Source organism: Pseudophryne corroboree, chromosome 11 (assembly GCF_028390025.1).
Source record: "Pseudophryne corroboree isolate aPseCor3 chromosome 11, aPseCor3.hap2, whole genome shotgun sequence".
NCBI lineage: Eukaryota > Metazoa > Chordata > Amphibia > Anura > Myobatrachidae > Pseudophryne > Pseudophryne corroboree.
Window position 1 is genome coordinate 6,052,023 of NC_086454.1, and position 72,089 is coordinate 6,124,111.

Consider the following 72,089-nt stretch of genomic DNA (forward strand, 5'->3'; position numbering starts at 1 on the left):
TTCCACATGCACTGTAGTATGACCCTGCTGCTCACACTCCTGATTTCCCGTCAGCAGATACAGCTGCGTGTCCTCACTGCTTTGTCTCACGTGGTAAAGCGACACGTGTATATTATACTGTGTATTGTCGTCCGCAGTTGTCCTACTTGATACCATGACCTAATCCCTTAAGTGCCCGTTTTACAATATAAAACAACGGTGCGGCTTAGTTGTGATTCACTTGTTTATTATTGAACATGCAGAACGTATTCACTTCCCTTTAGCTCACTAGAACAAGAAGTATCAAGGCGACAACAAAATGAACATTTATGGTAGTGGAGGACATCTCTTCCCTGTGCATCTTACCCCTTGCCCAGAACCTGGTAGTACTTGGAGATGACCTTGTGGAGTAGAGGTGAGCGAAGGTGCAACAAAATTCCACTGCAATAGTTTTGTGGGTAAATACGTCTGTTGTAGAGTAATTAGTGGTGATTACATCTCCCCATTCTGCTTCCACTGTACAGTTACACACTGTGTCCATAAACTCACGTTATGCAGCATCTATGGTCCTTATCTACAGCTGGTAGGACAACAGTCAGGTAAGTCCTCTGTGACGTGGGATGTAGGTCTGGGAGCACAAGTTTTCTGGTAGAACACAATACTTCCTGGCCAAATGTGGAATATTTTGTGTGAAAACTGTAAAAATATTGCCAGTCATACATGGAAACAGATAAATAAAATGTTACATAACATGCAGAGGGTGATCACTGTGGTGTTATACTATAACTGGGCAGCAGGGTGATCACCGTGGTGTTATAGTATAACATGCAGAGGGTGATCACCGTGGTGTTATACTACAACTGAGCAGCAGGGTGATCACCGTGGTGTTATACTATAACATGCAGCAGGGTGATCACCGTGGTGTTATACTATAACATGCAGCAGGGTGATCACCGTGGTGTTATACTATAACATGCAGCAGAGCGATCACCGTGGTGTTATACTATAACTGAGCAGCAGAGCGATCACCGTGGTGTTATACTATAACATGCAGCAGAGCGATCACCGTGGTGTTATACTATAACATGCAGCAGAGCGATCACCGTGGTGTTATACTATAACTGAGCAGCAGGGTGATCACCGTGGTGTTATACTATAACATGCAGCAGGGTGATCACCGTGGTGTTATACTATAACATGCAGCAGGGTGATCACCGTGGTGTTATACTATAACATGCAGCATAGCGATCACCGTGGTGTTATACTATAACTGAGCAGCAGGGTGATCACCGTGGTGTTATACTATAACATGCAGCAGGGTGATCACCGTGGTGTTATACTATAACATGCAGAGGGTGATCACCGTGGTGTTATACTATAACATGCAGCAGGGTGATCACCGTGGTGTTATAGTATAACATGCAGAGGGTGATCACCGTGGTGTTATACTACAACTGAGCAGCAGGGTGATCACCGTGGTGTTATACTATAACATGCAGCAGGGTGATCACCGTGGTGTTATACTATAACATGCAGAGGGTGATCACCGTGGTGTTATACTATAACATGCAGCAGGGTGATCACCGTGGTGTTATAGTATAACATGCAGAGGGTGATCACAGTCGTGTTATACTATAACTGAGCAGCAGGGCGATCACCGTGGTGTTATATTATAACATGCAGCAGGGTGGTCACCGTGGTGTTATAGTATAACATGCAGAGGGTGATCACAGTCGTGTTATACTATAACTGAGCAGCAGGGCGATCACCGTGGTGTTATACTACAACTGAGCAGCAGGGTGATTACCGTGGTGTTTTACTATAACATGCAGAGGGTGATCACCGTGGTGTTATACTATAACATGCAGCAGGGTGATCACCGTGGTGTTATACTATAACATGCAGCAGGGTGATCACCGTGGTGTTATAGTATAACATGCAGAGGGTGATCACCGTGGTGTTATACTACAACTGAGCAGCAGGGTGATTACCGTGGTGTTTTACTATAACATGCAGCAGGGTGATCACCGTGGTGTTATACTATAACATGCAGCAGGGTGATCACCGTGGTGTTATAGTATAACATGCAGAGGGTGATCACCGTGGTGTTATACTACAACTGAGCAGCAGGGTGATCACCGTGGTGTTATACTACAACATGCAGCAGGGTGATCATCGTGGTGTTATACTATAACATGCAGAGGGTGATCACCGTGGTGTTATACTATAACATGCAGCAGGGTGATCACCGTGGTGTTATAGTATAACATGCAGAGGGTGATCACCGTGGTGTTATACTACAACTGAGCTGCAGGGCGATCACCATGGTGTTATACTATAACATGCAGCAGGGTGATCACCGTGGTGTTATAGTATAACATGCAGCAGGGTGATCACCGTGGTGTTATAGTATAACATGCAGCAGGGCGATCACCGTGGTGTTATACTATAACATGCAGCAGGGTGATCACCGTGGTGTTATACTACAACTGAGCAGCAGGGCGATCACCATGGTGTTATACTATAACATGCAGCAGGGTGATCACCGTGGTGTTATAGTATAACATGCAGCAGGGCGATCACCGTGGTGTTATACCATAACATGCAGCAGGGCGATCACCGTGGTGTTATACTATAACATGCAGCAGGGCGATCACCGTGGTGTTATAATATAACATGCAGCAGGGCAATCACCGTGGTGTTATACTATAATATGCAGCAGGGCGATCACCGTAGTGTTATACTATAATATGCAGCAGGGCGATCACCGTAGTGTTATACTATAATATGCAGCAGGGTGATCACCGTAGTGTTATACTATAATATGCAGCAGGGCGATCACCGTAGTGTTATACTATAATATGCAGCAGGGTGATCACCGTAGTGTTATACTATAATTTGCAGCAGGGCGATCACTGTGTTGTTATACTATAACATGCAGCAGGGCAATCACCGTGGTGTTATACTATAATATGCAGCAGGGCGATCACCGTAGTGTTATACTATAATATGCAGCAGGGTGATCACCGTTGTGTTATACTATAATATGCAGCAGGGTGATCACCGTAGTGTTATACTATAATATGAGCAGCAATTCTTATTGCAGCAGATTTCACCTAAAATTTACAGATAATATTCTGCATTGATCTTTAAGAAATGTAACCTGTCTAAAGGATTGTTAGTGAACGCATTGGCCTTATAGTGAGATGCTGGATGGCGATAGTTTTCTGACTTTACAGAAGAACTTGACCCCATGATATTGGCTGAATGAAAACAATAATTTACAATTAAAATGAAATTAATGGCTATTTACAAGTGGCGCATTGCGGTGGACAGCTACTAGTGGCGGATTGTGGTGGATAGCTACGAGTGGCACTTTGGGGTGTAGAGCGATGAGTGGTGCACTGGGATGTAGAGCTACAAGTAGCGCATTGGGGTGTACAGCTACGAATGGCGCATTGTGGTATACAGCTGCGAGTGGCGCATTGGGGTGTAGAGCTACAACTAGCACATTGGGGTGTACAGGTACGAATGGCGCATTGAGGTGTACAGCTACGAATGGCGCATTGGGGTGTACATCTGCAAGTGGTGCATTGGGGTGTACAGCTACGAATGGTGCATTGGGGTGTACAGCTGTGAGTGGTGCATTGGGGTGTACAGCTGCGAGTGGCGCATTGGGGTGTACAGCTGTGAGTGTCGCATTGGGGTGTACAGCTGTGGGTGGCGCATTGGGGTGTACAGCTGCGATTGGTGCATTGTGAGTGGCGTATTGGGGTGTACAGCTGCGAGTGGTGCATTGGGGTGTACAGCTGCGATTGGTGCATTGTGAGTGGCGTATTGGGGTGTACAGCTGCGAGTGGCGCACTACGTTTGATGGCTGTAAATCACGCTGTTGCTCTGGCGCTATGTTAGAGGTGATACGCTGGGTTCCAGCAAAGATGACTAATAAAAAAAATAGTCCATCAGTTAATGCACACATTGGGGTATATTTACTAAGCTCCCGATTTTGACCGAGATGGTGTTTTTTCTTCAAAGTGTCATCTCGGGAATTTACTAAACTCAAATCTCGGCAGTGATGAGGGCATTCGTATTTTTTTGGAAGTCAAAGAAAAATACGAATGAATACACCATCGGTCAAATATGACTGTTTTTTTATACAACTCGGTAATTTACTAAAAAGTGTATTTCACGAACACTGCCGGCAATAGCCAAACACTGCCATGAAAAAATACAAATCGTAAAAAAAAGCAGATTTAAAACAGACCTGCTTTTTTTTACTGTGTTCTGATAGGCATGCACGGATCCATGAGATCCGTGCATGTTTATCAGTGGGAAGGGGTTGGAAAGTGTTAAATTTTCAGGAACTTTCAGCGGTGAGGTTACTTTCGGTCAACCGCTGACCGCAAAGTTCCCACCATTGGATACAATTGAGCGCATAGGCGCTACATTGTATCTCTGCCGTGTGCTGCCTCACAGACCCACTACAGGAGCACACAGCCAATCAGGAGGGTGCCACGACGTGGCGCTCCCTGATTGGCAGAAGGGACCCTCTTTGACAGTAGTCACGGGGGGTCCTGGCAGTCGGGAAAAGGGGTCCCATGTGAAAACATGGGACCCCTTTCAGTGCGTGGTCGGGTTTCCGTTATTTTATTTTGCCAAGTACGTGGATTATACAAAGAACAGAAGGTACACTGGATTATGTGAGTATAATTTTTTTCACAGGTACCCCAAGGATTCTACATGGAGAAGAGGACCGAGCCTCGTGTGAACATAGGTAAGTATGTATGTATGGAGGTGTGCATGTATGTAATAAACTTATACTGTCACGGTGTGTGTCTCCTGTTTTTATTTGGGTATTTTTTTAGTAGTAGTACTACAGGTACCAGCGGGCCCGGTTTTCCACCGCATGCTGGTACTTGTGGTTCTCCAAGTACCAGCTTGCGGGGGAGGCTTGCTGGGATTTGTAGTACTGCTACTAAAAACAATATTCACATTTTTTTCACAAGGCTATTAGCCCCCCATCCGCCGCCCTTGGATGGGGGGGACAGCCTCGGGCTTCACCCCTGGCCCTTGGGTGGCTGGAGGGGGGGACCCCTTGATTTAAGGGGTTCCCACTCCTCCAAGGTACCCCGGCCAGGGGTGACTAGTTGGGTATGTAATGCCAGGGCCGCCGGGACCAGTATAAACGTGTCCCCCGGCTGTGGCATTATGTACCTGGCTAGTGGAGCCCGGTGCTGGTTTCAAAAATACGGGGTACCCCTACGCTTTTTGTCCCCCGTATTTTTTGAACCAGGACCAGGCGCAGAGCCCGGTGCTGGTTGATGAAATATGGGGGAACCCCTGTCATTTTCCCCCCCATATTTTGTCAACCAGGACCGGCTCAAAGAGCCCGAGGCTGGTTTAGCTTAGGGGGGGGGACCCCACGCATTTTTTTTCCCCGATTTGTAACAATGTTATTTTTTTTACGAAAGGTGCACAATGAAGTCCTGCACGGATCTCACAGATCCGGCCGAGATTCATTGTGTTAATGTCGGCAGTGTTTTTCTATTCACTCCCGTAAAACACTGCCAGAAAATACGAATGACATCGACATCGGAAAACACGAAAATGCAGAATACGACAGCTTAGTAAATTAGTCGTAATAAATTCAAAAAGTTGCACATTTACACTTGCGATGTCATTCGTATTTGAATTTTAACCTCATTCTGAAAAATACGAATTTTAGTAAATATACCCCATTGTTTTTGGATGTGATGTGTCCTTCTTCTTTTAGTTTATTCATCAGCGTTTTAGAGAGTTAATGGTTGAGCTATACAGTATAATATATATATATATATATATATATATACTTAATACTTGTTTTTCCAGCTTTATTTAAAGTGTGTTCTCCACTATAGACCTATGGAGGGTCCAAACACTGACACCCGTCACAGAGAATCCTGAGGGTGTAATCCTGATCTCTGTGTTTGATGTCTCCTGTGACAAGGAGAACGAGGCACTGACAGAGCCAAGCTACTGCAATTGGGAAATGATAATTGGTACAGGGGTTATTTAAAATGGAAAACGCTTTACATGAATTGGCAAAAAGAAAAAAGAAAAACTCCTGACTTGTGCCTCACAGCGTATGTGCCTCACAGCGTATGTGCCTCACAGTGTATGTGCCTCACAGCGTATGTATACAGGTAGGGGTTCAAAAACCTTCTAAGCATCTAATAATCCATGAAGACAATGTAAGTAATTGCTACTGCTTTATGAAAATGTCATTCACACGGACACGATCAGTGTATTTGCTGCAGGTAGGGAGAGATCTATCATACATTGGAGAGAGATAAAGTATCAGCCAATCAACTCTGAGCTCATTTTTTATACACGGCCTGTAAAATGACAGAAGCTGACAGGTTGGTACTTTATCTCTCTCCAAGGTTTGCTATATCTCCCCCCTTGGTGGGGGACGTTGCTAAATAATTTTATGAGAGGATTAATGCTGGGAGAGAATTGATGGTAATTGTTAATGTTAGTTTGGGGGAGGGGGAAATGATAACTCTGGGAAATCCTAACCCAGGATCATTCTGGTGAATGGGTTCCACACCTGATCACTTCAATCAGAGATTTGAAGCTAATTTTTTGTTTGATTCTAGCACCATAGAGTGAGACTGAGCAGAACAGAAGGTAACTAGAACATTAGGTAAAGCAAGGTCACACATGGTACTGTAAATTAATTCAGCGGCAGACACGGCCCTGCAGCCGGACCAATGGCGATTGTGAGAGAAGATAAGTACAAGGGAAGAACAGAACAATCAGCGTTTCTGCACATTTCAGGGTCTTGGAGCTGTAAATCCGCGCAGCGAGGTCAAGCTGGAAATAAAATTGGGATCAAGCCTTTGGTGTAAGCTGTAACATAAATACCAGATGGAGCAGAAATTACATCAGAAGCGACTTCTACAATTGATATTTGGACAATGTGTTTTTTTCTCTATTTGTGCTGCCAGTAATTAGATTTGTGACTGGATTTTGTGAAAACTAAAAGCATTATCCCAATAACTGGGGGTGTGACGGGAACAGAACCATAGGAGGCCTCTGTATCTCCAGTAAGCACCGTCACTCGGGCAGAACATTACAACTGATGAACAGAGCTGATAGCACTTAGGAGGAGATGTACTAAGCAGTGAAAAGAGCGGAGAAGTGAGACAGTGGAGAAGTTGCCCATGGCAACCAATCAGTATTGAAGTAACATTTATAATTTGCCTACTTTCAAATTATACAGAGCAGCTGATTGGTTGCCATGGGCAACTTCTCCACTGGCTCATATCTCCACGTTTATCACTGCTTAGTACATTTCCCCCTTAGTGTTTGAGAACTGCCATCTGTTACCCTGCTCCTGCTGGGCTCTACAAATGTTCCGGATATAAGGTACAGATATGATGCCTGATTTTGATTCTTGGAAGCAAGTCCGAAACCGCACTCTGATGCCCTGATCAGTGTCGGATTTCCCACTAGGCATGTGAGGCACGTGCCTAGGGGAGACACTTGCTGGGTGGGCGGCACAGAATGCTCATTTGCTCAAGAGGCTTCAGGGCCGATGGGCAGGTGAGGCCAGGTGATACTTAGTTTTTGTCATTATGACTTATTTTTTCTACTTTGTAACTGGTGAGGGAGGAGGGGGCAATGGTCAGTAAGTTGTGGTGGTGGAGGAGGGTGAGGTTGGTGCTGCTTTGGCAGTCAGAGGCCCCAACATAAAGGGGACAGTGGCATGATGGGGGCTGACCAATAATGTTGTGCCTAGGGCGGCCTGACCCCTTAATTTGCCCCTGGTTGTGATTATCAGTGGGCTGCACCTTGATGGAGAATACAATAGCAGACGGTTTCCTCTGTGCGTAGCCGCTTCTCTCCATCCGTGAAATGAGCATTCCCCTGGTGGTAACTGTGCTTATTCCCGGCATAGATCCTTCTCGAGTGCACGTGGCGTGACATTGTGCTTGTCTGCGGCGTGTGGGCGGTCTTTTGCACCCAGTATAGCGCAGGTACAAGAGACAATGCTGAAGATTACGCGTGCAGCCAGCGCTTTTGTTGCCAATCACTGTGGGCCACCTTACTCCAACTGGACCTCTGTCTTTATCTGAAGGTTTCTCACTAACTTGTAGCCGTCCTTAGGGCTTTTTGTTACTAATGTGCTCCAAGGGTCCATAAATACCTGACAGGTCTCCTAGTGGATGATTGTGAAATAAACTGGTCCACGTGCGTGATGATATTGTGCAAGTAGATGATGGCACATCTCATGGGAGCAAGTGGTGCCACATTGCTGTTTGCCTCCTGGAATTATTCATCATTTCTTGCCAATGACTCTTCCCAGAACCAGTCCGATCAGAGCCCAGGTAGCAGGATCCTAGAACTCGACTTGGGCCCCCTGTAGGCTCTTGGTACAGCATCTCTATCTCCATGCTGACCTCTCCCAGTAGCTCTGGTGGAACCTCAAACATGATCATCTCATTCCATACTGGGTTAATTTTGTGTTTTGCCCGTTTGCTTTGTTTCTTCTTGAGCCTCTGTGCCTGATGCCGGAGAGTGACCTTCACATAGAGATCTACCAAAAGGACACAATAATATTAATACACACAATATTTTGCACATAAAGGCCTAGCAACTGGTGCTATGTGCCTGCTCTAAAATCCCATCCGCATTATCACTGCCAAAAGACAGCGAGATCCATATTAAGTCCAAATTAAGGTTTTAGTAGGAGTCACAGGTTCTCCTGTCTATCAGCAAGAGGAACCCACAGATTGTAGACCCTGAATAGATGGACAAGCAGGTCTCATGGATAACTAGGAGGCCCATAGGTCCCAGGTTATAGCATCTCACATGTACAACTCCTGTGATGTTTGATCTTTCTTTGATACAATAATGAGTGAGGTTCTGATGTGATTTCCATGTTCTAATGTCCCTTCTCTCTTTCAATTCACCCAGTATTGCTAGGACAGCCAACAGAAGGTGCCTAGTGCCAGCTCCGCGCAGAGCTACGAGACCTGACAAGCTATGAGAGTAGAGACAACCTACTGTTGGAAAATTCTACTTTAGGGATAGAGTTGGGGCGTGAAGTGAATGATTCAATGGACCTTCAATAGCATTTCCATAGCCTTAATTTCTAGTTAGGTCCATATAGAGAACATACCTTTTCCTGGAAGATCATTTCTTTGATCAGAATGTATATTTCTGGCTTTGATCAAGACCAAAATGAGACGATTTGCAGCTGGGAGATAACTCATGGACAGGAGGACCTCGCCGGAGGAGTCTGCGTCCTGTGAACAATAAAACCAACTCTCGTAAGTTCATTGCAACCTGGTCTCTGAGAGTTTATTGCTGAACACTACCACAAAATAATGTACTCAAGTATTTTTGGGAGAGATGTTTCAAGATTTGGAGAGAGATAAAGTGGAGAGATAGAATGGGCCAGATATACTAAGCCTTGGAGAGAGATAAAGTGGTGAGAGATAAACTACAAACCAATCAGCACCTGTCCTTTTTCAAACTCTGCCTGTAACATGGCAGTTAGGACCTGATTGACTGATACTTTATCTCTCTCTGCTTTGTCACTCTCCAAGACTTAGTGCCAAGCAATCAGCGCCTGTCATTTTTCAAGTACAGCCTTTAAAATGACAATTAATGGCTGATTGATCAGTACTTTATCTCTGTCCGAGGTTTGATACATTTCCCCTTTTCTCATCAAAAATTCCTAATAGATTTTCAAAAAGGACCCTTTTAGAGTTTTTGGAATCATTTTGGAGAGCTGTGTATAGAGGAACAAGGGGGCTAATTCTGAGTTGATCGCAGCAGCAAGTTTGTTAGCAATTGGGCAAAACCATGTGCACTGCAGGGGGGGGCAGATGTAACATGTGCAGAGAGAGTTAGATTTGGGTGGGTTATTTTGTTTCTGTGCAGGGTAAATACTGGCTGCTTTATTTTTACACTGCAATTTAGATTTCAGTTTGAATACACCCCACCCAACTCTAACTCTCTCTGCACATGTTATATCTGCCCCCCCTGCAGTGCACATGGTTTTGCCCAACTGCTAACAAATTTGCTGCTGTGATCAACTCAGAATTAGGCCCAATATGATATTCTAGTTTCCTTTATAAAGTCTGTATGAATGTACAGATGTAGCCATGTTCATCTTTGCTGCGATGCGGCACGCCGTGTCGGGCTGTGACTATTCGCAGTATTAATGGTGCGATTGCTGGCTGCGAACAGTTGCAGCCCGGCATCGCAGCAAAGATGAACATAGCTACATCTGTACATAGAGACAGGGCGTGCCGCTAGTCCCGGCCCCCGTGATACATGGCCACTCCCCTGTGAGATGTGACCACACCCCCTCATGGGTGCGCAGCCTACGAGAGGGCTGTTTTAGAGCCCCAGTCCATCCCCGGAGTTTGATGAGTAAAAATGTATCTGTGATTGGAGCAGTGTCGCGCGGTTACATTTATTTATATAGCACCAGCGTGTTCCATTGCACTTTACAACTGGGAGCCTCACATACAGAGTAACGTGCAGCGTGCTTGTGTGGGAATGACACATGTATGTGGAGCTGTCACCGTGATTAGTACTGACGCAATATTCCTCTCCCCCACCTCCTGCATGCATCTGATTTCTGCATCTACGACGTGCCACAATTATCTATCATTGTATACGGATGAATACAGGTGGGATCTGCATTGTGATCCAGCAGCCTTCATCCTGTCTGCAAATCTCTGACACCAGGACACTAGATTGGGGAGGGAGGGGGACCTGCGGATGTCAGCGGCAACAGATGAGCGGTAACTATAAATAGTTACATGAACCCCCCCCCCTTCCGTGTACAAGTGAATCAGGAAAGCTCTGCACCAGCCGTTCTCTCCAGAGCCCTTTATGACGCAGGCAGAGTTCTCCGCTCTAAACTAGGGCATGCAGATACAGGAGGCTGCCTGAGGTGTGTACTCTGCAGCCAGGACTGAGCTCTCTCCTGACAGGGGCGTAATCTTATCACAATCGCTCCGAGGCAAGATGGAGTTTGGTGTCCCTCACCCTTAAAAAAGGGAAAACAAACATGGTGATAGATAGACAGATAGATAGATAGATAGACAGACAGACAGCAAGAAAGATAGATAGATGGGATCGGTATAAAATACCCTCAATCAAAATCCCGACAGTCAAAATTCCAACATGGACAAAATCCCGATATTTAAAATACAGACAAGGTCAAAATACCGACATGTAAAATGCCGACAGGTCAAAATACCGACATGCATTTTTCATAGGGTTTTTTGTGTGTGTATGTCGACATAGGTCGACATGGACACCACATAAGTGTACTGCGTCCTCTCGCATGGCTCGCTGCGCTCGCCATGCTGCTGACACGGTGCCTCGCTGCGCTCGCCATGCTTCTGACACGGTACCTCGCTGCGCTCGCCATGCTTCTGACATGGTGCCTCGCTGCGCTCGCCATGCTTCTGACACGGTGCCTCGCTGCGCTCGGCACACTATTATATTCCCCCTCCTGGTCTCGGGTGGTCTTCAGTATGCCGAATGTTGGGATCCCGGTGCACAGTATACCGGCGCTGGAATCCCGACACCCGGCATACCGACAGCTATTCTCCCTCGTGGGGGTCCACGACCCCCCTGGAGGGAGAATAAATTGCGTGATAGCGCGCCACCGTGCCCAAAGCGTGGCGAGCGCAGCGAGCCCGCAAGGGGCTCCTTTGCGCTCGCCACGCTGTCGGTATGCCGGCGGTCGGGCTCCCGGCGCCGGTATGCTGGTCGCCGGGAGCCCGAGCGCCGGCATACCATACTACACCCCTGGTCCCACACTATTATATTCCCCCTCCTGGTCCACCGGGATGGTAAAGTATGAATAAGTCGGTTTCAATAAAAAAAAATAAGAATTTACTTACCGATAATTCTATTTCTCATAGTCCGTAGTGGATGCTGGGGACTCCGTAAGGACCATGGGGAATAGCGGCTCCGCAGGAGACTGGGCACATCTAAAAGAAAGCTTTAGGACTAACTGGTGTGCACTGGCTCCTCCCCCTATGACCCTCCTCCAAGCCTCAGTTAGGATACTGTGCCCGGACGAGTGTACACAATAAGGAAGGATTTTGAATCCCGGGTAAGACTCATACCAGCCACACCAATCACACCGTACAACTTGTGATCTGAACCCAGTTAACAGTATGATAACAGAGGAGCCTCTGAAAAGATGGCTCCCAACAATAATAACCCGATTTTTGTAACAATAACTATGTACAAGTATTGCAGACAATCCGCACTTGGGATGGGCGCCCAGCATCCACTACGGACTATGAGAAATAGAATTATCGGTAAGTAAATTCTTATTTTCTCTAACGTCCTAAGTGGATGCTGGGGACTCCGTAAGGACCATGGGGATTATACCAAAGCTCCCAAACGGGCGGGAGAGTGCGGATGACTCTGCAGCACCGAATGAGAGAACTCCAGGTCCTCCTCAGCCAGGGTATCAAATTTGTAGAATTTAGCAAACGTGTTTGCCCCTGACCAAGTAGCTGCTCGGCAAAGTTGTAAAGCCGAGACCCCTCGGGCAGCCGCCCAAGATGAGCCCACTTTCCTTGTGGAACGGGCTTTTACAGATTTTAGCTGTGGCAGGCCTGCCACAGAATGTGCAAGCTGAATTGTACTACAAATCCAACGAGCAATAGTCTGCTTAGAAGCAGGAGCACCCAGCATGTTGGGTGCATACAGGATAAACAGCGAGTCAGATTTCCTGACTCCAGCCGTCCTGGAAAGATATTTTCAGGGCCCTGACAACATCCAGCAACTTGGATTCCTCCAAGTCCCTAGTAGCCGCAGGCACCACAATAGGTTGGTTCAGGTGAAAACGCTGGAACCACCTTAGGGAGAAACTGAGGACGAGTCCTCAATTCCGCCCTGTCCGAATGGAAAATCAGATAAGGGCTTTTACAGGATAAAGCCGCCAATTCTGACACGCGCCTGGCCCAGGCCAGGGCCAACAGCATGACCACTTTCCATGTGAGATATTTTAACTCCACAGATTTAAGTGGTTCAAACCAATGTGACTTTTGGAACCCAAAAACTACATTGAGATCCCAAATTGCCACTGGAGGCACAACAGGAGGCTGTATATGCAGTACCCCTTTTACAAACGTCTAAACTTCAGGGACTGAAGCTAGTTCTTTTTTGGAAGAAAATTGACAGGGCCGAAATCTGAACCTTAATGGACCCCAATTTCAGGCCCATAGACACTCCTGTTTGCAGGAATGTAGGAATCGACCCAGTTGAATTTTCTCCGTCGGGCCTTACTGGCCTCGCACTACGCAACATATTTTCGCCAATTGCGGTGATAATGTTTTTTCGGTTACATCCTTCCTGGCTTTTGATCAGGATAGGGATGACTTCATCCGGAATGCCTTTTTTTTTTTTTTTTCCCCTTCAGGATCCGGTGTTCAACCGCCATGCCGTCAAACGCAGCCGCGGTAAGTCTTGGAACAGACAGGGTCCTTGCTGGAGCAGGTCCCTTCTTAGAGGTAGAGGCCACGGATCCTCCGTGAGCCTCTCTTGAAGTTCCGGTTACCAAGTCCTTCTTGGCCAATCCGGAGCCACGAATATAGTGCTTTCTCCTCTCCATCTTATCAATCTCAGTACCTTGAGTATGAGAGGCAGAGGAGGGAACACATACACTGACTGGTACACCCACGGTGTTACCAGAGCGTCTACAACTATTGCCTGAGGGTCTCTTGACCTGGCGCAATACCTGTCGAGTTTTTTAATCATGTGGACGACTTCTGGGTGAAGTCCCCACTCTCCCGGGTGGAGGTCGTGCTGAGGAAGTCTGCTTCCCAGTTGTCCACTCCCGGAATGAATACTGTTGACAGTGCTTATCACATGATTTTCCGCCCAGCGAAGAATCCTTGCAGCTTCTGCCATTGCCCTTCTGCTTCTTGTGCCACCCTGTCTGTTTACGTGGGTGACTGCCATGATGTTGTCCGACTGGATCAACACCGGCTGACCTTGAAGCAGAGGTCTCGCTAAGCTTAGAGCATTGTAAATGGCCCTTAGCTTCAGGATATTTTTGTGAAGTGATGTATCCAGGCTTGACCATAAGCCCTGGATATTCCTTCCCTGTGTGACTGCTCCCCAGCCTCGCAGGCTGGCATCCGTGGTCATCAGGACCCAGTCCTGAATGCCGAATCTGCGGCCCTCTAGAAGATGAGCACTCTGCAACCACCACAGGATGGATACCCTTGTCCTTGGTGACAGGGTTATCCGCTGATGCATCTGAAAATGCGACCCGGACCATTTGTCCAGTAGGTTCCACTGGAAAGTTCTTGCGTGGAATCTAACGAATGGGATTGCTTCGTAGGAAGCCACCATTTTTACCCAGAACCCTTGTGCATTGATGCACTGAGACTTGGTTCGGTTTTTGGAGGTTCCTGATTAGCTCGGATAACTCCCTGGCTTTCTCTTCCGGGAGAAACACCTTTTTTTTTGACTGTGTCCAGGATCATCCCTAGGAAACAGAAGACAAGTCGTCGGAACCAGCTGCGATTTTGGAATATTGAGAATCCAATCGTGCTGCCGCAACACTACCTGAGATAGTGCTACACCGACCTCCAACTGTTCCCTGGATCTTACCCTTATCAGGGAATCGTCCAAGTAAGGGATAACTAAAATTCCCTTCCTTCGAAGGGATATCATTTCGGCCATTACCTTGGTAAAGACCCGGGGTGCCGTGGACCATCCCTACGGCAGCGTCTGAACTGATAGTGACAGTTCTGTACCATAACCTGAGGTACCCTTGGTGAGAAGGGTAAATTTTGACATGAAGGTAAGCATCCTTGATGTCCAGAGACATCATGTAGTCCCCTTCTTCCAGGTTCGCAATCACTGCTCTGAGTGACTCAATCTTGAATTTGAACCTCTGTATGTAAGTGTTCAAAGATTTTAGATTTTAGATTTAGAATCGGTCTCACCGAGCCGTCTGGCTTCGGTACCACAATAGTGTGGAATAATACCCCGTTCCCTGTTGCAGGAGGGGTACCTTGATTATCACCTGCTGGGAATACAGCTTGTGAATGGCTTCCAAAACTGCCTCCCTGTCAGAGGGAGACGTCGGTAAAGCCGACTTTTGGAAACGGCGAGGGGGAGACGTCTCGAATTCCAATATGTACCCCTGAGATATTACCTGAAGGATCCAGTGGTCTACTTGCGAGTGAGCCCACTGCGCACTGAAATTCATTGAGAACGGGCCCCCACCGTGCCTGAGCTTGTAAAGCCCTAGAGGGCTTGGCAGAGGCGGAAAAGGGTTTCTGTTCCTGGGAACTGGCTGATCTCTGCAGCCTTTTTCCTCTCCCTCTGTCACGAGCAGAAAAGAGGAACCTTTTGTCCGCTTGCCAACAAAGGACTGCGCCTGATAATACGGCGTCTTATTTTGAGAGGCGACCTGGGGTACAAACGTGGATTTCCCAGCTGTTGCCGTGGCCACCAGGTCTAAAAGACCGACCCCAAATGTCCCCTTTCAAAGGCAATACTTCCAAATGCCGTTTGGAATCCGCATCACCTGACCATTTTACTGGTAGAATTGGACAACGCACTTATACTTGATGCCAGTCGGCAATTATTCCGCTGTGCATCATGCATATATAGAAATGCATCTTTTAAATGCTCTATAGGCAATAATATACTATCCTAATATTTCCAGTCAGGGAATCCGACCATGCCCACCCAGCACTGCACCTCCAGGCTGAGGCGATAGCTGGTCGCAGTATAACACCAGTATGTGTGTAAATACCTTTTTGGATACCCTCCTGCTTTCTATCAGCAGGATCCTTAAGGGCGGCCATCTCATGAGAGGGTAGAGCCCTTGTTCTTACAAGCGTGTGAGCGCCTTATCCCCCCTAGGGGGTGTTTCCCAACGCACCCTAACCTCTGGCGGGAAAGGGTATGCAGCCAATACTTTTTAAGAAATTATCAATTGTTATCGGGGGGAAACCCACGCATCATCACACACCTCATTTTATTTCTCAGATTCAGGAAAACTACAGGTAGTTTTTCCCTCACCGAATATAATACCCCTTTTTGGTGGTACTCGTATTATCAGAAATGTATAAAAACATTTGCCATTGTCTCAATCATGTAACGTGTGGCCCTACTGGAATCACGGTTGTCTCTTCACCGTCGACACAGGAGTCAGTATCCGTGTCGGCGTCTGTATCTGCCATCTGAGGTAACGGCCGTTTTAGAGCCCCTGACGGCCTATGAGACGTCTGGACAGGCACAAGCTGAGTAGCCGGCTGTCTCATGTCAACCACTGTTTTTTTATATAGAGCTGACACAGTCACGTAATTTTCAACAGTACATCCACTCAGGTGTCGACCCCCTAGGGGGTGACATCACTGTTACAGACACTCTTCTCCGTCTCCACATCATTTTTCTCCTCATACATGTCGACACAAACGTACCGACACACAGCACACACACAGGGAATGCTCTGATAGAGGACAGGACCCCACTAGCCCTTTGGGGAGACAGAGGGAGAGTATGCCAGCACACACCAGAGCGCTATATATATACAGGGATAACCTTATATAAGTGTGTTTCCCCTTATAGCTGCTGTATGTTTTAATACTGCGCCTAAATAGTGCCCCCCTCTCTTTTTTTAACCCTTTCTGTAGTGCAGGGAAGAGCCAGGGAGCTTCCCTCCAACTGAGCTGTGAGGGAAAATGGCGCCAGTGTGCTGAGGAGATAGGCTCCGCCCCCTTTTCGGCGGCCTTATCTCCCGGTTTTTTGTATATTCTGGCAGGGGTTAAATGCATCCATATAGCCCAGGAGCTATATGTGATGCATTTTTTTGCCATGTAAGGTATTTCTGTCATGTTTTATTGCGTCTCAGGGCGCCCCCCCCAGCGCCCTGCACCCTCAGTGACCGGAGTGTGAAGTGTGCTGAGAGCAATGGCGCACAGCTGCAGTGCTGTGCGCTACCTTATTTGAAGACAGGAACGTCTTCTGCCGCCGCTTTCTCCGGACCTCTTCGCTCTTCTGGCTCTGTAAGGGGGCCGGCGGCGCGGCTCCGGGACCCATCCAGGCTGAACCTGTGATCGTCCCTCTGGAGCTAATGTCCAGTAGCCAAGAAGCCCAATCCACTCTGCACGCAGGTGAGTTCGCTTCTTCTCCCCTTAGTCCCTCGATGCAGTGAGCCTGTTGCCAGCAGGTCTCACTGAAAATAACAAACCTAAACTAAAACTTTCACTAAGAAGCTCAGGAGAGCCCCTAGTGTGCACCCTTCTCGTCGGGCACAGAAATCTAACTGGGGCTTGGAGGAGGGTCATAGGGGGAGGAGCCAGTGCACACCAGTTAGTCCTAAAGCTTTCTTTTAGATGTGCCCAGTCTCCTGCGGAGCCGCTATTCCCCATGGTCCTTACGGAGTCCCCAGCATCCACTTAGGACGTTAGAGAAAACATGAAAAACTCATGTTGGCATTTTGACTTGTCGGCATTTTACATGTCTGTATTTTGACCTTGTCGGTATTTAAATGTCAGTATTTTGTCCATGTCGGGATTTTGACCGTCGGTCAATTGCTGTCAGGATTTCGACCGTCAGGATTTTGATTGGAGGTAAACTGACTGCATCCCAGATAGATATAGATAGACAGATAGATAGATAGATAGATTAGATAGATAGAATAGATAGATAGATAGATAGATAGATAGATAGATAGATAGATAGATAGATAGATAGATAAATCAGGACAGCTGAGAGGTATGCATGCAGGTGCCCCTTCAGGGCTTGTTGCCTGGGGGCAGGTGTCTCCATTGCCTCTGGGAGTTACGCCATGGGTCCTGATATAACTGATAATCACAACGCTACCGCACACAGGGCCCTATTCAGGCTGAATGCAAAATTTGAGCATTGATTTCTGTCCGATTATTGAACGGCTGCGTATGCGCAGCATTCGCATTGCACAATCACGAGGGGAAATAGCAACAGAAAATGCGTGCACATCCTAATCGCAATGCAGCCGCTGTTTCATTGACAGGAAGCCGGCGTTTCTGGGTGGAAACAGTAACGTTTTCTGGGTGTGTCTGAAAAATCGCAGGCGTTCCCAGGCGTTTTTAAGGAGGGCCTCTGATGTGAGTGAAGGCCACTTGCGTCACAAAAATTGTGGACGACCTGACCTGGCGCAGAAGCTGAAAAATCTTTGATGTTACGGTAATTGCATATGGACGCACACTGCGATGCGTTCGCACATTTCAGCATTGGACTTTTTCCTTTCTATTTCCGGGGCCTGCATCTATCTGATGGCAGCAACCCCTATTTACCAGAAACCGCAATCCTTCCTGAATAAGGTCCACAGATCGGAGCCTATTAACCTTTCTCACCGGAGTTACACCACACACGGGCAAACTGAGTTCCCCGGCTGTATGCACCCCCCCCCCCCCCTCCCTTATTGCTGCATTTTCGACTTTGGTGTAAATTTCTGAGGGGGCTCAGAGGTCTCTTTTCACATGGAGTTTATTTACGAAGTGGCGGATTGGTAGTTGGAATTAAAAATGTCTCTCACAGTCGGTGAAGAGCACAAACAGTCGCCATGTGTGCGTACTGCGACCGTGATGCATACACAGTCACCTGATAATCGCTCAACTCCATAAATATCAGCATTGCGTACGTCTGAATGAGGCCCAATTTAAGAATTGAATTTAATAAAAACAAAGAAGTGGACATAAGACCATATTTACCTACTATCCTGCAAGTTGCGGGAGACTCCCCATTTTTCGGGTAGTCCCCTGCACCCACATCCCAATATCCCCCATCCCACATTTTGATGAGGGCACTCAGGCAGGATGAGGAGATTACGAGGTATAGCCGGTATTTGCGGCTCCTTGTAGAGAGGACACAAATTGTGTCACTTAGCCCCACCCCCTGCACACGTAGCGGCAAATCGCAACATTTTGCTGTGATAGGGGTGGGGCCTAGTGATGGGGGTGGAGCCTAGTGATGAGACAGCCCTGCCCACCCACAGTAGTCCACAGAGTCTACTCTCCGGGCTTCTCCCAGGTAGGTTAGAATGCAAAAGACTTGGGCCCTCATTCCGAGTTGATCGGTCGCAAGGCGAATTTAGCAGAGTTACACACGCTAAGCCGCCGCCTACTGGGAGTGAATCTTAGCTTCTTAAAATTGCGACCGATGTATTCGCAATATTGCGATTACTAACTACTTAGCAGTTTCAGAGTAGCTTCAGACTTACTCTGCCTGTGCGATCAGTTCAGTGCTTGTCGTTCCTGGTTGACGTCACAAACACACCCAGCGTTCGCCCAGGCACTCCCACCGTTTCTCCGGCCACTCCTGCGTTTTTTCCGGAAACGGTAGCGTTTTCAGCCACACGCCCCTGAAACGCCGTGTTTCCGCCCAGTAACACCCATTTCCTGTCAATCACATTACGATCGCCGGAGCGATGAAAAAGCCGTGAGTAAAATTACTTTCTACATAGCAAAGTTACTTGGCGCAGTCGCAGTGCGAACATTGCGCATGCGTACTAAGCGGATTTTCATTGCGATGCGATGAAAAATACCGAGCGAACAACTCGGAATGAGGGCCTTGATTCAGAGATAGACACAAATGCCTTTACAGTTGTGAATTTGTGTGCAAGCGGCTAGGAGAAAATATGCAAATGTCACCGCTGCCGGGATTTGTACTGAGATGTCAGCTGGGGGCGTCGCAGATACTCGGCTTGTGGCCCTCATTCCGAGTTGTTCGCTCGCAAGCTGCTTTTAGCAGCTTTACACACGCTAAGCCGCCGCCTACTGGGAGTGAATCTTAGCTTCTTAAAATTGCGAACGAAAGATTCGCATTGTGCAGTTTCTGAGTAGCTTGAGACTTACTCGGCATCTGCGATCAGTTCAGTGCTTGTCGTTCCTGGTTTGACGTCACAAACACACCCAGCGTTCGCCCAACCACTCCTCCGTTTCTCCAGCCACTCCCGCGTTTTTCCCAGAAACGGTAGCGTTTTTTCCCACACACCCATAAAACGGCCAGTTTCCGCCCAGAAACACCCACTTCCTGTCAATCACATTACGATCACCAGAACGAAGAAAAAACCTCGTAATGCGGTGAGTAAAATACCTAACTGCTTAGCAAATTTACTTGGCGCAGTCTCACTGCGGACATTGCGCATGCGCATTAGCGACTAATCGCTCCGTTGCGAAAAAAAAATAACGAGCGAACAACTCGGAATGACCCCCTGTGTACGAAGATGCCACCATCGGACGCACATCTGAGTAACCTATGGGAGCGCAGCCTGACTGACGGAACTGAGATGCTGGAGCCTTTTTGACTAAGTATGGGAAAAGTCGTGACGGGTCTGCGTTTTACTAACAACCCCTCTGTTAACGCCCACAATTGGTGCCTCATGCGCCCTGTCTTGCGACACCTGTGAGGAACTGGGGGGTACTGGGAGGAACTCGCAGTAGGTAGAACAGAGTGGCGAAATGCTATAAAAATGCAAATGACAACTGAACATTTGCACTTAGAAGATCTTGATGCCAAGCGCCAAATCCTGCTCAATGTCCTCCTATAATCACACAGCACCAGCGGACAGTTATACTGCGCCATCTGCAACCAAACTTTCAAGGTCAAGCTTGGCTTCCTAGTCACATAAGAGCGCACGCTAGAAGATGATGGATATTGCATCATCTCTGAATCAGGACCATATTTCACTTCACACTTTCAATCAAGAGGGAAATTCAACCTGCCCCATGTTCAATGAGACCCTAATGTTCCAGGTAGGGCCCATGGGGGTCATTCCGAATTGATCGCTAGCTGAATTTGTTCGCAGCGCAGCGATCAGGCTAAAAAACGGCAGTTCTGCGCATGCGTATGTGGCGCAATGCGCACACGCGACATATGGGCACAATGAACTATGTAGTTTTGCACAGGGTCTAGCGATGCATTTCAGTCGCACTGCTGGCCGCAGAGTGATTGACATGAAGTGGGCGTTTCTGGGTGGCAACTGATCGTTTTCAGGGAGTGTGTGGAAAAATGCAGGCGTGCCAGGAAAAACGCAGGCATAGCTGGGCGAACGCTGGGTGGGTTTGTGACGTCAAATCCGGAACTGAATAGTCTGAAGTGATCGCAAGCTCTGAGTCGGTTTTGAGCTACTCTGAAACTGCACAAACATTTTTTGCAGGCGCTCTGCTATACAACCGTTCGCACTTCTGCTAAGCTAAAATACACTCCCAGTGGGCGGCGGCATAACGTTTGCACGGCTGCTAAAACTAGCTAGCGAGCGATCAACTCGGAATGAGGGCCCATGTGTGACGTATTCCTGATAACAAGAAAAATTCCGACTATTCTCCCATTAGAAATTCCAAGCTACGCCTCCTCGTTACAGGATCGTTTGCAGGCGGCGCGGTAGAACGGATGGAAATAGCATCGCTGTATCTGGAGTGAGCAGATGGATTGTGACGTCTGATACTAAATTTAGCCAGAACCAAATGTGATTCTGAGTTTATATTAAAGTTCATTTTAATTAAAAAATGGAAATTCAACTCTCCCTCGTCTGTGTTAATTACATAGAGCGTACACTGGGCACTAATTCTGAGGACAGAAGAACAGAACAGCATGTATCACGCTTTGGCATCAAAAGGCAACACATACTACTGAGGATAATTGTATGAATGAAAATGAAATGGCCTGAGTCGCCGCACCACCAGTAATCACACAAAGGGTCTCGTATTTCCAGCTGTGCATCCATCTAAGTCGCTAAAAGTCACACAGCGCGTGCGTCTCACAGTGTGAGCATACAGAATGGTTCAGATGCACGGTCTCAGCAATATACCGGAATTGTATACGGCATTCCTGGGTGGCACCTGCGAGGTAGAACCACAGAGGTGGCCCGTCTTATGGGCCGGTAAGGAAAGTGCCACAGATGATGCTTGGAAACCCATAATCGCTCACATAGGAGGCCATGCTCTGATGGAAATTCTGCACCTAGCAGGAGCATTTGCAAGTTTTGATAGATAGGGTATCACGTCACCACACACACCATTGGACAGGACAGACACAGGACTGGACTGGTGTGTCAAGTCACTGAGCCGAGGCATCACTGTGCCCCTATCCCCCTTGTACCCTTATGTGATAGCAGCGTAATGTGTAATGGTCACCACCACTGTGTGGCATATTGCGTGAGGGGCACTACTACTGTGTGTGCGTTCTGTGTAAGGGGCACTACTACTGTGTGGGAGTAATGTGTAAGTGCACTACTACTGTGTGTGCATAATGTGTAAGGGGCACTACTACTGTGTGTGCGTAATGTGTAAGGGGCACTACTACTGTGTGTGCGTAATGTGTAAGGGGCACTACTACTGTGTGTGCGTAATGTGTAAGGGGCACTACTACTGTGTGGGAGTAATGTGTAAGTGCACTACTACTGTGTGGGCGTAATGTGTAAGTGCACTACTACTGTGTGGGCGTACTGTGTAAGGGGCACTACTACTGTGTGTGAGTAATGTGTAAGGGGAACTACTACTGTGTGTGCGTACTGTGCAAGGGGCACTACTACTGTGTGGGCGTACTGTGTAAGGGGCACTACTACTGTGTGGGAGTAATGTGTAAGGGGAACTACTACTGTGTGTGCGTACTGTGCAAGGGGCACTACTACTGTGTGGGCGTAATGTGTAAGGGGCACTACTACTGTGTGGGAGTAATGTGTAAGTGCACTACTACTGTGTGGGAGTAATGTGTAAGTGCACTACTACTGTGAGGGAGTAATGTGTAAGGGGCACTACTACTGTGTGTGCGTACTGTGTAAGGGGCACTACTACTGTGTGGAAGTAATGTGTAAGTGCACTACTACTGTGTGGGTGTACTGTGTAAGGGGCACTACTACTGTGTGGGCGTAATGTGTAAGGGGCACTACTACTGTGTGGGTGTACTGTGTAAGGGGCACTACTACTGTGTGGGTGTAATGTGTAAGTTCCACTACTGCTGTGTGGGAGTAATGTGTAAGGGGCACTACTACTGTGTGGGAGTAATGTGTAAGGGGCACTACTACTGTGTGGGAGTAATGTGTAAGGGGCACTACTACTGTGTGGGTGTAATGTGTAAGGGGCACTACTACTGTGTGGGCGTAATGTGTACGTGGCACTACTACTGTGTGGGAGTAATGTGTAAGTGCACTACTACTGTGTGGGTGTACTGTGTAAGGGGCACTACTACTGTGTGGGCGTAATGTGTACGTGGCACTACTACTGTGTGGGAGTAATGTGTAAGTGCACTACTACTGTGTGGGTGTAATGTGTAAGTGCACTACTACTGTGTGGGTGTAATGTGTACGTGGCACTACTACTGTGTGGGCATAATGTGTAAGCTCCACTACTACTGTGAGGGTGTACTGTGTAAGGGGAACTACTACTGTGTGGGAGTAATGTGTAAGTGCACTACTACTGTGTGGGTGTAATGTGTAAGTGCACTACTACTGCGTGGGTGTAATGTGTACGTGCACTACTACTGTGTGGGAGTAATGTGTAAGTGCACTACTACTGTGCGGGTGTAATGTGTACGTGGCACAACTACTGTGTGGGAGTAATGTGTAAGTTCACTACTACTGTGTGGGAGTAATGTGTAAGTGCACTACTACTGTGTGGGAGTAATGTGTAAGGGGAACTACTACTGTGTGGGAGTAATGTGTAAGTTCCACTACTACTGTGTGGGTGTACTGTGTAAGGGGCACTACTACTGTGTGGGCGTAATGTGTACGTGGCACTACTACTGTGTGGGAGTAATGTGTAAGTGCACTACTACTGTGTGGGTGTACTGTGTAAGGGGCACTACTACTGTGTGGGCGTAATGTGTACGTGGCACTACTACTGTGTGGGAGTAATGTGTAAGTGCACTACTACTGTGTGGGTGTACTGTGTAAGGGGCACTACTACTGTGTGGGCGTAATGTGTAAGTTCCACTACTACTGTGTGGGTGTACTGTGTAAGGGGCACTACTACTGTGTGGGCGTAATGTGTACGTGGCACTACTACTGTGTGGGAGTAATGTGTAAGTGCACTACTACTGTGTGGGTGTACTGTGTAAGGGGCACTACTACTGTGTGGGCGTAATGTGTAAGTTCCACTACTACTGTGTGGGTGTACTGTGTAAGGGGCACTACTACTGTGTGGGCGTAATGTGTACGTGGCACTACTACTGTGTGGGAGTAATGTGTAAGTGCACTACTACTGTGTGGGTGTACTGTGTAAGTGCACTACTACTGTGTGGGCGTAATGTGTACGTGGCACTACTACTGTCTGGGAGTAATGTGTAAGTGCACTACTACTGTGTGGGTGTACTGTGTAAGGGGCATTACTACTGTGTGGGAGTAATGTGTAAGTGCACTACTACTGTGTGGCATATTGTGTAAGGGGCACTACTACTGTGTGGCATATTGTGTAAGGGGCACTACTACTGTGTGGCATATTGTGTAAGGGGCACTACTACTGTGTGGGTGTAATGTGTAAGTTCCACTACTACTGTGTGGGCGTAATGTGTAAGTTCCACTACTACTGTGTGGGCGTACTGTGTAAGGGGCACTACTACTGTGTGGGAGTAATGTGTAAGTGCACTACTACTGTGTGGGCGTAATGTGTACGTGGCACTACTACTATGTGGGCATAATGTGTAAGGGGCAACCCACTGCCTTCCCTTCTGCCTTCCCTCTGCATCACTATCTCCCCATCACCCTCTCTCTCCTGTCACCCTCTGCCTCTCCAAATCATCACTCGTCATAGGGATATGGCATTCCCCTTGAGGCCACGCTCTTAGTTGTGAGACCACACCCGTGTTGTGAGGCCATGCCCACTTTTTCAGGAGTGCATGTGCCAAATAACACATGCACATATTGAGGAGGGGTGGTGCACCTCCAAAAATTCTCGCACAGGGTGCTAGTAGGCCCGAACTGGCCCTGTAGTAATTTGCGAGATTAAAGGGGTACTAAGCAAACTCATTTAGGGTTATCACGGGTCCCTATCTTCCAGCAAAGTCCTATTTTTTCTGCTTTTACTCGAGCAAGCATTTACAGTATATTTTCTCCTCTTAGCAAAATGCCAGAAAATCATGTATGCGCCGTGTATTGTCCAATATTTTGATTTGTCTTGTGGTTACCAGTCACTTTAACAACACATGAGCAGGGATCCAGAGATCAATGACCCTTCTGCCTGCAGGGTGTGTCAGAGTGCTTTTCTCTTAACGTGCGCTATCTCTGGGATTCATGGTGAAAAAACATTCTGATGATGCCCAACTCATGGCGACCAGGTCAATTTCCCGTAATTAAGCCTATTTATCATGCAAGTTATCAGCTCATCAACTCAGTTATCACAATTGTTCTTTTCCTGTGTGTGACCCATTCCATTCACCCCTGCCCCAGGCAGAAAGCTAATCCTCCTGTATTGTCTCTGCTCCAGGAACATCCTGCTCCCTCTATCAGTTGGGGTCTGGAAAGCTCTGTTACTGGTCTCTTGCTGAATTACTGCGCTGCATTGTCTTCCACTATCACCTCTATGCAGACAACACACAAATCTATCATCCTCCAACCTCTCTCCATCTCCAATCCTGTGTGTCCAGCTGCTCCTCCCAATAAATGCCCCAGCTGAACATTTCCAGAGCTGAGCTACAGTAATTATCTCCCTTCTCCCAGTATCATTGCCACCTCCTCGCATCTGGTAACATTGTACTCCCTTCTGTCCGCCATGTCGGTTGTCTTGGGGTCATCCTTCACTCCACGATATCCGGACTATAGATCGTCACTAAAAAGGTCTACAGTCAATAGGTCTACCACTAATGGTAGACATGCATTAGGTCGACATGGTCAAAAGGTCTCACCATAACCTCTAGAACTAATTCAAGCTGCCCACCCTCAGCCTGAAAGTCCTCATTGATATATGTCACTGACATTTCCATGAGGTAATCTCCCTCACAGCCTGTTAGATCTGTCTCTGAGCTGTAAATCTGCTCCTCTCTGATGACCACCTTTCACGCTCACCTGCAAGACTTCTCTGGTGCTGCCCACCACTTATGCGACATCATACCCTGCCTGACCAGAGTCTCTCCCAACCTCCAATCTTTCAAGTGCTCTCAAAGTCAACCTGTTCGCTGGTGTCTATCCCACCCCCTCTCATGGCCCACATTGGTCATCTGGAAATTCTGGCAAATGCAAGGAAGGCCAGTGACCTCATGGGTGGGTAGAGGCCTCTATTTCATGTCGGTACCTTCTCCGTCAACCTCTTGTGGTCCATTTTTTATTTGTGTGACTTGTCATTCTGGCTGACAGGTGTTGCATGGTTTTGCTATTATTATAGTCTGTTTCTATATAACTGATGATGATGTTAGAGACTACAGGGTGGTGGAGATATTATATGTTACCTCTATGCATTTTTGCTGTTCCTGCCCCTAAAACTTGTGCTCAAAAAGGTAATTTATTTTAAGCAATGTTCTAGTACCCACCTTTTCAGGAGGCCTTAGCTCTACCCATCGAGCTGTGCCAAAGGGAATGCCAACATTAGCCAGGCTGAGGGTAATATCTCCAGCCACCTGGTGACGCGAGAAGCGGTCGCAGTTTCGCAGAGTGAGGGTCAGCGTGGCCTCGGCTCTGTCCTCCTCCTGCAGGGGGAACAGCAGCGCTTCCTCCCACACTGTGTGTGCTGTCCTTTTTGTTAGTGCTGTTTGCGCCTCGGTCTGGCCGTGGCGAGTTTTCAGTGTGCCCAGGACGTAGCAGTGGCTCCCAGGGTCGTCCTCACCTGTCAGCGTCACACCTACAGCTTCATTACAGAGAAATAACCGTTATCACTCATCAGCTCACGTAGAGCGTCTCGGAGGGCGGATACTATACACATTTGTATATGAGATATGTGCACGTAGAACAACATATTGTACCAATAAGGTAAATACCAATAATTTAGACTTTTACACACACACAAAGAAAAAATTGCATCATTATACCAACTCATTCCATTTCTATGCCCTGATAAAATCTCGCCGCATGCCCCAGTCACAGCGTGCATCTGTAATCCCGCTTTCTATACACATACTCTTTGGGATTTTTGATAGTCAGTAAAGCAGAAACTGTCTGAACCATTTGCTCCCAAACACTTGAAAATGGACAAAAACGATTGTTCAGACAAATTGGTTAAATCCGTGTTATAATCATTTTTGTCCGTTTTCCAGTGTTTGTGAGAAAATGGGTCATTTGCTCCCATGCATTACAAGTGTTTTATCCCAACCAGCCAGATTGGACAGATGGTCTGCCAGATAATTGTATAGTGTGTGCCCAGCTCTACATGTTAATCCTTTAAGCTTAGGGGGGTCATTCCTACCCGTTCGCACGCAGCGGTTTGTCGCTGCGGTGCGAACGGGTCCGGAATGCACATGCGCGGTGGCAGCACTGCGCGTGACATTGCCTGGCGACAGGGGTCGCCGGGTTACATAGAGGAGTACGAAGAATGTGGTCGCAAAAGTGGTCGCAGAGCCGACCGCAAGAAGATTGACAGAAAGAAGGCGTACCTGGGCGTCACCAAACCGTTGGAGACCGTTTTCGGGGAGTGGAGAAGAAAACGCAGGCGTGTCCAGGAAAACGGAGGACGTCTGTCTGACGTCAAAGCCGGATCCAGCATTGCTGAGATCGTCGCACAGGGTAAGTATGTCCAGGGCTAGTCTTGATCTTTTTTTAACTTAGCAGGGCGCACAAGCGATCGCAGCCCTGCTAAGCTATATAAAAAAAAACAACTCTCCCATAGGCGGGGATTAGTTGATCGCAACAGCAGCTAAAAGTTGCTGGCTGCGATCAACTCAGAATGACCACCTAGGTACACATTATACAATTATCTGGCAGATAATCTGCCAGATCTAGCTGGTTGGAATGAAAATTTGGTAATGGATGAGAGCAAATGACAATCGACCATTTGCTCCCAAAAACTGCAAAATGGACAAAAACATCGTTCATCCAATTTGGTTAAATTTGTGTTTAATCAATTTGTATGAACGACAGGTTTTGTTAGTTTTCTAGTGTTTGGGAGCAAATGGTCGATTGCCATTTGCTCTCATCCATTACCAGATTTTCATTCCAACCAGCTAGATCTGGCAGATTATCTGCCAGATAATTGTATAGTGTGTACCTAGTTTAATGCTGGGCATACACTATACAATTATCTGGTAGATAATCTGCCAGATCTGGCTGGTTGGAATGAAAATCTGGTAATGGATGAGAACAAATGACAATTGATTATTTGCTCCCAAACACTGGAAAATGAACAAAACCTGTAATTCAGACAAATTGTTAAATCACAGATTTAACCAATTTGTATGAACTACAGGTTATTTCCATTTTCCAGTGTTTGTAAGCAAATCGTTGATTGTCGTTTGCTCTCATCCATTTCCATATTTTCATTCCAACCAGCCAGATCTGGCAGATTATCTGACAGATAATTGTATAGTGTGTACTTAGTTTTAGATTCTGGATTTATCTTCTCGTTTCAAGGCAGCAAAGACCACCAGTTGGTCAGATTTGTCTCCCTAATGGTGCCCATACACTTGTGCGATGCCCCGCGCATCGCATCGGCACCTGAACTGCCAAAGTGATTACCATGCGATCATGCGATAGATTGCATGGTAATCACGTGATGGGCCGCTCCTGGTGGGTGCCCATCGCACATCGCAGAGCGATATATAGCATGTGTTTTTAAAAACACATGCGATCGCACTGCGATTCGATAAATATTAAGTGCAGCACATACTATCTTGAGACGTGAGATTCAAACGGCGTGCCCGCGCATCGCGTCGAAAGGTACCTAAAATGTGCCTACAATCCTCCGATTTCTCTCACAGAGACGGTAGAAATCGAAGATTAGCACCGATTATCTTACAAGTGTATGGGCATCATAATAAGTGGACAGGGCACTAGCCCCTAATGCTTTATACACTTGTTTCTCCTTAAGTCTGAAGTTGTGGAACACATATCTGTTAATTTCCTCCAGCAACCTCTGCCCAACTAATCCCAGTCTGAGAAAATGCAGTGCTGTGAAGTGAATCTAAGGGGAATGGGAGAGGGGGGGGGGGGGGGGGGGGGCACCTAAGCCTATTTAAAGTGCAAAGTCTAATTCATATTTTGGAGGGCATAGGTTTCCCAGAATAGAGGACACCCTCCTCCATTTTGCCCACTTTTAGTAAAATGAGCTGGCCAGGTGTGTGATGATTTTGACTAATTGCTTCATGGTCATGAAGCACAGAAATGTGGGGGAGTGGGGCCCAGTTGTCACCCCCCCCCTCCCCCTTCATTGTGATCATCTCCATCTCTAATGTACATGAGAATGTGACTGAGATTTACCTTCAAGGAAAGATACACACAGCTCCGCTGTCTGGCGGTCATATCCCAGGGAGTAGCGCAGTTTCGGAACATGATGCAAGCTGTTCAGCTTTTCCACATCTTCATTATCAGGAGGTATGTTCACAAACTGATCTGTTAATGATGAGCACAGAAAGTTAGATAGATAGATAGATAGATAGATAGATAGATAGATAGATAGATAGATAGATAGATAGATAGATAACCGTCTGGTTTGCATACAACTCTGAATCAGGCTTTTTGTCACTCAGTAAATCCCCCTGTGTTTATATCGCATATTTATCAGCATGAAATGCAGGGGACTTAAGCACCCAATCTCATGTACTACAGTCAGACACACACATGGAGCTATTGCATAGGAGGCTCTGTACCTCTAAAGCTGGCCAAGGCAAGTTTATTTTAATGTACTGTATATTGGAATCTGCACAAGGATTGACAACATTGAGAAAAATATTAAAGCTTTCTGGGGGTCTATTCTATGACCTGAGTTTTTGGTGCTGGTGTCTTGAGTTCAAGCCTCCTGATTTTTGGGTTTTTTTTTTTTTTGGTTTTTTTTTTGGGGGGGTGGGGGGGGGGTTTAAGGACCTTGATGTTGACATTAAGACAGTAGTAGTTTCTACTCTCATTTAAATTGCGGGATTGCCAGGTGGCTGGTTCCTCACTTGGACTGGCAATCCTGGGTTGGTGAAGTTTCTTTTTGGTGTCTAGGACTGCGTGCCAGGCTGATTGTTGATCATTGGGGGGTTTAGTTGATAGCATGGTTGTCTTGTGGCTGGTTTCTGCTGGTGATGCTCCTTGCCTGGTCTGGTTGGGAGCCTGCCTTCTTGTGTGCTGTAATGATTTGGGAGGGGTTGAATTCGGGTGACCGGCATTTGGGATCCTGACGGTCACCATACCGATGCTTGGTCCCCGAGCTACACTCTATGAGTGTAGTGGACACTCACGAATGGGAATAGTCCCTGTAGTCGGCATGCCGACTGTCGGGCTGTCAATCATTTGGGATCCCAATGTCGGTATAGTGACCGGCGGTCACATAACTACATTCCTTTGGTAGAGCAGATTCTTCTCTTGGTGACATTGACCAGTGGTTTGCAAGAACCTGGGTGCAGTAAGGTACCTGTCTGTTGAACCTTGGCTTCTGCAGATGACTATTGGTCCATTAGGCCAACTGAGGGTTCAGTAAGCTTAGAGCTATAGTACATTTTCTCAGTTTCATCAACTAGCCTGGTGCAATATCCAAGACATTAAAAAAAGCCTATTATATCTAGGTATTAGAACCAGATCCTTCAGCAAGACTTCCATCAACACATCAGTGTATTAATGCACTGAACCAGCCTTGCTTTGCTGGAGGCAGGTATATCTGAAAGTCATCAGTCATTCAAAGGACTAAAAGGGAACAGAGCGGGGATTCAAACCCAGAGCTGCCCCATCATTGTCTGTGGAAGCCTTGGTTACCAGTGTCTGTGGTTACCAGTGTCTGTGGTTACCAGTGTCTGTGGTTACCAGTGTCTGTGGTTACCAGTGTCTGTGGTTACCGCTGTCTGTGGAAGTCTTGGTTACCAGTGTCTGTGGTTACCAGTGTCTGTAGTTACCAGTGTCTGTGGTTACCGCTGTCTGTGGAAGTCTTGGTTACCAGTGTCTGTGGTTACCAGTGTCTGTGGTTACCACTGTCTGTGGTTACCAGTGTCTGTGGTTACCGCTGTCTGTGGAAGTCTTGGTTACCAGTGTCTGTGGTTACCAGTGTCTGTGGTTACCAAAGTCTGTGGAAGCCTTGGTTACCAGTGTCTGTGGTTACCAGTGTCTGTGGAAGCCTTGGTTACCAGTGTCTGTGGTTACCAGTGTCTGTGGAAGCCTTGGTTACCAGTGTCTGTGGCTACCAGTGTCTGTGGAAGCCTTGGTTACCAGTGTCTGTGGTTACCAGTGTTTGTGGTTACCAGTGTCTGTGGTTACCAGTGTCTGTGTAAGCCTTGGTTACCAGTGTCTGTGGTTACCAGTGTCTGTGGAAGCCTTGGTTACCAGTGTCTGTGGTTACCAGTGTCTGTGGAAGCCTTGGTTACCAGTGTCTGTGGTTACCAGTGTTTGTGGTTACCAGTGTCTGTGGTTACCAGTGTCTGTGGAAGCCTTGGTTACCAGTGTCTGTGGTTACCAGTGTCTGTGGTTACCAGTGTCTGTGGAAGCCTTGGTTACCAGTGTCTGTGGTTACCAGTGTTTGTGGTTACCAGTGTCTGTGGTTACCAGTGTCTGTGGAAGCCTTGGTTACCAGTGTCTGTGGTTACCAGTGTCTGTGGTTACCAGTGTCTGTGGAAGCCTTGGTTACCAGTGTCTGTGGTTATCAGTGTCTGTGGAAGCCTTGGTTACCAGTGTCTGTGGTTACCAGTGTTTGTGGTTACCAGTGTCTGTGGTTACCAGTGTCTGTGGAAGCCTTGGTTACCAGTGTCTGTGGTTACCAGTGTCTGTGGAAGCCTTGGTTACCAGTGTCTGTGGTTACCAGTGTCTGGGGTAACCAGTGTCTGTGGTTACCAGTGTCTGTGGAAGCCTTGGTTACCAGTGTCTGTGGTTACCAGTGTCTGTGGTTACGACTGTCTGTGGTTACCAGTGTCTATGGAAGCCTTGGTTACCAGTATCTGTGGTTACCAGTGTCTGTGGTTACCAGTGTCTGTGGAAGCCTTGGTTACCGCTGTCTGTGGTTACCGCTGTCTGTGGTTACCAGTGTCTGTGGTTACCAGTGTCTGTGGTTACCAGTGTCTGTGGAAGCCTTGGTTACCAGTGTCTGTGGTTACCGCTGTCTGTGGTGATCAGTGTCTGTGGTTATCAGTGTCTGTGGTTACCAGTGTCTGTGGTTACCGCTGTTTGTGGTTACCAGTGTCTGTGGTTACCAGTGTCTGTGGTTACCAGTGTCTGTGGAAGCCTTGGTTACCAGTGTCTGTGGTTACCGCTGTCTGTGGTTATCAGTGTCTATGGTTACCAGTGTCTGTGGTTACCAGTGTCTGTGGTTACCGCTGTCTGTGGTTATCAGTGTCTGTGGTTATCAGTGTCTGTGGTTACCAGTGTCTGTGGTTACCGCTGTTTGTGGTTACCAGTGTCTGTGGTTACCAGTGTCTGTGGTTACCAGTGTCTGTGGAAGCCTTGGTTACCAGTGTCTGTGGTTACCGCTGTCTGTGGTTATCAGTGTCTGTGGTTACCAGTGTCTGTGGTTATCAGTGTCTGTGGTTACCAGTGTCTGTGGTTATCAGTGTCTGTGGTTATCAGTGTCTGTGGTTACCAGTGTCTGTGGTTATCGCTGTCTGTGGTTATCAGTGTCTGTGGTTATCAGTGTCTGTGGTTACCAGTGTCTGTGGTTACCGCTGTCTGTGGTTACCAGTGTCTGTGGTTACCAGTGTCTGTGGAAGCCTTGGTTACCAGTGTCTGTGGTTACCAGTGTCTGTGGTTACCAGTGTCTATGGTTACCGCTGTCTGTGGTTATCAGTGTCTGTGGTTACCAGTGTCTGTGGAAGCCTTGGTTAACAGTGTCTGTGGTTACCAGTGTCTGTGGTTACCAGTGTCTGTGGAAGCCTTGGTTACCAGTGTCTGTGGTTACCGCTGTCTGTGGTTACCGCTGTCTGTGGTTATCAGTGTCTGTGGTTACCAGTGTCTGTGGTTACCAGTGTCTGTGGTTATCAGTGTCTGTGGTTACCAGTGTCTGTGGTTACCAGTGTCTGTGGTTATCAGTGTCTGTGGTTACCAGTGTCTGTGGTTACCGCTGTCTGACCATTGTTGTTTCTGAGTAGAAGACTTTTAATAATATTGCCCAACAGCCTTGAGCAACATCCAGTGTATTAAAAACATGGAAGCCTAGCAGGGGATGAGAACCAGGACTCCCAGATATTCTGTAGAGAAGAGCAGGATATTAGGCACCAGAGATGACCGCTGGTGAAATAACTACATCCCCCAGAGATAACTTATACCTTAGGTTGGAGGGAAACTTTTCTCATTGTCAAAAATCAACATGGTGCTTCTGTAAATGGGATCTTAAAAATAAGTCAGGATTGGGAACCATCACATCCACTGTTGTTACCACCAGAGAAGGGAGCACCCAGCTTACTGAGCCATTCCAGGCTTTGCCGAGATATTCTGACTTTTCTTAATGTCATCAGTCTGCCTGGTGTAACATCCATGGTAATAAAGATGAATCCTGCCTGGGCTGTACCATATTGCCAGTAAAGAGATGCTTTAGGCAAACATTTTAGTCCTTAACGATCCAGGTACAACACGCAGAGTCCTGAATGTATACCTGTCTGGGAGCTGGAACCAGGGACTTTGCTGACTAGAAATCGCATGTACATGCGTGCTTCATTTAAACCAGTTCACCCACACACGGGGACAGTCTGCAGACCCAATAGCAGCAGTATCAGGAGCAATAAGGAGGTTGAAGGACTTTTCTCAGTGTCTTCACCCACCCGGTGCAATATCCAGGGTACTAAAGGTCACGGTGGATCTAGGCCAAAGTACTGTATGACACTCCAGCTGCAGTGGAACTAGACACCTCAGCATGCCCTGCCACAGTTTTGCTATTAGGGTATACTAAAACTGTGGCAGGGCATGCTGGAATTTGTTGTTCCACAGCAGCTGAAGAACCTCACATCCTACACCTGAATGATATACACTTTTATTTTAAGGAAGCCAAACTCTTACAAAAAAAAAATATCATTAAAATGAAAGCAAAATATACATGCATGCATTATCAGGTGGTATTACAATATTTACTGTACAGATCTCCCTGTGGGGACTGAAACTCCAGATCACCTGTGCCATAGTCAGATGTTTCACTGGTGTTGTGTTATGTCAAGGCAAGACATGAGCGCAGCCTGCTCATAATAACTCCCCCCGTACTGAATACACAGCGCTATTTGCTCCTGCAGTATAGTCACACGACTAACACACGTGCTGTCTGTAGAAAGATATTGTTCCTCATTCCGAGTTGTTCGCTCGCTAGCTGCTTTTAGCAGCATTGCACACGCTAGGCCGCCGCCCTCTGGGAGTGTATCTTAGCTTAGCAGAATAGCGAACGAAAGATTAGCAGAACTGCTACTAAATAATTATTTGCAGTTTCTGAGTAGCTCCAGAACTACTCACAGATTGCGATCACCTCAGTCCGTTTAGTTCCTGGTTTGACGTCACAAACACGCCCTGCGTTCGGCCAGCCACTCCCCCGTTTCTCCAGACACTCCCACGTTTTTCCCTGACACGCCTGCGTTTTTTAGCACACTCCCGGAAAACGCTCAGTTACCACCCAGAAACGCCCCTTTCCTGTCAATCACTCACCGATCAGCAGAGCGACTGAAAAGCGTTGCACGAACACCAGCAAATCTACTAAGTTTTGTGTTAAATAACTAAGCGCATGCGCGCTGCGTATCATGCGCATGCGCATTTAGCAACAAATCGCAGCATAGCGAAAATCGTCAACGAGTGAACAACTCAGAATGACCCCCCTAATGTCTGTGCACCTTGTTAATGATAACTTTTAGTGGCTTATATTAAACTACGTAGGTACAGATGTACTAAGCATTGCAGAATTATAGAGTGGAGAGAGATAAAATACCAGCCAATCAGCTGTGCTTGAAAAAAGACAGGAGTTGATTGATTGATTGATTGATTGGTACTTTATCTCTCTCCAGTTTATATAATTTTCAAAGGCTTAGTACAGTACATCCCCATAATGCAGGGCAACACCAAACCACATGTACCATTAGCCTCCACTGTGGATACGTCACTGACCAAAGTGTAGCCTTAGCGGTATATTTACTAATGGTCAATTTTGATTGATTATTAATTCATTTCAGATTGATTGAAAAAGCGATCTTAATCAGTGTTAGTCTTACAGGGCTAAAACACATTTACTAACAGATGATTTTTTAAATGTTAGTAAATGTGTACATAGCCCTGGAAGCCCAACATCGAGATCTGTAATGGATCAAAATCGTCCTTTAGTAAATATACCCTTTAGTGCTAGGGTGCAGGCCTTCCAGCGACACCGCCAGCAAAGCACCGGGCTAACGGTCCACCGTGCCAGTTTACGAGTGTCATAAGCAAGTAGGAAACATTTCTTCTGTGTCATTACCCGGCCTGGTGCGTCCTCCAAGTGGAGTGCTTAGAAAAAAAGGAATTATGGGCGGGATGTACTGGAGTCTACGTTGGCAGGAGGTGCGGGTTCCGGCTGGACTCAGATGGTTTTTTTGAAAGCGCCAGTCATGTGCAAGGCAAAACCACACATTGTAAATGATTGCCGCCTTAAAAACGTATGAGTTAGGGCAGGAACCGCACCACCGGCCGATGTGGACTTCATTACATCCGGCCCCATGTCTGAGTATAATCCACAGTGACAACACATAGGGGGTAATTCAGAGTTGATCGCAGCAGCAAATTTGTTAGCAGTTGGGCAAAACCATGTGCACTGCAGATGTAACATGTGCAGAGAGAGTTAGATGTGGGTGGGTTATATTGTTTCTGTGCAGGGTAAATACTGGCTGCTTTATTTTTACACTGCAAATTAGATTTCAGTTTGAACACACCCCACCCAAATCTAACTCTCTCTGCACATGTTACATCTGCCCCACCTGCAAGTCACATGGGTGGTCATTCCGAGTTGATCGCTCGCTAGCAGTTTTTAGCAGCCGTGCAAACGCTATGCCGCCTCCCACTGGGAGTGGATTTTAGCTTAGCAGAAGTGCGAACAAAAGGATCGCAGAGCAGCGGCAATGTTTTTTTTGTGCAGTGTTAGAGTAGCTCGATACCTACTCAGCGCTTGCGATCACTTCAGACTATTCAGTTCCGGATTTGATGTCACAAACACGCCCTGCGTTCGCACAGCTACACCTGCGTTTTTCCTGGCACACCTGTGTTTTTTCGAACACTCCCTGAAAACGGTCAGTTGACACCCAGAAACGCCCCCTTCATGTCAATCACTCTGCGGCCAGCAGTGCGACTGAAAATCTTCGCTAGACCTTGTGTGAAACTACATCGTTCGTTGTAATAGTACGTCGTGCGTGCGCACTGCGCCGCATACGCATATGCAGAAGTGCCTTTTTTTCCGCTTCATCGCTGCACAGCGAACGAATGCAGCTAGCGATCAACTCGGAATGACCCCCATGGTTTTGCCCAACTGCTGACAAATTAGCTGCTGCGATTAGGTCTGAATTAGGCCATAGTAATAAGACATCTGTAATATAGACATTGAGCTGTGTTGTATGTCTGGGAACTGTATCTGAAATACATTTCTCGGTTGTCACATGAACATGTTTATTTGCTCGCGATTGAGCTGTTGTTACACGACACGGTTTGCATATAAATACGCCTCCTGTCAGCACAATGACGCTTGTCAGCTGCTGCAACGTGTATGATAAGTGAGCGGCGTTCCGCTGTCTCCTCTGCCCCCAGCTCGCACTGTATACAGCAATCTGGAGGATACGTCCCTGACAGTGCTGGAATCTTCCACATTCCCATTATCCCAGGGCAGGAAGCGAATGTAATCCTCCCCGAGAATAGGACAGTCACTGACTAAACATTGTCTGAGCACCGCTGTGTTATATGTTTGTGCCATAGAAATAAAAAGGTTAATAAATAAATGAGACACAAAATAATGGTAAAGGACATTCTTAATCAGAGGAAGGTCTCTACAGGGGGAACAATGGAGAATGGGGTGGCGGTGCATTGGGCGATGGTCCCAGGAACCGGCGCATACCTGCGGTTGGACAAGATGGGCTGCAGACAGTACGTGCTGACATTTTCGGAAAGTTTGGTGGCGGGAGCCTCACAAATGATTTTTACTGGGGTCCCTTCTATAAACAATCTTGGCCTGGATTTGCAGCATGCTGACTGTATGAGAACACAGAACAGAGCAGCTTTCCCATACAACGTGACTGTGACTGGGAGTGCTATTCTGCAAAATACAGGTTATTCCGGTTTATCCTACAAAATGTAGAACATCCTGCGGCTGGCTCCTCGGGCGCTGCCTGGTCACACGGCACGTGGGAAAGAATCCAGGCGCTAACGTCCTGCTTTCCTGATTAGCTACATACCATACTATCCGAGTCGCTGAGCAGGAATTACGTGTGCACATGGGGGTAATTCAGACCTGATCGCAGCAGCAAATTTGTTAGCAGTTGGGCAAAACCATGGGGCCTCATTCCGAGTTGTTCGCTCGGTAATTTTCTTCGCATTGCAGCGATTTTCCGCTAATTGCGCATGCGCGATGTTCGCACTGGGACTGCGCCAAGTAAATTTGCTATGCAGTTAGGAATTTTACTCACGGCATTACGAGGTTTTTTCTTCGTTCTGGTGATCTGAGTGTGATTGACAGGAAGTGGGTGTTTCTGGGCGGAAACTGGCCGTTTTATGGGTGTGTGTGAAAAAACGCTGCCGTTTCTGGGAAAAATGCGGGAGTGGCTGGAGAAACGGGGGAGTGTCTGGGCGAACGCTGGGTGTGTTTGTGACGTCAAACCAGGAACGACACTGACTGAACTGATCGCAGTGGCAGAGTAAGTCTGGAGCTACTCAGAAACTGCTAAGAGGTGTGTAATCGCAATTTTGAGAATCTTTCGTTCGCAATTTTGCTAAGCTAAGATTCACTCCCAGTAGGCGGCGGCTTAGCGTGTGCAATGCTGCTAAAAGCAGCTTGCGAGCGAATAACTCGGAATGAGGGCCCATGTGCACTGCAGGGAGGGCAGATGTAACATGTGCAGAGAGAGTTAGATTTGGGTGGATTATTTTGTTTCTGTGCAGGGTAAATACTGGCTGCTTTATTTTTACACTGTAATTTAGATTTCAGTTTGAATAAATCCACCCAAATCTAACTCTCTCTGCACATGGTTTTGCCCAACTACTAACAAATTTGCTGCTGCGAGGAATTCTGAATAAGGCCCTTTGTACAGAAGAGTGGTGGAAGTTCTGCAGCGCTCTATGCAGCCAGCAATTTGCCTCCGATGTTACACCACATCACATTTACCGTGGCATCTCCTGTGCCTCATACTGGGTGTGTGGCACTGGGCCATGCCATCACAACTCCAAGGGGTATATTTACTAGAGATGAGCGCCTGAAATTTTTCGGGTTTTGTGTTTTGGTTTTGGGTTCGGTTCCGCGGCCGTGTTTTGGGTTCGACCGCGTTTTGGCAAAACCTCACCGAATTTTTTTTGTCGGATTCGGGTGTGTTTTGGATTCGGGTGTTTTTTTCAAAAAACCCTAAAAAACAGCTTAAATCATAGAATTTGGGGGTCATTTTGATCCCAAAGTATTATTAACCTCAAAAACCATAATTTCCACTCATTTTCAGTCTATTCTGAATACCTCACACCTCACAATATTATTTTTAGTCCTAAAATTTGCACCGAGGTCGCTGTGTGAGTAAGATAAGCGACCCTAGTGGCCGACACAAACACCGGGCCCATCTAGGAGTGGCACTGCAGTGTCACGCAGGATGTCCCTTCCAAAAAACCCTCCCCAAACAGCACATGACGCAAAGAAAAAAAGAGGCGCAATGAGGTAGCTGTGTGAGTAAGATTAGCAACCCTAGTGGCCGACACAAACACCGGGCCCATCTAGGAGTGGCACTGCAGTGTCACGCAGGATGTCCCTTCCAAAAAACCCTCCCTAAACAGCACATGACGCAAAGAAAAAAAGAGGCGCAATGAGGTAGCTGACTGTGTGAGTAAGATAAGCGACCCTAGTGGCCGACACAAACACCGGGCCCATCTAGGAGTGTCACTGCAGTGTCACGCAGGATGTCCCTTCCAAAAAACCCTCCCCAAACAGCACATGACGCAAAGAAAAAAAGAGGCGCAATGAGGTAGCTGACTGTGTGAGTAAGATAAGCGACCCTAGTGGCCGACACAAACACCGGGCCCATCTAGGAGTGGCACTGCAGTGTCACGCAGGATGTCCCTTCCAAAAAACCCTCCCCAAACAGCACATGACGCAAAGAAAAAAAGAGGCGCAATAAGGTAGCTGACTGTGTGAGTAAGATTAGCGACCCTAGTGGCCGACACAAACACCGGGCCCATCTAGGAGTGGCACTGCAGTGTCACGCAGGATGGCCCTTCCAAAAAACCCTCCCCAAACAGCACATGACGCAAAGAAAAAAGAGGCGCAATGAGGTAGCTGACTGTGTGAGTAAGATAAGCGACCCTAGTGGCCGACACAAACACCGGGCCCATCTAGGAGTGGCACTGCAGTGTCACGCAGGATGTCCCTTCCAAAAAACCCTCCCCAAACAGCACATGACGCAAAGAAAAAAAGAGTCGCAATGAGGTAGCTGTGTGAGTAAGATTAGCGACCCTTGTGGCCGACACAAACACCGGGCCCATCTAGGAGTGGCACTGCAGTGTCACGCAGGATGTCCCTTCCAAAAAACCCTCCCCAAACAGCACATGACGCAAAGAAAAAAAGAGGCGCAATGAGGTAGCTGTGTGAGTAAGATTAGCGACCCTAGTGGCCGACACAAACACCGGGCCCATCTAGGAGTGTCACTGCAGTGTCACGCAGGATGTCCCTTCCAAAAAACCCTCCCCAAACAGCACATGACGCAAAGAAAAAAAGAGGCGCAATGAGGTAGCTGTGTGAGTAAGATTAGCGACCCTAGTGGCCGACACAAACACCGGGCCCATCTAGGAGTGGCACTGCAGTGTCACGCAGGATGGCCCTTCCAAAAAACCCTCCCCAAACAGCACATGACGCAAAGAAAAATGAAAGAAAAAAGAGGTGCAAGATGGAATTGTCCTTGGGCCCTCCCACCCACCCTTATGTTGTATAAACAGGACATGCACACTTTAACCAACCCATCATTTCAGTGACAGGGTCTGCCACACGACTGTGACTGATATGACGGGTTGGTTTGGACCCCCCCCAAAAAAGAAGCAATTAATCTCTCCTTGCACAAACTGGCTCTACAGAGGCAAGATGTCCACCTCATCATCATCCTCCGATATATCACCGTGTACATCCCCCTCCTCACAGATTATCAATTCGTCCCCACTGGAATCCACCATCTCAGCTCCCTGTGTACTTTGTGGAGGCAATTGCTGCTGGTCAATGTCTCCGCGGAGGAATTGATTATAATTCATTTTAATGAACATCATCTTCTCCACATTTTCAGGATGTAACCTCGTACGCCGATTGCTGACAAGGTGAGCGGCGGCACTAAACACTCTTTCAGAGTACACACTTGTGGGTGGGCAACTTAGGTAGAATAAAGCCAGTTTGTGCAAGGGCCTCCAAATTGCCTCTTTTTCCTGCCAGTATAAGTACGGACTGTGTGACGTGCCTACTTGGATGCGGTCACTCGTATAATCCTCCACCATTCTTTCAATGTTGAGAGAATCATATGCAGTGACAGTAGACGACATGTCCGTAATCGTTGTCAGGTCCTTCAGTCCGGACCAGATGTCAGCATCAGCAGTCGCTCCAGACTGCCCTGCATCACCGCCAGCGGGTGGGCTCGGAATTCTGAGCCTTTTCCTCGCACCCCCAGTTGCGGGAGAATGTGAAGGAGGAGATGTTGACAGGTCGTGTTCCGCTTGACTTGACAATTTTCTCACCAGCAGGTTTTTCAACCCCAGCAGACTTGTGTCTGCCGGAAAGAGAGATCCAAGGTAGGCTTTAAATCTAGGATCGAGCACGGTGGCCAAAATGTAGTGCTCTGATTTCAACAGATTGACCACCCGTGAATCCTTGTTAAGCGAATTAAGGGCTCCATCCACAAGTCCCACATGCCTAGCGGAATCGCTCCGTGTTAGCTCCTCCTTCAATGTCTCCAGCTTCTTCTGCAAAAGCCTGATGAGGGGAATGACCTGACTCAGGCTGGCAGTGTCTGAACTGACTTCACGTGTGGCAAGTTCAAAGGGCATCAGAACCTTGCACAACGTTGAAATCATTCTCCACTGCGCTTGAGACAGGTGCATTCCACCTCCTATATCGTGCTCAATTGTATAGGCTTGAATGGCCTTTTGCTGCTCCTCCAACCTCTGAAGCATATAGAGGGTTGAATTCCACCTCGTTACCACTTCTTGCTTCAGATGATGGCAGGGCAGGTTCAGTAGTTTTTGGTGGTGCTCCAGTCTTCTGTACGTGGTGCCTGTACGCCGAAAGTGTCCCGCAATTCTTCTGGCCACCGACAGCATCTCTTGCACGCCCCTGTCGTTTTTTAAAAAATTCTGCACCACCAAATTCAAGGTATGTGCAAAACATGGGACGTGCTGGAATTTGCCCATATTTAATGCACACACAATATTGCTGGCGTTGTCCGATGCCACAAATCCACAGGAGAGTCCAATTGGGGTAAGCCATTCCGCGATGATCTTCCCCAGTTGCCGTAAGAGGTTTTCAGCTGTGTGCGTATTCTGGAAAGCGGTGATACAAAGCGTAGCCTGCCTAGGAAAGAGTTGGCGTTTGCGAGATGCTGCTACTGGTGCCGCCGCTGCTGTTCTTGCGGCGGGAGTCCATACATCTACCCAGTGGGCTGTCACAGTCATATAGTCCTGACCCTGCCCTGCTCCACTTGTCCACATGTCCGTGGTTAAGTGGACATTGGGTCCAGCTGCATTTTTTAGGACACTGGTGAGTCTTTTTCTGAGGTCCGTGTACATTTTCGGTATCGCCTGCCTAGAGAAGTGGAACCTAGATGGTATTTGGTAACGGGGGCACACTGCCTCAATAAATTGTCTAGTTCCCTGTGAACTAACGGCGGATACCGGACGCACGTCTAACACCAACATAGTTGTCAAGGCCTCAGTTATCCGCTTTGCAGCAGGATGACTGCTGTGATATTTCATCTTCCTCGCAAAGGACTGTTGAACAGTCAATTGCTTACTGGAAGTAGTACAAGTGGGCTTACGACTTCCCCTCTGGGATGACCATCGACTCCCAGCAGCAACAACAGCAGCGCCAGCAGCAGTAGGCGTTACACGCAAGGATGCATCGGAGGAATCCCAGGCAGGAGAGGAATCGTCAGAATTGCCAGTGACATGGCCTGCAGGACTATTGGCATTCCTTGGGAAGGAGGAAATTGACACTGAGGGAGTTGGTGGGGTGGTTTGCGTGAGCTTGGTTACAAGAGGAAGGGATTTACTGGTCAGTGGACTGCTTCCGCTGTCACCCAAAGTTTTTGAACTTGTCACTGACTTATTATGAATGCGCTGCAGGTGACGTATAAGGGAGGATGTTCCGAGGTGGTTAACGTCCTTACCCCTACTTATTACAGCTTGACAAAGGGAACACACGGCTTGACACCTGTTGTCCGCATTTCTGTTGAAATAGTTCCACACCGAAGAGCTGATTTTTTTGGTATTTTCACCAGGCATGTCAACGGCCATATTCCTCCCACGGACAACAGGTGTCTCCCCGGGTGCCTGACTTAAACAAACCACCTCACCATCAGAATCCTCCTGGTCAATTTCCTCCCCAGCGCCAGCAACACCCATATCCTCCTCATCCTGGTGTACTTCAACACTGACATCTTCAATCTGACTATCAGGAACTGGACTGCGGGTGCTCCTTCCAGCACTTGCAGGGGGCGTGCAAATGGTGGAAGGCGCATGCTCTTCACGTCCAGTGTTGGGAAGGTCAGGCATCGCAACCGACACAATTGGACTCTCCTTGTGGATTTGGGATTTCGAAGAACGCACAGTTCTTTGCGGTGCTTTTGCCAGCTTGAGTCTTTTCAGTTTTCTAGCGAGAGGCTGAGTGCTTCCATCCTCATGTGAAGCTGAACCACTAGCCATGAACATAGGCCAGGGCCTCAGCCGTTCCTTGCCACTCCGTGTGGTAAATGGCATATTGGCAAGTTTACGCTTCTCCTCAGACAATTTTATTTTAGGTTTTGGAGTCCTTTTTTTACTGATATTTGGTGTTTTGGATTTGACATGCTCTGTACTATGACATTGGGCATCGGCCTTGGCAGACGACGTTGCTGGCATTTCATCGTCTCGGCCATGACTAGTGGCAGCAGCTTCAGCACGAGGTGGAAGTGGATCTTGATCTTTCCCTAATTTTGGAACCTCAACATTTTTGTTCTCCATATTTTAATAGGCACAACTAAAAGGCACCTCAGGTAAACAATGGAGATGGATGGATACTAGTATACAATTATGAATGGACTGCCGAGTGCCGACACAGAGGTAGCTACAGCCGTGGACTACCGTACTGTACTGTGTCTGCTGCTAATATAGACTGGATGATAATGAGATGTAGTATGTATAAAGAAGAAAGAAAAAAAAACCACGGGTAGGTGGTATACAATTATGGATGGACTGCCGAGTGCCGACACAGAGGTAGCTACAGCCGTGGACTACCGTACTGTACTGTGTCTGCTGCTAATATAGACTGGATGATAATGAGATGTAGTATGTATGTATAAAGAAGAAAGAAAAAAAAACCACGGGTAGGTGGTATACAATTATGGATGGACTGCCGAGTGCCGACACAGAGGTAGCTACAGCCGTGGACTACCGTACTGTACTGTGTCTGCTGCTAATATAGACTGGTTGATAATGAGATGTAGTATGTATAAAGAAGAAAGAAAAAAAAACCACGGGTAGGTGGTATACAATTATGGATGGACTGCCAAGTGCCGACACAGAGGTAGCTACAGCCGTGGACTACCGTACTGTACTGTGTCTGCTGCTAATATAGACTGGATGATAATGAGATGTAGTATGTATAAAGAAGAAAGAAAAAAAAAACCACGGGTAGGTGGTATACAATTATGGATGGACTGCCGAGTGCCGACACAGAGGTAGCTACAGCCGTGGACTACCGTACTGTACTGTGTCTGCTGCTAATATAGACTGGATGATAATGAGATGTAGTATGTATAAAGAAGAAAGAAAAAAAAACCACGGGTAGGTGGTATACAATTATGGATGGACTGCCGAGTGCCGACACAGAGGTAGCTACAGCCGTGGACTACCGTACTGTACTGTGTCTGCTGCTAATATAGACTGGATGATAATGAGATGTAGTATGTATGTATAAAGAAGAAAGAAAAAAAAACCACGGGTAGGTGGTATACAATTATGGATGGACTGCCGAGTGCCGACACAGAGGTAGCTACAGCCGTGGACTACCGTACTGTACTGTGTCTGCTGCTAATATAGACTGGATGATAATGAGATGTAGTATGTATAAAGAAGAAAGAAAAAAAAACCACGGGTAGGTGGTATACAATTATGGATGGACTGCCGAGTGCCGACACAGAGGTAGCTACAGCCGTGGACTACCGTACTGTACTGTGTCTGCTGCTAATATAGACTGGATGATAATGAGATGTAGTATGTATGTATAAAGAAGAAAGAAAAAAAAACCACGGGTAGGTGGTATACAATTATGGATGGACTGCCGAGTGCCGACACAGAGGTAGCTACAGCCGTGGACTACCGTACTGTACTGTGTCTGCTGCTAATATAGACTGGTTGATAATGAGATGTAGTATGTATAAAGAAGAAAGAAAAAAAAACCACGGGTAGGTGGTATACAATTATGGATGGACTGCCAAGTGCAGACACAGAGGTAGCTACAGCCGTGGACTACCGTACTGTACTGTGTCTGCTGCTAATATAGACTGGATGATAATGAGATGTAGTATGTATAAAGAAGAAAGAAAAAAAAAACCACGGGTAGGTGGTATACAATTATGGATGGACTGCCGAGTGCCGACACAGAGGTAGCTACAGCCGTGGACTACCGTACTGTACTGTGTCTGCTGCTAATATAGACTGGTTGATAATGAGATGTAGTATGTATAAAGAAGAAAAAAAAAAACCACGGGTAGGTGGTATACAATTATGGATGGACTGCCAAGTGCCGACACAGAGGTAGCTACAGCCGTGGACTACCGTACTGTACTGTGTCTGCTGCTAATATAGACTGGATGATAATGAGATGTAGTATGTATGTATAAAGAAGAAAGAAAAAAAAACCACGGGTAGGTGGTATACAATTATGGATGGACTGCCGAGTGCCGACACAGAGGTAGCTACAGCCGTGGACTACCGTACTGTACTGTGTCTGCTGCTAATATAGACTGGTTGATAATGAGATGTAGTATGTATAAAGAAGAAAGAAAAAAAAACCACGGGTAGGTGGTATACAATTATGGATGGACTGCCGAGTGCCGACACAGAGGTAGCTACAGCCGTGGACTACCGTACTGTACTGTGTCTGCTGCTAATATAGACTGGATGATAATGAGATGTAGTATGTATGTATAAAGAAGAAAGAAAAAAAAACCACGGGTAGGTGGTATACAATTATGGACGGACTGCCGAGTGCCGACACAGAGGTAGCTACAGCCATGGACTACCGTACTGTACTGTGTCTGCTGCTAATATAGACTGGATGATAATGAGATGTAGTATGTATAAAGAAGAAAGAAAAAAAAAACCACGGTTAGGTGGTATACATTTATGGATGGACTGCCGAGTGCCGACACAGAGGTAGCTACAGCCGTGGACTACCGTACTGTACTGTGTCTGCTGCTAATATAGACTGGATGATAATGAGATGTAGTATGTATAAAGAAGAAAGAAAAAAAACCACGGGTAGGTGGTATACAATTATGGATGGACTGCCGAGTGCCGACACAGAGGTAGCTACAGCCGTGGACTACCGTACTGTACTGTGTCTGCTGCTAATATAGACTGGATGATAATGAGATGTAGTATGTATGTATAAAGAAGAAAGAAAAAAAAACCACGGGTAGGTGGTATACAATTATGGATGGACTGCCGAGTGCCGACACAGAGGTAGCTACAGCCGTGGACTACCGTACTGTACTGTGTCTGCTGCTAATATAGACTGGATGATAATGAGATGTAGTATGTATAAAGAAGAAAGAAAAAAAAACCACGGGTAGGTGGTATACAATTATGGATGGACTGCCGAGTGCCGACACAGAGGTAGCTACAGCCGTGGACTACCGTACTGTACTGTGTCTGCTGCTAATATAGACTGGATGATAATGAGATGTAGTATGTATGTATAAAGAAGAAAGAAAAAAAAACCACGGGTAGGTGGTATACAATTATGGATGGACTGCCGAGTGCCGACACAGAGGTAGCTACAGCCGTGGACTACCGTACTGTACTGTGTCTGCTGCTAATATAGACTGGTTGATAATGAGATGTAGTATGTATAAAGAAGAAAGAAAAAAAAACCACGGGTAGGTGGTATACAATTATGGATGGACTGCCAAGTGCCGACACAGAGGTAGCTACAGCCGTGGACTACCGTACTGTACTGTGTCTGCTGCTAATATAGACTGGATGATAATGAGATGTAGTACGTATAAAGAAGAAAGAAAAAAAAAACCACGGGTAGGTGGTATACAATTATGGATGGACTGCCGAGTGCCGACACAGAGGTAGCTACAGCCGTGGACTACCGTACTGTACTGTGTCTGCTGCTAATATAGACTGGATGATAATGAGATGTAGTATGTATGTATAAAGAAGAAAGAAAAAAAAACCACGGGTAGGTGGTATACAATTATGGATGGACTGCCGAGTGCCGACACAGAGGTAGCTACAGCCATGGACTACCGTACTGTACTGTGTCTGCTGCTAATATAGACTGGTTGATAATGAGATGTAGTATGTATAAAGAAGAAAAAAAAAAACCACGGGTAGGTGGTATACAATTATGGATGGACTGCCAAATGCCGACACAGAGGTAGCTACAGCCGTGGACTACCGTACTGTACTGTGTCTGCTGCTAATATAGACTGGATGATAATGAGATGTAGTATGTATGTATAAAGAAGAAAGAAAAAAAAACCACGGGTAGGTGGTATACAATTATGGATGGACTGCCGAGTGCCGACACAGAGGTAGCTACAGCCGTGGACTACCGTACTGTACTGTGTCTGCTGCTAATATAGACTGGTTGATAATGAGATGTAGTATGTATAAAGAAGAAAGAAAAAAAAACCACGGGTAGGTGGTATACAATTATGGATGGACTGCCGAGTGCCGACACAGAGGTAGCTACAGCTGTGGACTACCGTACTGTACTGTGTCTGCTGCTAATATAGACTGGATGATAATGAGATGTAGTATGTATGTATAAAGAAGAAAGAAAAAAAAACCACGGGTAGGTGGTATACAATTATGGACGGACTGCCGAGTGCCGACACAGAGGTAGCTACAGCCATGGACTACCGTACTGTACTGTGTCTGCTGCTAATATAGACTGGATGATAATGAGATGTAGTATGTATAAAGAAGAAAGAAAAAAAAAACCACGGGTAGGTGGTATACAATTATGGATGGACTGCCGAGTGCCGACACAGAGGTAGCTACAGCCGTGGACTACCGTACTGTACTGTGTCTGCTGCTAATATAGACTGGATGATAATGAGATGTAGTATGTATAAAGAAGAAAGAAAAAAAAACCACGGGTAGGTGGTATACAATTATGGATGGACTGCCGAGTGCCGACACAGAGGTAGCTACAGCCGTGAACTACCATACTGTGTCTGCTGCGACTGGATGATAAATAATGATATAAAAAATATATATATATCACTACTGCAGCCGGACAGGTATATATTATATAATGACGGACCTGCTGGACACTGTCTGTCAGCAGAATGAGTTTTTTATAGAATAAAAAAAAAAACACAACACAAGTCACACGACGAGTGTTTAACTTTTTCAGGCAATCACAATATAGTATACTATACTGGTGGTCAGTGTGGTCAGGTCACTGGTCAGTCACACTGGCAGTGGCACTCCTGCCTGCAGCAAAAGTGTGCACTGTTTAATTTTAATAATATGTATGTACTCCTGGCTCCTGCTATAACCTATAACTGCTCCCCAGTCTCCCCCACAATTAAGCTGTGTGAGCACAGTCAGATATTATACATAGATGATGCAGCACACTGGGCTGAGCACAGATATGGTATGTGACTGAGTCACTGTGTATCGTTTTTTTCAGGCAGAGAACGGATTATATTAAATAAAACTGCACTGGTGGTCACTGGTCAGTGGTCAGTCACTAGTAAACTCTGCACTCTCTAGTACTCCTAAGCTCCAGTAAATCAAGTGTCTCTGTCTCAATCTCACTCTCTCTCTTCTAATCTAAATGGAGAGGACGCCAGCCACGTCCTCTCCCTATCAATCTCAATGCACGTGTGAAAATGGCGGCGACGCGCGGCTCCTTATATAGAATCCGAGTCTCGCGATAGAATCCGAGCCTCGCGAGAATCCGACAGCGTCATGATGACGTTCGGGCGCGCTCGGGTTAACCGAGCAAGGCGGGAAGATCCGAGTCGCTCGGACCCGTGTAAAAAAAACATGAAGTTCGGGCGGGTTCGGATTCCGAGGAACCGAACCCGCTCATCTCTAATATTTACTAAAGTTCAGGTGTTTTGAAGTGGAGATGTTGCCCTTAGCAACCAATTAGAATCTACATAACATTTATCTAGCACCTTCTAGAATATAATAGATATAATGTGATTGGTTGCTATGGGCAACTTCTCCACTTCTAAGAACCGGCACTTTAGTAAATATACCCCTTGGAGTGTATCAAGAAGCTGTTATTTGCAACTCCTCCCTGTCAGCTGCCGGAACTCAGTGGCCAGGATGTATAAAGCGAAGGAATGGGTGTATAATTGCATCTGGTGCAAAAGAGGATTCCCCATAGCCAATATATTAAAACAGTATACAGCATGTACGAGAGATATACGCCGTGGACCGCCGGCAGTGCAGTCCTGGATGTGTCCATATGCATCAAGCTCCGTTAAGTCTAACTATAGATGGCTTTGCCTGTAGAAGCCAATAGACTTCTTTCTGCGGCGAGTCTCTGGAGAGGGATCTGTCTCCTTCCCCATGGCTCGTGACAGGGGGTACTACGGTTACACATGTACTGGGCCCTATGCTTCCAAGGGGGCCCGGCACAATCCCCTTCCGGGTACGTAGTAAGAAAATGCCTACCTAACTCCATGGTCTGCACCAGAGGCGCTTTACTTCACAAAGGCAACAGGTGGAATGGCTGTAACATGCTCAATGGAGTCAGCGGCTTCTCTCAGCGACCTTTGTGCTCCATGCCAGGCCGTACCACTGGTGACAAGGCACACAGTGTACGTGGAGTGACCCCAACTGCCGCATGGACTGGATAATACAGAGGCCTGTGAATTGCGACACTATGAGGCATATAATGTGATTTGGGGCACAGTGCAGCATATAATGTGATTTGGGGATGCAGTGCGGTGTATAATGTTATTTGGGACACAGTGCAATGTATAATGGGATTTGGGGGTACAGTGCGATGTATAATGTGATTTGGTGGCACAGTGCGCTGGGGCATGCTGTGTGATGTAATGTGAATTGGGGCACTATGAGGCATATAATGTGATTTGGGTCACAGTACGATGTATAATGTGATTTGGGGTGCAGTGTGATGTATAATGTGATTTGGGGTATAGTGCAATGTATAATGTGATTTGGGGTGCAGTGCGATGTATAATGTGATTTGGGGGCACAGTGCGCTGGGGCATGCTGTGTGATGTAATGTGAATTGGGGCACTATGAGGCATATAATGTGATTTGGGGGCACAGTGCGATGTATAATGTGATTTGGGGGCACAGTGCGATGTATAATGTGATTTGGGGTACAGTGCGATGCATAATGTGATTTGGGGTGCAGTGTGATGTATAATGTGATTTGGGGGCACAGTGCAGTGTATAATGTGATTTGGGGTGCAGTGTGATGTATAATGTGATTTGGGGGTACAGTGCGATGTATAATGTGATTGGGGGCGCAGTGCGATGTATAATGTGATTTGGGGGCACAGTGCGTCGGGGCATGATGTGTGATGTAATGTGGGGCACTATGAGGCATATAATGTGATTTGGGACACAGTGCGATGTATAATGTGATTTGCGGTGCAGTGTGATGTATAATGTGATTTGGGGCATAGTGCGATGTATAATGTGATTTGGGGGCGCAGTGCGATGTATAATGTGATTTGGGGGCACAGTGCGCCGGGGCATGCTGTGTGATGTAATGTGGGGCACTATGAGGCATATAATGTGATTTGGGACACAGTACGATGTATAATGTGATTTGTGGTGCAGTGTGATGTATAATGTGATTTGGGGCATAGTGCGATGTATAATGTGATTTGGGGGCGCAGTGCGATGTATAATGTGATTTGGGGGCACAGTGCGCTGGGGCATGCTGTGTGATGTAATGTGAATTGGGGCACTATGAGGCATATAATGTGATTTGGGGGCACAGTGCGATGTATAATGTGATTTGGGGGCACAGTGCGATGTATAATGTGATTTGGGGGCACAGTGCGATGTATAATGTGATTTGGGGTACAGTGCGATGTATAATGTGATTTGGGGTGCAGTGTGATGTATAATGTGATTTGGGGGCACAGTGCAGTGTATAATGTGATTTGGGGTGCAGTGTGATGTATAATGTGATTTGGGGGTACAGTGCGATGTATAATGTGATTTGGGGGTGCAGTGCGATGTATAATGTGATTTGGGGGCACAGTGCGCAGGGGCATGCTGTGTGATGTAATGTGGGGCACTATGAGGCATATAATGTGATTTGGGACACAGTACGATGTATAATGTGATTTGGGGTGCAGTGTGATGTATAATGTGATTTGGGGCATAGTGCGATGTATAATGTGATTTGGGGGCACAGTGTGATGTATAATGTGATTTGGGGGCACAGTGCGCCGGGGCATGCTGTGTGATGTAATGTGAACTGGGGCATTATGAGGCATATAATGTGATTTGGGACACAGTACGATGTATAATGTGATTTGGGGCGCAGTGCGATGTACAGTATAATGTGATTTGGGGTGCAGTGCGATGTATAATGTGATTTGGGGTGCAGTGTGATGTATTATGTGATTTGGGGGCACAGTGCAGTGTATAATGTGATTTGGGGCGCAGTGCGATGTATAATGTTATTTGGGGCGCAGTGCGATGTACAGTATAATGTGATTTGGGGTGCAGTGCGATGTATAATGTGATTTGGGGTGCAGTGTGATGTATTATGTGATTTGGGGGCACAGTGCGCCGGGGCATGCTGTGTGATGTAATGTGAACTGGGGCATTATGAGGCATATAATGTGATTTGGGACACAGTACGATGTATAATGTGATTTGGGGCGCAGTGCGATGTACAGTATAATGTGATTTGGGGTGCAGTGCGATGTATAATGTGATTTGGGGTGCAGTGTGATGTATTATGTGATTTGGGGGCACAGTGCAGTGTATAATGTGATTTGGGGCGCAGTGCGATGTATAATGTGATTTGGGGCGCAGTGCAATGTACAGTATAATGTGATTTGGGGTGCAGTGCGATGTATAATGTGATTTGGGGTGCAGTGTGATGTATTATGTGATTTGGGGGCACAGTGCGCCGGGGCATGCTGTGTGATGTAATGTGGGGCACTATGAGGCATATAATGTGATTTGGGACACAGTACGATGTATAATGTGATTTGGGACATAGTACGATGTATAATGTGATTTGGGGTGCAGTGTGATGTATTATGTGATTTGGGGGCACAGTGCAGTGTATAATGTGATTTGGGACACAGTACGATGTATAATGTGATTTGGGGCGCAGTGCGATGTACAGTATAATGTGATTTGGGGTGCAGTGCGATGTATAATGTGATTTGGGGTGCAGTGTGATGTATTATGTGATTTGGGGGCACAGTGCAGTGTATAATGTGATTTGGGGCGCAGTGCGATGTATAATGTGATTTGGGGCACAGTGCGATGTATTATGTGATTTGGGGCGCAGTGTGATGTACAGTATAATGTGATTTGGGGCGCAGTGTGATGTATTATGTGATTTGGGGGCACAGTGCAGTGTATAATGTGATTTGGGGCGCAGTGCAATATATAATGTGATTTGGGGCACAGTGCGATGTATTATGTGATTTGGGGCGCAGTGTGATGTACAGTATAATGTGATTTGGGGCGCAGTGTGATGTATAATGTGATTTGGGGGCACAGTGCGCCGTAGCATGCTGTGTGATGTAATGTGAATTGGGGCACTATGAGGCATATAATGTGATTTGGGGCACTGTGTGGTATACAATATAATGAATGGGCGTTTGAGTGTCAGCTGGTGACGGGAGTGGTAAAGAGCCCGTACAGCTTCTTCCATTCCACAACAGCGTGTGTCCGTGTATTCATAGCTGTCACGCTGCCCTCGTTGTTCACTTCTGAGTGCCACTACCTCACTAGAACCACTTTTAGCCACGCTTATTTCCATCTCTCTTTCTACCAGGAAGGGATGAGGGGCCCCCAAAATAACAGTGTACCGGGCCCCAGGATTTCTGTTGCTTGTCCTGCTTGCACATCCACAGACTGACGGCCGTGGGTCAGGGTCATAAACCCAGAAGTTAGAACGTCTCTGGGAAGAGCTGTCCCATGAGGTAAATGTTCATGCAGAGTGTATGCATGTGATTGTGGGGATGTGTCGCATAGTCGGAGCCGGCCTTATGCATAGACAAACTAGGCAAATGCCTAGGGCATTTGGTATGCTTAGGGGCACCAGCAGCTTCTGCTGATTAAAATGATGGGGGTAATTCCAAGTTGATCGCAGCAGGAAATTTTTTAGCAGTTGGGCAAAACCATCTGCACTGCAGGGGGGGCAGATATAACATGTGCAGAGAGCGTTAGATTTGGGTGGGTTATATTGTTTCTGTGCAGGGTAAATACTGGCTGCTTTATTTTTACACTGCAATTTAGATTGCAGATTGAACACACCACACCCAAATCTATCTCTCTCTGCACATGTTATATCTGCCCCCCCCCCTGCAGTGCACATGGTTTTGCCCAACTGCTAAAAAAGTTCCTCCTGCGATCAACTTGGAATTACCCCCGATATGCGGCATGCCTATATTCTGTGTGTGACTGCGGCTGTATCTGCATACGAAATGCTACGTTGCAGTGTATTCCTGGAAATCACTGTAATGTAGCATTTCGTATGCAGATACAGCCGCAGTCGCACACAGTATATAGGCATGCCGCATATCATTTTAATCAGCAGAAGCTGCTTGTGCATCCTAGCCACATAGTAATGCAAATAATAAGATGCATTTTCATAAACAAAAGGCGCCTGACGTTAGCAGAGCTGCCAGCTGACTCATGCCAGGCATCTCCTGTAGAACTAGCGGCGGTGCTAGGGGGCACCAGCCAAAATGTTGCCTAGGGCATCATATTGGTTAGGGCCGGCTCTGCGCATAGTATATACTATATATCTCACCCACTGTGTGGGTCACCACTGGGGCATTAGAACACCAACCGAGTTAGACTATGTTACTCTTTTAAACATCTCCCTCTTTAGTGTTTTAGTGGTGCCCCAACCATGGGCACACGGGTGACTGGGCATTTAATGCCGGGCCTGGGCATGCAGTACCATCCTGAGCTGCCAAGTCCTACAGTGATATATTGCTGCCCCTCATTCTGGTGTGTCGGTGTTATTGCATATAGCAGCGTTCTGTAGCGGGACTGCGATGCGTACGCAGCGTGACATGCCGTGTGCGTATGCATCACAAGCGGCTCCCATTCACTTCAGGGGAGGCTGCACACGGGCCCCCTCCTCTGTTATTATTATGCCCCTGACTGCTGACGATGATTAGAGGTAATCCAGGTACTTATATTGCCCACGCATAGGACGCGCGGCTCTGCACATGTCAGGAAATATGCTATTTTTCCTTACACGTTTATTTTGAGCAATGTACGTTTACTTCCAAGTGTAATTTCCCCATGGGATGTAGTGTGCTAGCATGTAAATAGGCGCAAGTAAAGACAGTGCTGTACAAATGCGCGGTGGCAATAGTCCCTGTGGGTTTAGCAAAGGATAATAAATATCGGCAAGATCTGAAGGCGCAGTTAGTACCTGAAACCGACCCTCCTGAGATTGTGTCCACCGGTCTGTGTTCTGCAGCCTCATCTGCAATCTTCTGATCGTTCTCTGTCGTCTTCAAAGCATGGTCTTTGTAATTAGGTATCTCTGGAGACGTCTGCTTGGTGGAGATGATGTGAGGGAAGCGGAACTCTGCCTGCGGCTTGACTGGCTCAGTACATCTGTAAACGTTCATCTGCGAGAGAAGGGCGAGGAAGGAAGTTAGGGAAAGATAATATGGTGTTATGAATAACAAAGTGCCTCATACCTGGAACATAAAGCATTGTGCTGTGTATACTGTATTCCATCACATTCAGAACGCATCTATTTCCCCCCATTTTTAAGGGGAAAGGTTTCTGAGAATCTTGAGGAATAAGAATCTACGGGAGAGATTTATCAAAGCAGAGAGATAAAGCGGAGAGAGATAAAGTACCAGCCAATCAGCTCCTGTCATGTTACAGTCTGTGGGCGGGATGCAGCGACGTCAAAGATGTGGTCAAACCTCTGAAAATTATGCACCATATGCACCAAGCTTCGGAAAATTAAACTTGGAGCTTGGGCCTGGTAGGCAGTGCCATCTATAGATGAAACTTTCCGGAGCTTGGGCCCGGTAGGCAATGCCATCTATAGATGAAACTTTCCGGACCTTGGACCCAGTAGGCAATGCCATCTATAGATGAAACTTTCTGGAGCTTGGACCCCATAGGCAATGCCATCTATAGATGAAACTTTCTGGAGCTTGGACCCCATAGGCAATGCCATCTATAGATGAAACTTTCTGGAGCTTGGACCTGGTAGGCAATGCCATGTAGAGATTAAACTTTCTGGAGCTTCGACCCGGTAGGCAATGCCATCTATAGATGAAACTTTCTGGAGCTTGGACCCAGTAGGCAATGCCATCTATAGATTAAACTTTCTGGAGCTTGGACCTGGTAGGCAATGCCATCTACAGATGTTACCTAATAAAAGCCTATGGGCTTTTCTCCACAATGTTCCCGTCAGCTGCAAATGCGCAGAAGGACTCATGGGTCACAAACCTGGAAGTCCTTTTATCAAAACAGACAGTTCTTCTTATAGGGAGAGCTGATCTGTGCAATTATAGCCGCGTTTGTAGAATGGCATTACTTACGGCCGCTATGCTTGCTATAAGTGGCGGAACGCGCTGCTTAATGCATCCCACCCTGTGTATGAAATGGGGATTGAAATGACTGAATAAGAATGAAATACTTTGGCATTCTCCCCCTGGCTGGTGCTGACTGGTGCTAGTTATTCTTTAATAAGGTGGGTGAAAACAACGACGGTTACTTCGATGTCCGATATTCGCACCGATGATCCGACCTGCATCTTCGTGAGCAGCCATGATCAGAGAAGCCAGCAGGAGGTGACTACTGAAACAAGACGCCCCCAGCAGCATGAACTGTGTCCATCTCTGATTCAGGCCTTTAGGGGAACATTTACTAAGCAGTGATAAAACCCCCTCAAAACTGTCGAGATGATAGTGGACTTCAGGAAGAAGTCATCTAGTGCACCTCCGCTAACGATTGCTGACAGTGTGGTATCGCTAGTGGACTCCTTCAAGTTTCTAGGGACCACAATCTCCCGGGACCTTAAATGGGGGTCCAACGCTGACGCCACTGTTGGGAAAGCGCAGCAGAGGTTGTTCTTTCTCAGGCAACTAATAAAGTTCAACATCCCACAGAAGCTTCTGCTCCTCTTCTACTCCGCGATTGTGGAGTCGGTACTGTGCTCCTCGATACTCGTATGGTACAGCTCCGCCAGCGCGAGGGACAGATGCAGGCTCCAAAAGGTGGTCAGAACCTCAGAGAAGATCATCGGGGCCGACCTTCCCTCAGTCCAGGACCTGTACTTGTCCAGAGCTAAAAAGCGGGCAACGAAGATAGTAAAAGACCAGCTACACCCCGGCCACAGCATGTGTAACTTGCTTCCTTCAGGCAGGCGTTACAGGGCTGTCCCTGCCAGGTCCACCAGAAGCCTCAACAGTTTCTTTCCCCAAGCCGTCCGCCTGCTGAACTCCTGATCATTGACTGACTAGACGTACATGTAATTCACTTGTGTTCCTACCGTATACCTATCTGTGTAACTTTACTTGCCCCCCACCTGCTTATCTGTTACCTACTTGGCTGTTGTAAAGCAAACCGAAGACAAATTCCTTGTATACGCAAGTATACCTGGCCAATAACGCTGATTCTGATTCTGATAAGCGTGGAGAAGTCAGCCAGTGGAGAAGGTTCCCAGGGCAACCAATCAGCTGCTCTGTATAATTTTATAGTATGCAAATTAGAAATATTACTTCAATGCTGATTTGTTGCCATGGGCAACTTCTCCACTGGCTCACTTCTTCACTCTTTTTACTGCTTAGTACATCTCTCCCATCGGTGCTGGATTGCATCTGAGAATGCCGCATGACAGGATCTCTCTGCGTTGTATCTGGTGTCCAGAGAGGAGCACACTACTAGAATCAGGCCCGATATATTGACACCTGCACAGTATTGTTTATGAACTATACTGTATCCTGACCTTAAAACAAAGGAGATCACTTACAACGTGCAACACCTGAGATGTGCATAAAATGTCACGCGTTTCGCCGTGTACTGGTGCACATAGATTGTGCTGAGCACGATGGTGAGGTTTTCCTACAAAAACAGCAGCTTGCACTGGCCAATGCGAAGAGTTGGTTGAAGTGATGTCATGTTTTACTGGGTATGAGGTAGGTGCGTAGACAAGAGCAAAACAGTGGAGCCCCATACAGTAGCAAGATCAGGGTAGGGGCCCAGCAATGCTGCTGTAGCCTCCTAGCCTACCTTCTATAGTACCTGTTCTGAATATACATGACCAGTGCATAGCGAAGACCCGGGGGAAGGGAGACAACACATGGGGGGCTTCCCTCATCTGGTCTCTGTAGCAATCAGACAGTTCCTCCTCCACTCCGCACAGTTGTACATCGTTTTAACATTTTCCAAAGTAAGATTGTGTAAATGAGAGGGAGGGTGGAGCCTACTCTGCGCAGATCGTACAACCATATTCACAAGCGCTATGAGTCAAAGTATATTGGTTCATGGGTTTGTGATGGATTTCCAGGCTCAGGTTTGGGATTACCCACATGTTCTTTAATGAAAGTACAATGCAGAACATGTTACTGTCCCACTGCCAGCATGTTGCAGACTTAGCGTTGCTGTGATATCTATCATGCACCAGTAGAGCTGTTATTTGCACCCAATAGCAGTAAGCCAAGAGAAATTGTTATCAGGGCGTTTTACAGGTTACAGGGAGGTCGGCTGAGACATCTTTATTTGATTACGCTTGCAGAAGTAAAAGGGAGCTGATATTAAGCAGGATAATGCCTGGTGGTTATTGTACCTGAGAGGTTCTGCAGCAGTCGCCAGCATTTTGTGTAAGAGAACGGAGGGGCCCTAAACTCTGCAAAACCCACAAGAATGGGGATTTCTAAGCTGCTAAAAGATTCTCACTGCAGTTTTTTCTTTTTTCTTTTAACTTGTCCTTGACAAATAAGCAGCACAGTAATTGTGACAAGCGCAGGGGTAATACATTCTCCTTGCAGCGATGCAAATAACTCTGCTTCAGATTATTACTTCAGAAGAAAGATCGCAGCCTACAGCTGATTCCATGTGGAGCTCAGAGTCTTCCTCCCTTATCCATAATGTGTCAGACTGTGATTCCATCCACTCTACACCATCCATCTGCTACAGCGGATCATTATTACTATTATTATTATTATTATGTTCATGATATTTTAGTAGACCAGGTGAAAGTCCTATATTAAGCCAAATTCGTGTCACCTATCTTTCTCATTTTGCAACCCAAACCTGCTGCAATTAACCCCCCCCCCACCTTCCTATTTTCTGCTCAGAAACCTGACGTATGTCTGAGATCTTAATTCTGTTCTTATATATAACTTCCTTCTAATGGCTGATGTCCTGGTAGAGAAATAGCACTATATAAATCAAATTATTGTTATTATTATTAGAAGAAGAAGAAGGAGAAGAAGAAGCAGAAGAAGAAGAAGAAGAAGAAGAAGAAGAAGAAGAAGAGAATGATGCTATCATTAAATATATATAAATTGTGACATTGCAAAATAATATTCCAAATAATATGAAATGAGAAAACCAGCTGAAGAGCAATGAGTGTGCCAGTGGGTGGATGGAGGGCACCCACTGTAGGTGGCTCAGAGACCCCGAGGTCAGGAGCCCCTGGTATAACACCTGTGATAAAAGTATACCTACCACTTGGCCAGGTGGGATGACACTCGCCATGGTCACCGGTGTCCCTACGCCGCTGTCTGGTGGCTTCTTCCTGAGTACATATTTGCACAAACACATGATGCCACACAGGGCAGCGATGCCACTGACAGTGCCCAGGAGTGCCCCTATGGCTGTGAGGAAACCTGGGAACATCTTGTGCTCTGGGAAGTGTCTCAGGCTGGGCAGCAGAGGGTCAGTCCATTCTGGTGTAATGAGGAGCTGGATCCTAGTTCCTGGAGTCCAGGCTGTGATGTGTGATTACTGGCAGCTTCTCTCTCCAGGGAAGGGGGAGGACGTTACCGCACACGTCACACTGTAACCTGGTGTATGGGCACTCAGCATTCCCTGCTTCCAGCTCTGCCTGAGACACCAGTGCACAGAAGGCAGCTGCTCTCACCCAGGCAGTCTGCAGACTATCAGGCATTCCAGGTGCAATACAATAAAAGCAGCAACTGGAACCTCCTGATCCAGCTAAATCCTGCTGCAGTATTCCAGGTTTAAAATATATATATATATATTGATTGTTTTCCCTATTTGGGATTGATTTAATTCTGCGCGCAGTTTGATCATATTCTGCACAGATTTCCCCCCATTATGGTACAGAAATCTGGCATATATTTTGTTTGCACCTCTGTGACGTGTCAGGTAAGACAAGCGACATATCCCTGACTGCGTATCCGCAATGTATTACATGGCGAGGGTCCACTGAATCACCACCTTTATCTCTCTCTCTCTCTTTCCTTCTCTCAAGGGGAATGTATCAAAGTGTGGAGAGAGATAAAGTGGGGAGAGATAAAGTACCACCCAGTTTACACCAAGAAACACCCGTTGTACGCATAGTGTGCTCCATTGACAGACAGAGCATTCCGTATGCACTAGCGAACTCCCTGCCGTGTGCGCAGACCTGACCCAGCACGGGCGCTGATTTCTTTCCTAGGATCATACCCAAGGAATGTAGTTAAAATGCCGCCGGACGGGATCCCGGTGGCCGAAAAACTGATGATGGATTTCTGACAGGCAGCATAATGACGACATCAAAATCCTGATGGTGCTCGGGATCCTGGCATCAAAATACCGTTAAGTTGGGGATAAGACGAGGGTTAGGCAGTGGGAAAGGGAAGGTTATGGTTAGGTACCACCAGGGAAGGCTAGGGTTAGGCACCACCGGGGAGGGTTAGGGTTAGGCACCACCGGGGAAGGGGGGTTAGGGCTAGGCACCACCGGGGAGGGTTAGGGATAGGCACCTCCGGGGAGGGTTAGGGCTAGGCACCACTGGGAAGAGGGTTAGGCACCTCCGGGGAGGGTTAGGGCTAGGCACCACCATGGAGGATTAGTGTTAGGCACCACCGGGGAGGGTTAGGGTTAGGCACCACCGGGGAGGGTTAGGGCTAGGCACCACCGGGAAGGGTTAGGGTTATGCACCACCGGGGAAGGGGGGTTAGGGCTAGTTACCACCGGGAAGGGTTAGGGTTAGGCACCTCCGGGAAGGGTTAGGCACCACCGGGAAGGGTTAGGGTTAGGCACCACCGGGGAGGGTTAGGCACCTCCGGGGAGGGTTAGGCACCACCGGGAAGGGTTAGGCACCACCGTGGAGGATTAGTGTTAGGCACCACCGGGGAGGGTTAGGGTTAGGCACCACCGGGGAGGGTTAGGGAAAGGCACCACCGGGGAGGGTTAGGGTTAGGCACCACCGGGGAAGGGGGGTTAGGGATAGGCACCACCGGGGAGGGTTAGGGTTAGGCACCACCGGGGAAGGGGGGTTAGGGCTAGGCACCACCACGGAGGGTTAGGGTTAGGCACCACCGGGGGAAGGGGGGTTAGGGCTCGGCACCACCGGGAAGGGTTAGGGTAAGGCACCTCCGGGGAGGGTTAGGCACCACCGGGAAGGGTTAGGCACCACCAGGGAGGGTTAGGCACCTCCGGGGAGGGTTAGGCACCACCGGGGAGGGTTAGGGTTAGGCACCATCGGGAAGGGTTAGGGTTAGGCACCACCGGGGAGGGTTAGCCACCTCCGGGGAGGGTTAGGCACCACCGGGGAGGGTTAGGCACCACCGGGGAGGGTTAGGGTTAGGAACCACCAGGGAGGGTTAATGTTAGGAACCACCAGGGAGGGTTAGGAACCACCGGGGAGCATTATGTTAGGAACCACCGGGAAGGGTTAGGCACCACCGGGAAGGGTTAGGCACCACCGGGAAGGGTTAGGGCTAGGCACCCACATGGGATAGTTAGGGTTAGGGTAGGGGCCAGAGGAGGGTTAAGGTTAGGCACCCAAAAGAAAGGGTTACGGTTAGGGTAGGGGGCAGGGCCGTCTTTTCGTATGGGCTCAATGGGCTCTTGCCCAAGGGCCCCAGGAGTAAAAGGGCCCTAGGCTGATAGCTGAGAGTCCCCTCTTTCCAGGGGTACCAGATTTTTGAAAATCGGCCCTAGGGAACCGGAGATATCCGACTTCAAAGCAGTGGTCCCCGTCCAAGCCAGTTAATTGTTCTTCCCAGCCAGATATCTCGGGTTCTGTCTAACTTAGAGATTTTCTGAGGGTATACTCCAAAAGCCGGGACTCTCCCCTTTTGGTGAGCACTGGCAACTTGTCTCTACTATGCCCAGAACCAGAGATATCAGCCTTCCAGCAGCTGGTCCCTGCTCCAGCTCCACACGCCTGGTATGCAGTTTTATATGTTTGTTGGTGGATTGCTCTGGTTCCTGAAGTCTGATCCCCAAGTCCCCAGTACCTCCTGACAGGTGGGACTCTCTAGTTTGTTATCCCATTAAAGCTAAGAAATCTATTTCCAGGAACTGGAGATATCTGCAGTAAAGCAAGCTGCTCTCCCACCAGAAAATTATGAATATTAAGCCCACTCCACTATCGACCCCTCCCCTACATATTAAACATCCCCTGCCACCCTGAAAGTCATGTACCAGGTCCCCTTCATTCAGCCCAATGCCCCCTTCTACAGTTTAGTGTTCTCCTTCCTGCCCCGTATGTGCAGTAAAGGAGTAATTAGTTGAAATTATTTCTCCAGGTCCTACATGCTGAGCGGAAGATAGGACACCCCCTACCGCCCGCGGAACATCAAAGCTGCCGCTGATAGCACCCCCACCCCTACCGCTGGAGGATGGGTAGGGGCCCCAGTGCATTGCTGTGCCCAGGGGCCTACACTGCTGTTAAGACGGCTCTGGTAGGGGGAAGGGGAGGGTTAAGGTTAGGCACCCACAAGAAAGGGTTACGGTTAGGGTAGGGGGAAGGGGAGGGTTAGGGTACTTTCTGGGGAGCTGTTGGGATTCTGATGGATGGGATGCCGCTGTCGGTACTCTGACCGTCGGCATCCCGTCCATCGGCATATCATACTGAATCCATGCCCAGGATGCAGATGTCTGCGATATCTACATTTCCACTTGTGTCCGACTCCGAATTCCGACTCTGACTCACTTATGTCCCTCACACTTTCTGAGTTAACTGCTGAATGTCTCTTCCTCACTAGACGAGGTCCCAACTTCCAACGATGAACAGCTACACAGGGGGAAATGTATCAAGCAGTGATATAACCCCTTTGCAGACTTTTGACCCCAATGTGACAGGCAAAGCCAAGGGTGATGGCCGCCATCATAAAATATGTGGACAAACAGAAGCGCAACCCTGTTCACCAGCGCATATCTGACCCTACGGGTGACCGGTAATAAAGCCACGTTGTCTGTTTGGACTCCATATTTGTGTTTATTAAAATGATTATGTTCAAATATCTTTGAGCAAGTTTAGCAGAAGATCAGTGGAAAGCAGCGACCTTAACCATGTGCCCACATGGTAACAGTTTTGATCAAAATAGTTCAAAATAGCGTTTTGCGGTCAGACCGCTACGAGTAACGCTCCTAGGTGTCAGACATCTGAGGCGATTAAAAGACCCTTCATAGTTACCTTTTACATGTTTTAAAGAAAAATATATTTTGCTAAGAGTGTTCCGCACTGTATGATATGGAACAATCAAGCTTAGCCAATAGGATTGCAGCTTTGATCAGGAAACGTTGTGTCCAATATGTAAATCCAGGGTGCAGTATAAAGCGATGTTAATCAATCATCGGCGCCGTCTCTCGGCTGCTTCTCTTCCCGTTTTCACAAGAGAGAGACCTTACACAAACGTGTATTTGTTTCCTGTTACTCGCCGCGCGGTTGTGAGCGAATTGGCTGCTGCGTGTCTGACTGTGTGAAGTGAACGGAGGTCCAGAGGGTCTTCAAAGGTCCAATTTATCACCGGTAAGCACAAGCTACGTAATTCAACAATTTTTTTCTCAATTTCTTCATAAGAAACTTTTGGTCTAGGCGTGCCGTAAAATAATACTTATACTCTAGGGCGACGTCATTGAAGAAAGTTTGGGAACCACTGACTAATCCTTATATAATTATTATTATTTATTACCAGTTATTTATATAGCGCACACATATTCCGCAGCGCTGTACAGAGAATATTTGACCATTCACATCAGTCCCTGCCCCAGTAGAGCTTACACTCTATATTTGCTATAACATCAACACACATTCACGCTATGGTTAATTTTTTTGGGGAGCCGGTTAACCTGACAGTATATTTCTGGATTGTGGGAGGAAACCGGAGTACCCGGAGGAAACCCACGCAAGCACGGGGAGAATATACAAACTCCACACAGTTAGGGCCATGGTGGGAATCGAACCCATGACCTCAGTGCTGTGAGGCAGTAATGCTAACCACTACACCATCCGTACTGCCCCATTAATATATTATTTTGCTTAGAAATTGCCTCCACCTTATAAAACATCAGATTTGTTGTCTGCGTAGTTTATATTGAGACTATGGGAGTCTTTCCGACCCAATCGCATGCTGCAGTTTTTCGCAGCGGTGCGATCGGGTCAGAACTGCGCATGTGCCGCAGTGCGCCGGCGCATGCTAGATGGCCGACGGCCGTCGTTGCCTAGCGATCGCCTCTGCCTGATTGACAGGCAGAGGCAGTTGCTGGGTGGGAGGGGGCGGCACAACAGCATTTGTCTGTCGTTTTTGGGGCGCGGTCCAGCCAACGCAAGCGTGGCCAGACTGTGCGACCAGTGGCAGCGACAAGTAACTCCCGGCCAGCTGCAGGAGCTGCGCTGGCTGGGAGTTACTCTACAAGTGCAAAAGCATGCGGGGCGGACTAGCCCTGTGCTGGGCGCCCCCCCGCGTGTCAGTGATCGTAGCATGTAAATTTTGCACAGCTGCGACCAGGTCGGAATGACCCCCCTATGTTAACTATAGATAGATGAATGTGTGACAGGTGAGATATTTCTTGTAGAATAACATGTTGTTCATAGAAGTATAGCGCCATCTTGTGCTTCACTGTGGTCATGCATGTAATGCTTGCAGGCTGTATGTAGAGCAGATTTTTGCAGCTCTCTATTTTATCCCATATACGGTAAAAGTTATCCGTGTATTAAAGTATTCTTGCAGGGACGCCCTGGGGCCACCAAACACATTAACTTGGCTTTGAGTGGAATACTAATGTGGATATGTATAAAAACTTGGTGATATATATGCACACCCTCCAGCTGGACCTTTTTGGCAGGTACAGGACCTTTTTTTTATGGTCTGTACCGATTTTTGGCTCTCCAAACTTCCATTGAAAGTATCGGAAAAGGGGCTTGACCACGCCCACCTTTGCCCGTGGCCGCGCCCCATTTTCAAATTTGTACCGATTTTTATATGTAAAATATTGGAGGGTATGCATATGATGTTGCCTGGTCATTTCTTGTAGGGTGGGATCAGGAAGTCCTGTCCCCTTTTACCAGGTAATGCAGAAGCACACACAATGCGTACACTGCGCTATTTAGGATAATATGTAATGTAATACATCTGTGTGTTGTGCGTATGTATGAATGATGTATACGAATATATATGTGTGTGTGTTGTATGCGTGTGATGAATGCACTATACATGCGACGTTCAGATGTACTGCAGGCACCCCAGCATGCACAGCTTGGTGTTCCATGAGTTCTTAGGGCCTAATTCAGACCTGATCACAGCAGCAGATTTGTTAGCTAATGGAGAAAAACATGTTGCCTTATGTGTGTGTGTGTGTGTGTGTGTGTGTGTGTGTGTGTGTGTGTGTGTGTGTGTGTGTGTGTTTGGGTGGGGTATAGTGTTTCTGTGCAGGGTAAATACTGGCTGATTTATTTTTACATTGCAATTTAGATTTCAGTATGAAGACACCCCACCCAAATCTAACTCTCTCTGCACATGTTACATCTGCCCCACCTGCACTGCACATGTTACATCTGTCCCACCTGCACTGCACATGGTTTTGCCCATTAGCTAACAAATTTGCTGCTGTGATCAGGTCTGAATTAGGCCCATAGTTCAGATGCCTGTGACGTCCTCCCAGTCGGCCTCCTCCTGATTTCCGGGGAGTCATCCTGATGTCCCCACTGCCCTGACAGCAGCCACCTCCTGCATCGCTGCCTGAGACCCGGCCTCCAAGCACCTGAGCAGGGAGAGCCCAGCACTCACCACTAGGTGCCACCATCCTCAGGCTGTCATCTAGGGACCTGCAGAGCACTGAGCACATTAACACTGACTGCAGATGCATGGCATGTAACCGCTGATCTATTATCCACCATATACTCCTGTACCACAGATCACAGGTGTACACACTGTATAATCTCACTCCAGAGACTCTATTTCATTCCCTATTACCAAACACAACACCATGGGGCTTAGGGGTCCAAGCCTTGGAGACAGATAAAGTCCCAGCCAATCAGCTCCGAACTGTCATGTTACAGGCTGTGAAAAATAACAGTTGGGAGATAGTTGGCTGGTACTTTATCTCCGTCCACTTTATCTCTCTCCCAGGCTTTGTTAAGACCTTGAGGTACACATGTATGCTGCACATGCGTCACTTCCCAGAAGCCGGACCGGCCGTAACGGTGAGAGGAAGGACGTCTCTCCCACTACGTCTACTTCCCTATATGGTGGATCGCATGTTGCGTTCCACCATTACGCCAGGATTTCCGGTGGGCTCCATTTCCTGGTGGAACGCGGTTTTTCATTGTATTAGTATTTAGAGAGATGGGAGTATAGCGGCCCCCTCCCGTCACCTAAGTGCTTTGTGCATATAAAATTGAACAACATTAAAAATAGAATATACAGTGTTTTAAAGTTATATATATGTTTCTGAAAACAAATGAGTAATGACATCATTTCCTTAGTGATTCCTATTGATGAATCAATACAGAAAATGAGGACATTTGAACTGCAATAATGTGATTGGTTAGTCCTAAATATTGTTCCACACACATAGCCCCACATGTCTTTAAAAAGGCTCCAATACTAGCTAAAACGCGTTGACAAATATCTGGGGCTCTGCGTGACTACCGACATAGCCTGTACTGCTGAGGTAACTAACATTCATAACTTTTTTATGGTCCGGGTTCCATGAATTGTTTTTGGATTTTTTTGATGCCTCGGTAGCCTTGCTAGTATATATATATATATTTCTCTGACGTCCTAGTGGATGCTGGGAACTCCGTAAGGACCATGGGGAATAGACGGGCTCCGCAGGAGACTGGGCACTCTAAGAAAGAATTAGGACTACTGGTGTGCACTGGCTCCTCCCTCTATGCCCCTCCTCCAGACCTCAGTTAGAATCTGTGCCCGGCTCGAGCTGGTTGCACACTAGGGGCTCTCCTGAGCTTCTAGTAAAGAAAGTATTTATTAGGTTTTTTATTTTCAGTGAGATCTGCAGGCAACAGACTCACTGCTACGAGGAACTTAGGGGAGAGAAGCGAACCTACCTGCTTGCAGCTAGCTTGGGCTTCTAGGATACTGGACACCATTAGCTCCAGAGGGATCGAACACAGCCCCAGCCTCGGTCGTCCGGTCCCGGAGCCGCGCCGCCGCCCCCCTTGCAGAGCCAGAAGCAAGAAGAACGTCCTGGAAATCGGCGGCTGAAGACTCCGGTCTTCATTAAGGTAGCGCACAGCACTGCAGCTGTGCGCCATTGCTCCCTATGCACACCACATACTACAGTCACTGATGGGTGCAGGGCGCTGGGGGGGGGGGGGGGGGGGGGGCGCCCTGGGCTGCAATTAGAGTACCTTAAATTGGCAAAAAGCACATAATATATAGAGATGTGCACTTGAAATTTTTCGGGTTTTGGGTTTTGGTTTTGGGTTCGGTTCTGCGGCCGTGTTTTGGGTTCGACCGCGTTTTGGCAAAACCTCACCGATTTTTTTTTGTCGGATTCGGGTGTGTTTTGGATTCGGGTGTTTTTTTCAAAAAACACTAAAAAACAGCTTAAATCATAGAATTTGGGGGTCATTTTGATCCCAAAGTATTATTAACCTCAAAAACCATAATTTACACTCATTTTCAGTCTATTCTGAATACCTCACACCTCACAATATTATTTTTAGTCCTAAAATTTGCACCGAGGTCGCTGGATGACTAAGCTAAGCGACCCTAGTGGCCGACACAAACACCTGGCCCATCTAGGAGTGGCACTGCAGTGTCACGCAGGATGTCCCTTCCAAAAAACCCTCCCCAAACAGCACATGACGCAAAGAAAAAAAGAGGCGCAATGAGGTAGCTGTGTGAGTAAGATAAGCGACCCTAGTGGCCGACACAAACACCGGGCCCATCTAGGAGTGGCACTGCAGTGGCACGCAGGATGGCCCTTCAAAAAAACCCTCCCCAAACAGCACATGACGCAAAGAAAAAAAGAGGCGCAATGAGGTAGCTGTGTGAGTAAGATAAGCGACCCTAGTGGCCGACACAAACACCGGGCCCATCTGGGAGTGGCACTGCAGTGTCACGCAGGATGTCCCTTCCAAAAAACCCTCCCCAAACAGCACATGACGCAAAGAAAAAAAGAGGCGCAATGAGGTAGCTGTGTGAGTAAGCTAAGCTACCCTAGTGGCCGACACAAACACCGGGCCCATCTAGGAGTGGCACTGCAGTATCACGCAGGATGTCCCTTCCAAAAAACCCTCCCCAAACAGCACATGACGCAAAGAAAAAAAGAGGCGCAATGAGGTAGCTGTGTGAGTAAGCTAAGCGACCCTAGTGGCCGACACAAACACCTGGCCCATCTAGGAGTGGCACTGCAGTGTCACGCAGGATGTCCCTTCCAAAAAACCCTCCCCAAACAGCACATGACGCAAAGAAAAAAAGAGGCGCAATGAGGTAGCTGTGTGAGTAAGCTAAGCGACCCTAGTGGCCGACACAAACACCGGGCCCATCTAGGAGTGGCACTGCAGTGTCACGCAGGATGTCCCTTCCAAAAAACCCTCCCCAAACAGCACATGACGCAAAGAAAAAAAGAGGCGCAATGAGGTAGCTGTGTGAGTAAGCTAAGCGACCCTAGTGGCCGACACAAACACCTGGCCCATCTAGGAGTGGCACTGCAGTGTCACGCAGGATGTCCCTTCCAAAAAACCCTCCCCAAACAGCACATGACGCAAAGAAAAAAAGAGGCGCAATGAGGTAGCTGTGTGAGTAAGATAAGCGACCCTAGTGGCCGACACAAACACCGGGCCCATCTAGGAGTGGCACTGCAGTGGCACGCAGGATGGCCCTTCCAAAAAACCCTCCCCAAACAGCACATGACGCAAAAAATTAAATTAAGAAAAATTAATTCATTAATTAAATTAAGAAAAATTAAAGAAAAAAGAGGTGCAAGATGGAATTGTCCTTGGGCCCTCCCACCCACCCTTATGTTGTATAAACAGGACATGCACACTTTAACCAACCCATCATTTCAGTGACAGGGTCTGCCACACGACTGTGACTGAAATGACGGGTTGGTTGGACCCCCACCAAAAAAGAAGCAATTAATCGCTCCTTGCACAAACTGGCTCTACAGAGGCACGATCTCCACCTCATCATCATCCTCCGATATATCACCGTGTACATCCCCCTCCTCACAGATTATCAATTCGTCCCCACTGGAATCCACCATCTCAGCTCCCTGTGTACTTTGTGGAGGCAATTGCTGCTGGTGAATGACTCCACGGAGGAATTGATTATAATTCATTTTAATGAACATCATCTTCTCCACATTTTCTGGATGTAACCTCGTACGCCGATTGCTGACAAGGTGAGCGGCGGCACTAAACACTCTTTCGGAGTACACACTTGTGGGAGGGCAACTTAGGTAGAATAAAGCCAGTTTGTGCAAGGGCCTCCAAATTGCCTCTTTTTCCTGCCAGTATAAGTACGGACTGTGTGACGTGCCTACTTGGATGCGGTCACTCATATAATCCTCCACCATTCTTTCAATGGTGAGAGAATCATATGCAGTGACAGTAGACGACATGTCCGTAATCGTTGTCAGGTCCTTCAGTCCGGACCAGATGTCAGCATCAGCAGTCGCTCCAGACTGCCCTGCATCACCGCCAGCGGGTGGGCTCGGAATTCTGAGCCTTTTCCTCGCACCCCCAGTTGCGGGAGAATGTGAAGGAGGAGATGTTGACAGGTCGCGTTCCGCTTGACTTGACAATTTTCTCACCAGCAGGTCTTTGAACCCCAGCAGACTTGTGTCTGCCGGAAAGAGAGATCCAAGGTAGGCTTTAAATCTAGGATCGAGCATGGTGGCCAAAATGTAGTGCTCTGATTTCAACAGATTGACCACCCGTGAATCCTTGTTAAGCGAATTAAGGGCTCCATCCACAAGTCCCACATACCTAGCGGAATCGCTCCGTGTTAGCTCCTCCTTCAATGTCTCCAGCTTCTTCTGCAAAAGCCTGATGAGGGGAATGACCTGACTCAGGCTGGCAGTGTCTGAACTGACTTCACGTGTGGCAAGTTCAAAGGGCATCAGAACCTTGCACAATGTTGAAATCATTCTCCACTGCGCTTGAGACAGGTGCATTCCACCTCCTATATCGTGCTCAATTGTATAGGCTTGAATGGCCTTTTGCTGCTCCTCCAACCTCTGAAGCATATAGAGGGTTGAATTCCACCTCGTTACCACTTCTTGCTTCAGATGATGGCAGGGCAGGTTCAGTTGTTTTTGGTGGTGCTCCAGTCTTCTGTACGTGGTGCCTGTACGCCGAAAGTGTCCCGCAATTCTTCTGGCCACCGACAGCATCTCTTGCACGCCCCTGTCGTTTTTTAAAAAATTCTGCACCACCAAATTCAAGGTATGTGCAAAACATGGGACGTGCTGGAATTTGCCCATATTTAATGCACACACAATATTGCTGGCGTTGTCCGATGCCACAAATCCACAGGAGAGTCCAATTGGGGTAAGCCATTCCGCGATGATCTTCCTCAGTTGCCGTAAGAGGTTTTCAGCTGTGTGCGTATTCTGGAAAGCGGTGATACAAAGCGTAGCCTGCCTAGGAAAGAGTTGGCGTTTGCCAGATGCTGCTACTGGTGCCGCCGCTGCTGTTCTTGCGGCGGGAGTCCATACATCTACCCAGTGGGCTGTCACAGTCATATAGTCCTGACCCTGCCCTGCTCCACTTGTCCACATGTCCGTGGTTAAGTGGACATTGGGTACAACTGCATTTTTTAGGACACTGGTGAGTCTTTTTCTGACGTCCGTGTACATTCTCGGTATCGCCTGCCTAGAGAAGTGGAACCTAGATGGTATTTGGTAACGGGGGCACACTACCTCAAGAAATTGTCTAGTTCCCTGTGAACTAACGGCGGATACCGGACGCACGTCTAACACCAACATAGTTGTCAAGGCCTCAGTTATCCGCTTTGCAGCAGGATGACTGCTGTGATATTTCATCTTCCTCGCAAAGGACTGTTGGACAGTCAATTGCTTACTGGAAGTAGTACAAGTGGGCTTACGACTTCCCCTCTGGGATGACCATCGACTCCCAGCAGCAACAACAGCAGCGCCAGCAGCAGTAGGCGTTACACGCAAGGATGCATCGGAGGAATCCCAGGCAGGAGAGGAATCGTCAGAATTGCCAGTGACATGGCCTGCAGGACTATTGGCATTCCTGGGGAAGGAGGAAATTGACACTGAGGGAGTTGGTGGGGTGGTTTGCGTGAGCTTGGTTACAAGAGGAAGGGATTTACTGGTCAGTGGACTGCTTCCGCTGTCACCCAAAGTTTTTGAACTTGTCACTGACTTATTATGAATGCGCTGCAGGTGACGTATAAGGGAGGATGTTCCGAGGTGGTTAACGTCCTTACCCCTACTTATTACAGCTTGACAAAGGCAACACACGGCTTGACAAATGTTGTCCGCATTTCTGGTGAAATACTTCCACACCGAAGAGCTGAATTTTTTTGTATTTTGACCAGGCATGTCAATGGCCCTATTCCTCCCACGGACAACAGGTGTCTCCCCGGGTGCCTGACTTAAACAAACCACCTCACCATCAGAATCCTCCTGGTCAATTTCCTCCCCAGCGCCAGCAACACCCATATCCTCCTCATCCTGGTGTACTTCAACACTGACATCTTCAATCTGACTATCAGGAACTGGACTGCGGGTGCTCCTTCCAGCACTTGCAGGGGGCGTGCAAATGGTGGAAGGCGCATGCTCTTCACGTCCAGTGTTGGGAAGGTCAGGCATCGCAACCGACACAATTGGAGTCGGACTCTCCTTGTGGATTTGGGATTTCGAAGAACGCACAGTTCTTTGCGGTGCTACTGCTTTTGCCAGCTTGAGTCTTTTCATTTTTCTAGCGAGAGGCTGAGTGCTTCCATCCTCATGTGAAGCTGAACCACTAGCCATGAACATAGGCCAGGGCCTCAGCCGTTCCTTGCCACTCCGTGTGGTAAATGGCATATTGGCAAGTTTACGCTTCTCCTCCGACAATTTTATTTTAGGTTTTGGAGTCCTTTTTTTACTGATATTTGGTGTTTTGGATTTTACATGCTCTGTACTATGACATTGGGCATCGGCCTTGGCAGATGACGTTGCTGGCATTTCATCGTCTCGGCCATGACTAGTGGCAGCAGCTTCAGCACGAGGTGGAAGTGGATCTTGATCTTTCCCTAATTTTGGAACCTCAACATTTTTGTTCTCCATATTTTAATAGGCACAACTAAAAGGCACCTCAGGTAAACAATGGAGATGGATGGATACTAGTATACTTATGGATGGACTGCCGAGTGCCGACACAGAGGTAGCTACAGCCGTGGACTACCGTACTGTGTCTGCTGCTAATATAGACTGGATGATAATGAGATGAAATCAATATAATATCACTAGTACTGCAGCCGGACAGGTATGTATATTTATTATGTAATGACTGATGACGGACCTGCTGGACACTGTCAGCTCAGCAGCACCGCAGACTGCTACAGTAAGCTACTATACTATAGTAGTATGTACAAAGAAGAAAGAAAAAAAAAAAACCACGGGGAGGTGGTATACAATTATGGATGGACTGCCGAGTGCCGACACAGAGGTAGCTACAGCCGTGGACTACCGTACTGTGTCTGCTGCTAATATAGACTGGATGATAATGAGATGAAATCAATATAATATCACTAGTACTGCAGCCGGACAGGTATGTATATTTATTATGTAATGACTGATGACGGACCTGCTGGACACTGTC

The 72,089-nt window shown here is 47.4% G+C and overlaps 1 protein-coding gene across 1 annotated transcript; it reads right to left on the minus strand.

The window, feature by feature from the left end:
• Positions 1–209: 209 nt before the first annotated feature.
• Positions 210–58,866, minus strand: SYT13 (synaptotagmin 13). The gene is made up of 6 exons (XM_063946269.1): positions 58,550–58,866; positions 54,282–54,483; positions 29,354–29,485; positions 26,479–26,792; positions 9,146–9,272; positions 210–8,560 (listed from the first exon to the last, which is right to left on the minus strand). Exons 1-6 carry the CDS (start codon positions 58,718–58,720, stop codon positions 8,253–8,255), a joined length of 1,254 nt encoding a protein of 417 aa, XP_063802339.1. The 5' UTR covers positions 58,721–58,866; the 3' UTR covers positions 210–8,252.
• Between the last annotated feature and the right edge of the window lie 13,223 nt (positions 58,867–72,089).

Excerpts from the sequence above, each read along its gene's own strand:
- SYT13 (XM_063946269.1), bottom strand. The coding sequence starts at position 58,720 with ATGTTCCCAGGTTTCCTCACAGCCATAGGGGCACTCCTGGGCACTGTC. Across the intron at positions 54,484-58,549 it reads TCATCCCACCTGGCCAAGTG|ATGAACGTTTACAGATGTAC; the intron begins GTAGGTATACTT and ends CTTCTCTCGCAG. Across the intron at positions 9,273-26,478 it reads AGCTAAGGCCTCCTGAAAAG|GACGCAGACTCCTCCGGCGA; the intron begins GTGGGTACTAGA and ends TATTGTTCACAG.